The sequence below is a fragment of the Schistocerca gregaria genome, chromosome 10 (assembly GCF_023897955.1).
Source record: "Schistocerca gregaria isolate iqSchGreg1 chromosome 10, iqSchGreg1.2, whole genome shotgun sequence".
Classification (NCBI taxonomy): Eukaryota; Metazoa; Arthropoda; class Insecta; order Orthoptera; family Acrididae; genus Schistocerca; species Schistocerca gregaria.
Genome location: NC_064929.1, coordinates 67,695,468 through 67,767,556, shown reverse-complemented (window position 1 = coordinate 67,767,556; position 72,089 = coordinate 67,695,468). Strand labels below are relative to the sequence as shown.

The 72,089-nt window shown below is 47.0% G+C and overlaps 1 protein-coding gene across 1 annotated transcript; it reads left to right on the top strand.

The window, feature by feature from the left end:
* The first annotated feature begins 14,638 nt into the window (after window positions 1–14,638).
* LOC126293587 (uncharacterized) lies at window positions 14,639–58,864 on the top strand. The gene is made up of 5 exons (XM_049986861.1): window positions 14,639–14,825; window positions 22,447–22,558; window positions 22,649–22,762; window positions 24,969–25,264; window positions 58,584–58,864. Exons 1-5 carry the CDS (start codon window positions 14,639–14,641, stop codon window positions 58,862–58,864), a joined length of 990 nt encoding a protein of 329 aa, XP_049842818.1.
* The last annotated feature ends 13,225 nt before the right edge of the window (window positions 58,865–72,089 follow it).

Sequence of the window (72,089 nt, the reverse complement as noted above, 5' to 3'; positions counted from 1 at the left end):
TGGCATGACACTATTGTTTGGGAACACGAAGTCCGTGAATAGCTGTAAATGATCTTCAGGTAGCCGAACGTAGCCATTTCCAGTCAATGATCGGTTCAGTTGGACCAGGGGACCCATGGAACCACAGTTCACATCACTATCGAGCCACCACCAGCTTGTACAGTGCCTTGTTGACAACGTGGATTCAAGGGTTTCGTGCGGCCTGCACCACATTCGAACCATATTGTCACCTCTTTTTAACTCCACACACATCATTGACGCCTGAGTGCTTTCTAGAAATTTAAAGGGCAGTCTGTCTTAACACTGACCCGTGGCATGACCGTGACAGTGTAAAACCGTGCTCTCGCCAACACTGTTCCGTGATTGCTGCACGGTCAGGTTGTTGTGTTTTCGGCAGTAGTTTATCATCTAAAAATAAATGACGAAAATCTATGGAATTAGGAGGTAACTATTCCCTGTTGTACGATCTCTCCTATACCAAATATGTGGAAGCACAGCTGAAGAATACACTCTGGTATAAAACGGAAGCAGCAAAAGAAACCATAGAAAAATTTGGAGTGGGAATTACAGTTCAGGAAGAAGAAATAAAAACTTGAAAATCAGTCAGAGACAGCAAAGGACTTAGAAGATCAGGTAAACTGAGTGCACAGTGTCTTGAAAGGAGAGTGTAAGGCATCTGAAGAATACACTCTGGTATAAAACGGGAGCAGCAAAAGAAACCATAGAAAAATTTGGAGTGGGAATTACAGTTCAGGAAGGAGAAATAAAAACTTGAAAATCAGTCAGAGACAGCAAAGGACTTAGAAGATCAGATAAACTGAGTGCACAGTGTCTTGGAAGGAGAGTGTAAGGCATCAGAAAAAGCAAGACAAAGATAATGGAATGTAGTCGAACTAAGTCGGGTGATGCTGAGGGAATTAGATTAGGAAATTAGACACTTACAGCAGTAGATGAGTTTTGCTATTGGGGTAGCAAAATATCTGATATTGGTCGAAGTAGAGAGGATATGAAATGTAGACTTGAAATGGCAAGAAAAGCGTTTCTGAGCTAGAGAAATTTGTTAATTTCGAGTATAAATGTAAGTGTTCGAAAGTCTTTTTCTGAAGGTATTCCTATGGAGTGCAGTCATGTATGGAAGTGAAACGGGGGCGATTAAAATAGACAGAAAGAGAATAGAAGCCTTTGAAATGTGGTGCCACATAAGAACGCTGAAGATTACATGGGCAGATCACGCAGCTAATGAGGAGGTACTGAATCGAATAGATGAGAAAAGAAATTTGTGGCTCAACCTGACTAGAAGAAGGGATCGCTTGGTACGAGATAATCTGAGACATCAAGAGTTCGCGATTTTAATACTGGAGAGAAGTGTGGCAAATAAAAATCGTAGAGTGAGTGCAAGAAATGAATAAAGTAAGCAGAGGCAGAAGTATACAGTGTCTCATAAAATACCGATAAGCTTGAGGGGCAGGTTCCTTTCACCAAAGCGAGAAAAAAAATATTCAGTACACAAGGGCACTTTTTCATCTTCGATGCTATGAAATAGATATCTTCTACTGCACGGACTTTCCCTCCCATGTTTTCCGAAGAGATAGTATCGAACGGGAAAAGGAAAAACTGTTTGGTAAACAGTGGTTCCAGAATGTAGAGGCCCCGTTTACTACACAGTTATTTTTTTTCTTTCAGCCGAAATTCGGAGATAGAGAGGGTTTACAGGGCAACTAGCGTGGAGAGCGGCATCAAATCAGTCTTCGGACTGAAGACCGCAACAACAACAACTACTACTATATACATATACGTTTCTGATTTTGCATTAATGAATACAAGCATCTAGGTAAAACGTTGCTGTTCGAGACTGTTGCCTATAGCCGCAACATATATTTTTCATATGCCCCGACATCAATAGCAATATAGTCAGACTGAGCGTATACAAGAGGCAACAAAGGTTTGCAAAATGTCTTTTTGTAACTTAAGAACAAAGATCCGGTGTTCGAAGGAGTCTGAATAGCAACGTGTTTCCCGTCCAAAAAGCTCCTATGAAGTTGGGAAAACTGAAACATTCCTTAAAAGCTCTTAGCGATGTTCTTCCACTTTTCTTCTGTCGAATTACGCATAAATTCGTGGATCACATTGCCTGTAATTATCTTGCAGATATCTCGTACGATCTTGTGAACTGTACTATGCTAAATGAAATAGTGTTTGGCTCATCTGAAGTGGCCAAATACGTGAAAAGCGGTAGACAATAGTGATATAACGGTTTTCGTAAGAGAGTGCAAAAATTCGGCAGGACGTAGAGGACGCTCCGCTGAACGAGAGAACAATTTAGGTAGGGAAGCTGCCTTCGACGAAGGCAGATTAAGCAGATATGGAAGTAAACTTGACTGCCGCTTTGTCTACCATTGCTGCTTTCTTGTTTATTTACAATTACCATACTTACTATTTTACACGTACTGTGCTGTTTATTTACATGTACATTCTTTATTTCCCTCAAGAAAACAAGGACGGGCCTGATTACCTGGACGGTAATGCAGGTTTTGTTTAGTCTACTTTTCCATAATGTAGATTCTTTGTATCGTATGTTCCCATGAACAAAGTGCTCTGAATCAACGAGAGATCCAGTCGTTGCCCAGTGTTATTCAGAGACGCACAGTACAGTACGATGGAGCAGTATCAGTACAATATTTCGTGGTCGATGGATTTGGAGGGAAGGTCGTATTCCATGGTTGTCGAGGTCACCTGACCTGAATCCCCTTGATTGTTCCCTACGGGGGTGTCTAAAGTCACTTATGTATGAGATCCCAGTGTATACGGAGATGGAGTTGCCGAGTGGTTGTAGGCGCTACGCTATGGAACCGTGCGACCGCTACGGTCGCAGGTTCGAATCCTGCCTCGGGCATGGATGTGTGTGATGTCCTTAGGTTAGTTAGATTTCAGTAGTTCTAAGTTCTAGGGGACTGATGACCTCAGAAGTTAAGTCCTGTAGTGCTCAGAGCTATTTGAACCATTTTTTGAACGGAGATGGAATTAGTTGCCATAATTGTAACTGACATAATTGTAGCAGCCTGTGATGTGATACGAAACACACCAGACATTTTTGTCAGGATGCGTCAAAATGTTGTTCGCCTATGTCGTGCTTGCACTGAGTATGATGGCCGTCAGTTTCGGCACACTTTGTAAGATACAGTACCAATGCTGCGTTCATAATGCCAATGATGGTATTTACAGTTAACTATTGTATTAAATTTGGACAAGAAGAGAATAGAAGCTTTCGAAATGTGGTGCTACATAAAAATGCTGAAGATTAGATGGGTAGATCACGTAACTAATGAGGAGGTATTGAATAGGATTGGGGAGAAGACAAGTTTGTGGCACAACTTGACTAGAAGAAGGGATCGGTTGGTAGGACATGTTTTGAGGCATCAAGGGATCACAAATTTAGCATTGGAGGGCAGCGTGGAGGGTAAAAATCGCAGAGGGAGACCAAGAGATGAATACACTAAGCAGATTCAGAAGGATGTAGGTTGCAGTAGGTACTGGGAGATGAAGAAGCTTGCACAGGATAGAGTAGCATGGAGAGCTGCATCAAACCAGTCTCAGGACTGAAGACGACAACAACAACAATGTACACTCCTGGAAATGGAAAAAAGAACACATTGACACCGGTGTGTCAGACCCACCATACTTGCTCCGGACACTGCGAGAGGGCTGTACAAGCAATGATCACACGCACGGCACAGCGGACACACCAGGAACCGCGGTGTTGGCCGTCGAATGGCGCTACCTGCGCAGCATTTGTGCACCGCCGCCGTCAGTGTCAGCCAGTTTGCCGTGGCATACGGAGCTCCATCGCAGTTTTTAACACTGGTAGCATGCCGCGACAGCGTGGACGTGAACCGTATGTGCAGTTGACGGACTTTGAGCGAGGGCGTATAGTGGGCATGCGGGAGGCCGGGTGGACGTACCGCCGAATTGCTCAACACGTGGGGCGTGAGGTCTCCACAGTACATCGATGTTGTCGCCAGTGGTCGGCGGAAGGTGCACGTCCCCGTCGACCTGGGACCGGACCGCAGCGACGCACGGATGCACGCCAAGACCGTAGGATCCTACGCAGTGCCGCAGGGGACCGCACCGCCACTTCCCAGCAAATTAGGGACACTGTTGCTCCTGGGATATCGGCGAGGACCATTCGCAACCGTCTCCATGAAGCTGGGCTACGGTTCCGCACACCGTTAGGCCGTCTTCCGCTCACGCCCCAACATCGTGCAGCCCGCCTCCAGTGGTGTCGCGACAGGCGTGAATGGAGGGACGAATGGAGACGTGTCGTCTTCAGCGATGAGAGTCGCTTCTGCCTTGTTGCCAATGATGGTCGTATGCGTGTTTGGCGCCGTGCAGGTGAGCGCCACAATCAGGTCTGCATACGACCGAGGCACACAGGGCCAACACCCGGCATCATGGGGTGGGGAACGATCTCCTACACTGGCCGTACACCTCTGGTGATCGTCGAGGGGACACTGAATAGTGCACGGTACATCCAAACCGTCATCGAACCCATCGGTCTACCATTCCTAGACCGGCAAGGGAACTTGCTGTTCCAACAGGACAATGCACGTCCGCATGTATCCCGTGCCACCCAACGTGCTCTAGAAGGTGTAAGTCAACTACCCTGGCCAGCAAGATCTCCGGATCTGTCCCCCATTGAGCATGTTTGGGACTGTATGAAGCGTCGTCTCACGCGGTCTGCACGTCCAGCACGAACGCTGGTCCAACTGTGGCGCCAGGTGGGAATGGCATGGCAAGCCGTTCCACAGGACTACATCCAGCATCTCTACGATCGTCTCCATGGGAGAATAGCAGCCTGCATTGCTGCGAAAAGTGGCTATACACTATGTTAGTGCCGACATTGTGCATGCTCTGTTGCCTGTGTCTATGTGCCTGTGGTTCTGTCAGTGTGATCATGTGATGTATCTGACCCCCTTCCTGGGACAATGAATTCACGGTGTTCTTATTTCAATTTCCCGGAGTTTATTAAAGAAGTACACAGTAATGAGATTTTTATTCCTATTATCTCCTTGAGCTTCCTTCTCCGACCCAATGTTCCCTATCTCAAATTATTCAGTGGAGGGAGCATCCTGTATGTCCTGTTAAATTTTTGTACCCTCTTACGGAAACACCCTATATACCAACCAAACTCAAGCAAACGGCGGGCAGTTCTCTTGGAGTGGTGGCTTTCTTCGAGTGCAGGTAACACTTTTTTAAATGAATTCCCACTCTGTTCAATAATAAGCTGAATGAAATTGCTGACATTCTGAAATGTTCATAAAACTTTGCTCCGTCGTCGACCAGTCCGCTGTACAAAGTGTCAGGTTCTCCTTCTGTTTCTCTAATTTTCCACGCCTGCTGAATCCACCTTAGCTTTTTCCGTTGTTTTCCACTTGTTCATCCAAAATGACAAGCGAGTGGGATGGCACAGTGGTTTGCACACTCGACTGGCATTGGGGATGACGACGGTTCAACCCCCGTCCGGCCATCCTGATTAAGGTTTTCAGCGATTTCGCTAAAATCATTTCAGGCAAATGCTGGGATGGTTCCTTCAAAAGGGCACGGCCGATTTACTTCACCATCCCTCCCTAATCCAATGGAACCGATGACATTGAGATCTGGTCCCCTCCTCCAAAAGCAACCCAACCAATCAGAATCACAGCAATTAACACGAGAGCTTAGTCCGAGAACTTCACCAAGTGCATTGTCGCACGCCAGAAGAAGCGCTGACCATTGTGAATAGGGTCTGGAGCTCCTGGTCTAGTGGCTAGCTTTGCTGCCTCTGGATCACGCGGTCCCAGGTTCGATTCGAGGCCGGGCTGGGGATCTTCTCTGCTCGGGGACTGCGTGTTTGTGTTGTCCTCATCATCTCATCATCATGATCATCATTCGTGACAGTGGCTAGTTTGGACTGTGATCAAAATTGGACTGTGTGAAAATTGGGACTTTGTATGGGTGCTGATGACCACGCAGTTAGTTAGCTCTCCATAAACCAAACATCACCATCACCATCACCATAGTGAATAGTCGTCTCTGTGGCATCACCGTCGGTTCGTTCACTGGCCACGTTCACTGTCATGTCACTGACGCGTGTGAAGCGGCCTTAACCTGTGCCCGCAGGTCCCTGGGTTTCATTAATGTCACGAAACACGGTATCTCGGCTTGAGATGAGGGACAGACCGTCCACGGGGAAACGTACGACTTCCGCAGTGTGTTTTTGTCGCAGTAGAGGATCTGGGCATTTACGGGGAGACCCGGGACAGTATTTCTGGCAGCGGCTCAGCCGTCACGTTCACGTTCAGTGGTTTGCGTCGGCCGTCTGATTTGTGGGCGACAGCTTTTCCAAGCCCTGTCGCCGCCTCTTACTCCTGCTACGCACTCCGCCAGGGGGTCCAATTAACGTACCTGAGCGCGATAGCAGCGCCGCGTGAAATACTGCGTCAGCGGCAGAGTGCGTGAGTGGGTGCGTGGCGGAGGGTGGTTGCGAGGCTGGCTGCCGCAGGGGGTCCGACACGGGAAAGCCACAGCGTGGCGCTCCATAAATTTCTGGCGCGACACCGAAAACAGCTAGGGACGTGTCGCCTCAGCGCGAGGTGGGCCGTGTCGCGTGGTGGGGGGGAGAGGAGGGGAGGGAGGGGGGGGAGGCAGCTGTCACAATCCAGTGCGAGGAAGGGAAGGGATCCGTCTACTTTCGCCAAGCCAAAGTCTGCTGCTACCCGCAGTCGGTATTCCAATTACCATCACCTGGCTTGACGAACAATCATTTAACATGCAAGACCCACCTTTCCCAAATTTTTCGTGACACAAACGTAAAGAAAATTGGCGAACTGAGAGTAGCAATCGCGCACTGAGTTATCTCCCGCCGAACAGTCCGTGAAGGCCGAACCGTACCGACCGGCCGCCGTGTCATCCTCAGCCGTCACTGGATGCGGGTATGTAGCGGCGTGTGGTCAGCACACCGCTCTCCCGGACCTATTTCAGTTTACGAGACCGGAGCCGCTACTTCTTAATCAAGTAGCTCTTCAGTTTGCCTCACAAGGGCTGAGTGCACCCCGCTTGCCAACAGCGCTCGTCAAACTGGATGGTCACCCATCCAAGTGCTAGCCCAGCGCGACAGCGCTTAACTTCGGTGATCTGACGGGAACAGGTGGTACCACTGCGGCAAGGCCGTTGGCGGAACTGGTGAAGTGCTAAATCTGGAGCATTGCACTTTACGGAGCAGAGACGTGGACCATGCGAAAAAAAGGGGAAAAAAAACCTTGGAAGTTCTGAAATGTGGTGCTGGAGGAGAATGGAGAAGATCAAGTGGACCGGTCGGGTGACGAATAACGATACACTGGGAAGAGTAGGAGCGAAGCGAATTATTCTCAATACAATTCTTCAGGGGAAGGCCAACTGGATCGGCCACACACTTAGACACGGATGGTTCATACTTGAAGACATTGAAGGGAAATTTAAAGGAATGGTAGGACGAGGAAGAAGAAGAATTCAGTTGTTGGATGACATGAAAGATGGAAAGAGATACAGCGGACTGATGGAAGAAGCTGAAGACAGGGGACATTGGCAACAGAAATTCTCCCTATTCTCCCTACAAAGACACGGATCTGTCAATAGGCAGTACACTACATTGCATATATATGAAATGCATCCTTCCTGGGAATAGAGACTCTCAAAGATTTTTGCTTGTTTTCGATACGGGACTCCCAAGATCACATCAAAATCTCTACAGTACTTCTTGAGACTAGCCCGGACATGTAAAGAGAAACTAAAATATGTTTTATTTACGTACTAAAATGTTAGTACAACCTACATTTTGTGTTTGCGCACAGTAACATTATGCTTTTGACGGCTGATGAATGCAGTTTATATTCTAATGGCAAAAATGCAATTTTATGTGGCATAATTAAAGTTTAACGATGTTGACTTCTTTTTTTGTTTACTTCTAGTGTGAACCCTTGCTTCTGGCCAAATTTTATGGTTGTAGGTCCCTTGTCTCGTCAACTGACATACGCCCAGGAGAGCGGCGTGTTGACCACATGCTCCTTAGTCTCCACATCCAGTTTCGCTCGTGAGCTGAGGATGACACGGCGACCGGTCGGCTCAGTTCGGCCTTCATGGCCTGTTCGGACGGAGTTTGGGGTCAGTGGAAAGTACCCTATAGGTTTTGATGAGTGTTTTTCTTTTCTTTTTTTTTTTTGTTTAAGAAATTTCAACCATTTGACTGTTAACTGTTCACTTACTGTACACAATCATGATTTCAGCTTTGGTGCATGTAGAAATGTTAAAATATGTCTGATCCGTCTGTGACACTTGATCGTCGAAAATACATATTTCTGGTCTTGTAGACTAGTTGTAATACAGAACGCGAGTACAAACACACACACACACACACACACACATATATATATATATATATATATATATATATATATATATATATATATATAATGCATCAGGAGAGACCGTTACTTTAACATAGAGTGTGGCATATTCAAAATCTAATGTATTTTTATGACCTGCATTCATCACTTCTGTTCATCATCTGACAGCGACATAGGTGATAAGTAGAGGTCACAACAATGTATTAGCTGCTGAGTACGCCATACAGTATGTTAATGGTTTCTCATGGTGCAGAATGCCAGCCTTTTATTTATCTTGTATATATACTCGTACTCTGCGTTGCGACAACAGGTCTCTAAGACCAACAATACGAATTTTCGACGATGACATATACCACCCACAGGTCAGGCATTTTTTAACCCATCAGAATGCACTTTAGAATTGGTACAAAACGGAAATCGTGGTTGTGTACAATATATGAACAATTAAGAGTCAAATGGCGGAAATTTCTTTCAAAACATTCTATGTGACTATGGTCACCCACGAAGGAAAGGTCATATTTGATGAGTGAGTTTTCGAGAGTCAACGTTTGTCATGTATTGTAAGTATCTTATGGCTCATTGATATAGAATCTTAGAAAACGATACGACGTAACACCCCTGTTGCATACTTACGTAGCAAACATGTTTTCAAACATGTACGTTTCCGGACACGCGTTCGTACCTGAGATATTATGCACTCACTCCAGTAATGGGAATTTTCCAACGCGCTGTAGTTTTCTTCTTCTCCCTGGCCCTACAGCCCTTGATGGGCCTTAGCGTGCTCTGGGACATCATTCCATTCGTCCCTATCCAGCGTCTTGCGTCTCCATCCTCCGACACCAATAATTTTTAAATCTTCTTGTGCGTCATCCAAGTATCGAAGTCTTCGTCTACCCCAGCTTCTCCGTCCCACTGGGTTTTGCAGGGAGATCTATTTTTGTTGCGTTCTCATGTGCCATGCGAAAAACATGGTGGACCCATTTCAGGCGGATGACTTTAATGGACTTCATGATTTCAAGATCGGTACACGATGTATAAACTTCAAAATTATATCTTTTATGTCATGCTACATCTTCATTAAGTACATCATAGATTTTGCGCAACACCTTTCTTTCGAAACATCCTATTATCCCTTCACAGCGTCAGTGTCGAGGTTTCTGGTTCAAATGGTTCAAATGGCTCTGAGCACTATGGGACTTAACATCTATGGTCATCAGTCCCCTAGAACTTAGAACTACTGAAACCAAACGAACCTGAGGACATCACACAACACCCAGCCATCACGAGGCAGAGAAAATCCCTGACCCCGCCGGGAATCGAACCCGGGAGCCCGGGCGTGGGAGGCGAGAACGCTACCGCACGACCACGAGATGCTTGCGAGGTTTCTGACCCATATGTTAATACTAGACATATTAAAATTTTATACAGATGACGCTTTGTCCTTTCGGTCGTATTTCTGGACTGAAGTTGTGGATCCAGCACATAATAACATCTATCAGTTAGGTGGATGCGGCGCATTATTTCCATTCTAATATCATTCCGTGGTGTTACCAGCTTTCCCAGACAGAGAAATTCACTAATAGGTTTTATTTGCTCCTGGTCAATTTCTAACATTGTATTTAGTTCTGGTCGTATTATTCTCGTGTATTTGGTTTTACTGGTGTTCACTTTCAATCCCATTTCTATTGCCGCTACCATTAGTGCCCCATACATATTTTTAGCTGCTACTTCCGTTCTTACAATAATAAACTGCAACATTCTCTTGCATGTTGTGCATGTAGTGTTTGCGCTGTGCTTATTACCTTCTCTAGCGCTGTGTTAAAAAGCATACACACAAGTGCATCCCCTTACCTTAGCCCACAGCTGGTTTCAAAACTGTATGCCCAGTTTCAATGAGCTTATTTCTTTTTATGGTGTCATATGATACTTTAAAATCAACAATTATATGATGCGTCTCTATATTATGTCCCCGTGTTTATATGCAGTATGTGCCTCAGGGCGGATGTTTCGTCTGTAGTTGATTTACGAGATCTAAAGACTGCCTGGTATCTCCCAATGGCTTTTTCTGCGTAAAGTTTTACACAGTGAAACGTCCCCTTAGAAAAATTATTACACGAATGTGCTTAAACTGACACACAATATTTTTTTTTGCGCAACGCAATCTGACTTTCAGTAATCCCTACAAGAGAATGGCCCTGAGTAACATTAACTTATACGTTTCACAAATCACTTACCTCACAAAAATCTTCGTTGCTCAAGCTACTGCAATACAGCGAGCGCCACTACTGTCAGCTAAATAAAAGATTCAAACTACTGAAGGCACTAACTACTGATAGGCATAGTTAGCAAATGAAAGATTTTAATGGAGAACAAACAATGTATTTACCTCACTAGTCATAATATATATAGCAGTTCATGACATCCAGTCTTACAAATTTCAAAACTCCGCCATCTCTCTCCCCACGTCCACCACTGCTGGCGGCTCACCTCCAACTGCGCAACGCTACGCGCAGTTAGCATCCAGCTGCCGCTGCTCAACACTACAATGGCAGACAACAATGCAAACTAAACACAGAATGCACACAGCACAGCCAGTGATTTTTTCATACCGAGCGCTACGTGGCGTTACCAATAAGAAAACCTAAACAGCCTACTTACAACAGATACAAAGCACGGAGGAGAATATTTTACCTACAGTGTTCAACAAAGTAATTCCTCTTTTTTTTCCTTTCCAGGATGTCCCCTTTCTTATGTATAACACATGTCACCCAAATATTCCAATCATCTCGGGTGACGTATTGTGTCCAAATATCTGTGATCAGGAAGTGCATGCATCTACCTAGAAGTTCTCCATCACTCTTAAGAAACTCAGCTGGCAGGTTGTCATTACCAGGTGACTTACTGTTGCCTAGTTCATTGATTGATAGCTGAATCTCTTGTATCGAGGGCATCCCATTTCTTCCACTTCTTGGTTTTCAGTCACTTCAACGTTCTCTGAGTATAATCATTCTTCGAAGACCTCTCCCCAACTATATAACACTCCTTCCTGTGATGCTATTTGTTCACCATTTTTCCTCTACCTTGTGTTATTTTTAATTGAAATTCGTTTCTAAGGTAATTGACCTTACTGTATAATTTCCTGCTTTCATTAGAGTTACCCAGTGATTGATGTCCTCCAAATGTTTTTCTCCAGAGCTTCTCTTCTTTGCTTTCAGAATCCGCTTTCCTACACGCCTTGATCTTCCGGCTTGCACCTCTTCATATGCTTCATTGTTTACTCTTGTTGCCTTCTGACACTCTTCATCATACCGTCCATTCCTTCTGGCCCGTTGTTCCATACCAGTCACTTCCTTTGCAACAGCTTCTATTTCATTTCTGATTTTATTCCACTGCTCATTTAAGTTATGAGTATAGTTCTGCCGAATTACTGTCAGTCTATTGTTGAAAATTAATAGCTACGTGTTCAACCTTCGTTAGATCCTAAAGTTCTGAAGACATTATACTTATTTTGTACGTCTCCTTTAACTTCGTGTGCATTTGAAATTCCTCCTCCTAAATTTCGCTGAGTAGAGGAAATGATCAGAGTTCACATCAGCAGCTTTGAAACTACGGCAGTCTAGTAATTAGAACCATCTTCTGTCTATTTGTACGTCATCAGTTTGGATACTAATTTGTTGTCTGGTGACACCCCGGTCATTTCATGTATATACTTACGTTGAAACCACGTGCTAGAAACTGTAATATTAAATGATCCTACAAAATTTATCAAACGTAGTCCGTTGTTACTGCTCTCTTTATAGTGGCTGTGGTAAGGTGAAGACCTACTTCTGCCCTACTGTAGAATACGTATCTCCTATGACCACTTTTATATTATTTTTTTGGAGACGGCTGATAAGCTTGCTCCAGTTCATCATAGAAGATCTTCTTTCCTTCAGCTGTCTTCTCCACAGTCTGCTTATGCACTTACGAGACTGCAGTTACACAATTTCCATTTATTCACATGTACCATATCGTTGGACTTATTGCTTCAAATCCTATCACTAGTTATCCGGTTTGTTCATTATTGTGGCCACTGCAGGGCATAGCTCGCTACTGTTTGTGGAAGGCACCCTGTCCAGGCCATCTTACCTCTTGCAAAGCCATGATCCCCACCTTGTATAGTTTCATTATTTCAGTCAGACTTCCAGGGGCTCCAATTCTGTATAACATCTGTACATTCCATGATCCAATTCTCATATTCCATGCTACTTGACTTAGGATCCGTCCGCCTCTATTTCCTTGAGCTTCCGTGATAAGTCTTCTTCCAGGCATGGGTTCTCAGCCCATTGCCAAGTCCCCTATTCGTCCGAACATAATTTCGCCCGTTCTCGTCTTCGCTCACCGTGTTTCCCTCTAAGGATGGATACCCAATCTTTGAGATGGTTGCTCAGGTTTTTGGTGTTCATCAGCACGGAGGTGAGAGACGAAAGTCTGTAGTTTAGATGCCCATAAATGAGCGAGGACACTGACTGAGATATTGCTGAATGTATCTGTTCAAAAAAGGAGACAGACACGCGAACCGTGAACCATATCAGCCAATATGACGTTCCACGATCCAGTTGTCATATTCATTGTTACTTGCCTTAATGTCCAACTGGCTATATTTCCTGGAGCTTCCGTAATAGGACTTTTTCCAGGTATGGGTTATCAGCCCATAGCCCAGAGGATAATTTCTACATCTACATCTGCATCCATACTCCGCAAGCCACCTGACGGTGTGTGGCGGAGGGTACCTTGCGTACCTCTATCGGTTCTCCCTTCTATTCCAGTCTCGTGTTGTTCGTGGAAAGGAGGATTGTCGGTATGCCTCTCTGTGGGCTCTCTGATTTTATCCTCATGGTCTCTTCGCGAGATATACGTAGAAGGGAGCAATATACTGCTCGACTCCTCAGTGAAGGTATGTTCTCGAAACTTCAACAAAAGCCCGTATCGAGCTATTGAGCGTCTCTCCTGTAGAGCCTTCCACTCGAGTTTATCTATCATCTCCGTAACGTTTTCGCGATTAGTAAATGATCTTTTAACGAAGCGCGCTGCTCTCTGTTGCGTCTTCTCTCTCTCTCTTCTATCAACCCTATCTGGTACGGATCCCACACCGGTGAGCAGTATTCAAGCAGTGGGCGAACAAGCGTACTGTAACCTACTTCCTTTGTTTTCGGACTGTATTTCCTTAGGATTCTTCCTATTAATCTCAGTCTGGCATCTCCTTTACCGACGATCAACTTTATATGATCATTCCATTTTAAATCACTCCTAATGCGTAATCCCAGATAATTTATGGAATTAACTGCTTCCAGTTGCTGACCTGCTATATTGTAGGGAATGATAAGGGATCTTTATTTCTATGTATTCGCAGCACATTACAGTTGTCTACATTGAGATTCAATTGCCATTCCCTACACCATGCGTCAATTCGCTGCAGATCCTACTGCATTTCAGTACAATTTTCCATTGTTACAACCTCTTGCTATACCACAGCATCATCCTCAAAAAGCCTCAGTGAACTTCCGATGTCATCCACAGGGTCACTTATGTATATTGAGAGTAGCAACGGTCCCGTTCTCCTCTCCGCCCACCTACTAAGGCTGTGTACCCAATGTTCCACACGGTTGCTCAAGTTTGCGGGATTCACTAACTTGGAAATAAGAGACGGAATTGTGTAGGAGAGGCTAAGTGACTTTCACTTTATTAAAGTCTTTAGTTTAGACACCCAAAAATGTGCGGAGATACTGACCGAGGTATTGCTGAAGGTATCAGATCAGAAAAGCACACAAACACGGGAACCGCGAAAAATATCGGCCAGTATGACGCCAGATACAGTCTTTGGTGGCTCCCTCTAGAGTGACACGGTTTTTCCAAGCCGACGCGCCCTGTCTGGAGTGCGTGTTGCGTGCACACTTTGCAGTCGCACGCGTGACGTCACACCACATCCCACTGAGGGCCCTCGGTCGGAGACCGCGCCCCAGCGACGTGCACGTCGACGGGCCCCCGGCAGCGACAGCCGGTGTAATGTCGCCGTGCAGGGCCCTTCAAAAAACATCGCCCCTGTCGCTACAACGGCATCCATCCCCTCTCTCAACATTTATTTATTCCACCCCCGCACACCACCGCCACCACCCCTTCACATGTGAACCAGCCCCTCCCTCCCGCCTCCCCCACCAAAAAAAGAAAACTAGTACAAAAACATGGCACACGGCGCGTGCGGGCGCGGCCGAAAAGTGGCCCGGTGCGCGGGGGCGGGTGCTTCAAACAGCGCCAAAGCGAAAAACAAACGCAAATTTTATTCGTTGACAAGCCCCGGGGGCGGTTGTAGCTGTCTGCGCGCCCGCTGCCCCGACAACACACTTCCTATTACAATAAACACGCATCCAGGCCAGAGCCGAGCCGCGATGCGCCGAAATATATAATTTACCTTTTTTTTATTTTCTTTTTTTATTTGCGACCGGTTTTGCCCGCCGACAATGCCACAATCGCGGCCCGTATGGCGCCAACGCGATGGCTTCGCGGTCCAGTAAACAGCGGACACGGCTTCGGAACTGCACGGTCTCCTCGTCCCTCTGCTGTGCCGTCATGTGAAATGTTTCGCGGCGACACGATTGTCGGTAGGCAACATTTCTCCTTACACCCTTGTCGCCACGAAATAAAAACGTCAACCACATTTGATCCTGGTTGAAAACTGTCGGGCCGGCCGGGGTGGCCGAGCGGTTCTAGGCGCTACAGTCTGGAGCAGCGCGACCGCTACGGTCGCAAGTTCGAATCCTGCCTCGGGCATAGATGTGTGTGATGTCCTTAGGTTAGTTAGGTTTAAGTAGGTCTGAGTTCTAGGGGACTGATGACCTCAGATGTTAATTCCCATGGTGCTCAGAGCCATTTGAACCATCTGAAAACTGCCGGGCCGTTGTAAGAGGTCCATGACTAAGGAGTTTTTTGCTCACGCGCTGTCTGCAATATGTAAGCTGTAAGAGAATCTCAGACCAAACAGCAGTGTTGGCTGCAGGAGTAGGTAGCAGCTAGCAGTCTGGTGTATGGAGTTGGCTGGGCCGCTGGTGGGGAGCGATGGCGTTGCCTGAGCGATGTAGTATAACGTAAAAGCAGCCTCACGTATATGTACTATTGTTATACCATGTCCCATATAAATCTTTTAAAAATATCTCTCAATAATAATATTTCTTATAAAAATTAATTTTTGACAATCATTCATTTCAATTTAAAAAATTTACTAATTTCTCCAACCCATGGTCAGCCCGACCATTGTAAAGAAAAATCAGTTCTTTCTTTTTATACATGACTAATCTATCGGCCAGCATTGCACTGGGCTATGCTAGAAAAATTTCTTAGAGGAGCAGATATATATGCGTTATCCGGCGACCTTATTGAGGTAAGAATTTTCCATTTATTCAGAATGAATTTTCAGGGCCATGACGCAGCACTGCTGACGTCCACTTACTTTACTTTTTCGTGTCCGGAAACTACAATTTGTTTGCCCAGTATTGGGCAATGTCCAATGCTTCTTCTTTAGCCAGCCATAGATCGTCGAGGGTGCATCTGTGGGGACAGGCAGGGCATTGTAGGAGATGTTCCATGTCCTGTCGAGTGCTGCAGTCGCATTTGTCTTCATTTTCGTCCAAAAAAACCCATTTGATCAGATTAGATTTCACAGGAGCCACCCCAGTTCTGATCCGGTTAAGCATTCTCCAGGTTTTCCAATCACCAGAAACGCCGCTTGGTGGGTCCTCTTTTAGTGGATTGTAGATGGGGGGGGGGGGGGGGGGGGGGCTCATCTAAGGCGCAACTTAGGAAACGGCGTCTGGATTTGAGTCTGCTGGGGCCGCACTCTAGGCCAAATATTGAGTGACGGGCATCAAAGGTTTGTTTTAACTTCTCTGTATGTTCATGAGCTTTCCTACGTGAGTCAGGGTTTGTGAAACCTGCGGCCCTGTGAAGATTTTCTATGGGGGTTGGTTTCATGCAGCCTGTCACTATCCTGCATGTTTCATTCAAGCTAATATCTACCTCTTTCGCGTCCACTATACCGGGCAGACATATTCGGCAGTTGAGAAGCACAAAGCTTGGGCTGAATTTCTGACCACGGTAGGTATAGCACACCATTTGCTATTGGACAGCTTTCTTATTAGGGAATTTCGTGCTTCTACTTTTTTGCGTGTCTTTTCGCAACGACGTTTGTATTTCAATGTTTTGTCCAGCACGACGCCAAGCTAGGTGGGAGTATGTGTGTGTTCTGGTAATGTGTCATCGCAGGTAACATTGAGCCTGTACTTTGGCTGCCTCGAATTCAGATGGAATGCACTCACTTGAGTTTTGGAGGGATTGGATTTTACAGAATTCTTTTTGTAGCAGGTTGACATTGTAGAAAGGACAGTTTCTAGTATCTCCTCGATGGCTTCAAACATGTTGCCTTGAACTGTTATTGCCAGATCGTCTGCATATACAAAAGTTTTGTTTTTGTCTGGAGTTGGTTGGTAATTTGTATATATGTTGAATGCTGACGTCCAAAATTTACGAGTTTAAATTCACAGTCAATTATTGAAAGATTATAAGTGAGCAGTAATTTTATTGAGAAGTTAGTCACATTGTATTATTGGTAGGTTACGGAATTTATTTGTTGGTAGGTTACGCTAAATGTTAATGCTATATATGTAATTATATTTTTTATCAGTTGGGATGATACACCGTGCTGTAGACCGCTTCAGAATAAAGAGGTCACAAGCCGAACTCGTTCATTATTTTGGTATGAGTCACGTTTCAGTTGCAACATCTTTCATAACGAAAGGATAGAGATACTTGTAGGCTATCTGATTCAAGGTATTACGTGTTTTGCCAGTAGGGAAGCGGTAACTGCAGAATAGATCAGTCAGGAGAGCTAACTGGCTTCGAATTTAGCCTAGTAATTGGATGTCAAAATGATGGTTCAAATGGCTCTAAGCACTATGGGACTTAACATCTGAGGCCATCAGTCGCCTAGACTTAGAACTCCTTAACCTAACTAACCTAAGAACATCAAACACATCATGCCTGAGGCAGGATTCGAACCTGCGACCGTAGCAGCCGCGTGGTTGCGGACTGAAGCGCCTAGAACCGCTCGGCCACAGCGGCCAGCACTGGATGTCACTGGAGTACCAAATCCACCAGGTCGCTGACTTCCAACATGGACTATTCAGTACGAGGGAGACTTACATCACGAACATGTCAGAGCTTTAGCTGCCCGAGAGCTCTCGGAGCCTACGAGAAATACAGGCCACGGCGCGTGCGTCACGAAGGTAGTGCTGCGCTCGCTCAAATCAGCAAACTACGTTTCTACACCTGTTAACTCGTAACTAGGCGTGTCCGAACAGACTAAAACTGAATCTTCTACTGGAATCCGCTGTTATGGGATCTTACTGTTATTAGTTCTATAATGATGGGAAGTCCATGGGCCTATTTATACACTCCTGGAAATTGAAATAAGAACACCGTGAATTCATTGTCCCAGGAAGAGGAAACTTTATTGACACATTCCTCGGGTCAGATACATCACATGATCACACTGACAGAACCACAGGCACATAGACACAGGCAACAGAGCATGCACAATGTCGGCACTAGTACAGTGTATATCCACCTTTCGCAGCAATGCAGGCTGCTATTCTCCCATGGAGACGATTGTAGAGATGCTGGATGTAGTCCTGTGGAACGGCTTGCCATGCCATTTCCACCTGGCGCCTCAGTTGGACCAGCGTTCGTGCTTGACGTGCAGACCGCGTGAGACGACGCTTCATACAGTCCCAAACATACTCAATGGGGGACAGATCCGGAGATCTTGCTGGCCAGGGTAGTTGACTTACACCTTCTAGAGCACTTTGGGTGGCACGGGATGCATGCGGACGTGCATTGTCCTGTTGCAACAGCAAGTTCCCTTGCCGGTCTAGGAATGGTAGAACGATGGGTTCGATGACGGTTTGGATGTACCGTGCACTATTCAGTGTCCCCTCGACGATCACCAGAGGTGTACGGCCAGTGTAGGAGATCGCTCCCCACACCATGATGCCGGGTGTTGGCCCTGTGTGCCTCGGTCGTATGCAGTCCTGATTGTGGCGCTCACCTGCACGGCGCCAAACACGCATACGACCATCATTGGCACCAAGGCAGAAGCGACTCTCATCGCTGAAGACGACACGTCTCCATTCGTCCCGTCCATTCACGCCTGTCGCGACACCACTGGAGGCGGGCTGCACGATGTTGGGGCGTGAGCGGAAGGCGGCCTAACGGTGTGCGGGACCGTAGCCCAGCTTCATGGAGACGGTTGCGAATGGTCCTCGCCGATACCCCAGGAGCAACAGTGTCCCTAATTTGCTGGGAAGTGGCGGTGCGGTCCCCTACGGCACTGCGTAGGATCCTACAGTCTTGGCGTGCATCCGTGCGTCGCTGCGGTCCGGTCCCAGGTCGACGGGCACGTGCACCTTCCGCCGACCACTGGCGACGACATCGATGTACTGTGGAGACCTGACGCCCCACGTGTTGAGCAATTCGGCGGTACGTCCACCCGGCCTCCCGCATGCCCACTATACGCCGTCGCTCAAAGTCCGTCAGCTGCACATACGGTTCACGTCCACGCTGTCGCGGCATTCTACCAGTGTTAAAGACTGCGATGGAGCTCCGTATGCCACGGCAAACTGGCTGACACTGACGGCGGCGGTGCACAAATGCTGCGCAGCTAGCGCCATTCGACAGCCAACACCGCGGTTCCTGGTGTGTCCGCTGTGCCGTGCGTGTGATCATTGCTTGTACAGCCCTCTCGCAGTGTCCGGAGCAAGTATGGTGAGTCTGACACACCGGTGTCAATGTGTTCTTTTTTCCATTTCCAGGAGTGTACTTTGTTACGGCTCTACTGGCGTACAATAACATAAAATCATGCTAAAATTCTTATCAGTTGCATAAGGCACCACTTCCAGCATGTAATGCGTAGTGTTAAGCAGAAGAGACAAAATGCTATAAACAATCCGTTATAACATTTCTCTCGAGTGTTGGTCTTAAATGAAATTTTGCTGTAGTACCGTTAATCAGTAGGACTTCATAACAGCAGATTCCAGTGGAAGATGGAATTCTCGTTAGTTCTTACACGCACAGCTGCGAGTTAACAGGTTTAGAAACGCATTTTGTCAGCTGAGCTGAGCGAGCAAGCGGGCTCAGGAGTTCCTTCGTGACTTACGCGCCGCGGCGTCTTTCTCGTGGGCCTCGGAGTGCGCTGTTGTGAAGTATTGTAAGGTGGAAACACGAAGGAACAACCACATCTAAGCCAAGTCCATGCATATCTCAATTCCAGAACTTTGCCCACAATATTTTTGTACGCTTATACCTTCTACTTATTTTGCATGGACTCCTTCGAAATACTCTCTTCCTCAGTTGATACACTGCTCCCAACGTCTCTTCCACTTCCAGTAGCAGACTTGGTATGTCTCTCGTTGGACAGCGCGAAACGCCCTGTGCGAAATTTCGTCTATCGTTGCAAATCTTCTTCCTTTCATGGGAGTTTCCAACTTTGGAAATACGGAGGTTGAGGCAGCACAGTGATTTCGCTTTTTTTGCAACAGTCACGCACTCACAGGAATGAGTGTCCGGGTCGTGATGGAAGAGCCGTGAATTGTCTCACCGCATTACAGGCCGTTTCCTTCTCATATTTTCTGACAGGCATCGATTAACAGTTCAAGGGCTGATTTCAGTAGTGGTACAAGTTCATTTTTAGAATGAGATTTTCACTGAGCAGCGGAGTGTGCGCTGATATGAAACTTCCTGGCAGATTGAAACTATGTGCCGGACCAATATTCGAACTCGGGACCTTTGCCTTTCCCGGGCAAGTACTCTACCAACTGACCTACCCAAGCACGCCAAGGTAGGGAGGCAGGAGATGTGGTACTGGCAGAAGTACAGCTGTGTGTGTGTGTGTGTGTGCTTGAGTAGCTCAGTGGGTAGAACACTTGCCCGCGAATGGCAAAGGTCCCAAGTTCGAGTCTCGGTCCGGCACATAGTTTTAATGTGCCAGGAAGTTTCAAGTTCATTTTTGTTCATTTTGAAATACAGAGTCCTAAAGTTAAATGAGCGCTGAAAAATCTGCAGTTGATATCCCAGAAATATTGAAGCATATGGCTTCTTGCTAGAGACGACCCTTTCTTTCTGTTTGTTTGGATCATTAATTTCAGAAGCATTATAGGCAGAAATGTGGAGGTAATGGACTTGTACCACTATTGAAATAAGCCCTTCAATTTGTCTCTGTAGCACGATTTCATGAGGAATTATTCCTACAAAGTCAAAGATAATTATCAACACGTCTTTGACATTTCACCTGACCTAGAAAACCATTCCAGACCCATTGTGAAGACTGAACGTTGGTCTCAACATCACAACCGTAGACCCATGTCTCATCTCCACTTACGATTCTCTTAAGGAACACCTCGTTGTCATTTGCACGATCCAAAAGTTCTTCACAGTTTTCGACGCGAAGGTGTTTCTGGTCTCGACTCAAGAGCCACGGTAGGAACTTGGCAGCAAAACGATGCATGCCACCATGCTGTGTCAGGATTTCATGTCACGACCCATCTGAAATGTTGCGTTTCTCTGCAATATCTTGGACAATCAGCCTTCGGTCGGCAGGCTCAACTTCGTTGACGTTCCAAACATGAGCGTTGGCGTTCTGAAAGAGGCTCGTCTTTAACTTCCGTTCGGCCATTTTTAAAGCGTTTGAAACATTCGTAACACCGATTATGGCTGAAGCACTCGTCACATTAGGCTTTCTGCATGAATTGCTGCGTCTCTGTAAAGGTTTTTTGGAGTTTCACGTAAACTTTAATGCAGACACTTCTCTAAAACTGCCATCTCGAAAGTCGCATTCCCTGCGGGGTCAGCGAATTTCAAATGGCTCTGAACACTTTGGGACATAACGTCTGAGCTCATCAGTGCCCTAGACTTAGAACTATTTAAAGCTAACTAACTTAAGGACATCACACACATGCATGCCCGAGGCAGGATTCGAACCTGCGACCGTAGCGTTCGCGCGGTTCGAGTCTGAAGCGCCTAGAACCGCTCGGTCACACCGGCCCGCCTCAGGTATTTTCACCTGCTTCGAGGTGGCTCGGGGTTTGTGTTGTCCTCATCATTTCACCATCATTCATGAAAATGGCGAGATTGGATTGAGGAAAGATTGGGAATTTGTACGGGCACGGATGCGCGCAATTGAGCGCACCACAAAACAAACATCAAACTATGCGATACAATATTCTAATCAGTACAGCACTGAACAACTACTAACAGACATACAACAGTGAAACTTCCGGCAGTTACACACTAACCACAGGCCAACCACATTTTGCTCCAGTACTCCATTGGGGCGAAATTACGAATGTTCCCGAATTTTTTTGTACAGTCCTTATGTACTGACTCTGTTGACTGTAGCTTATCTCCTGTATGAAAGTGAAACGTATGTGTTTTCCCTCCTTTTTCGCACATGTTCAGCTCTACCTGTGACGTAATGACGGAGTGCCATTTTGCATGGGGCGGCAAAGCTGGAGGAATCTTGACTTATCTCCTCTATGTAATAGTAGTGTTGGTATTTTCATTGCTTGCCTTGCACCTTGGTTCAAATGGGTCTGAGCATTATGGGACCCAACTTCTGAGGTAATTAGTCCCCTAGAACTTAGAACTAGTTAAACTAACCTAAGAGCATCACACACACCCATGCCCGAGGCAGGATTCGAACCTGCGACCGTAGCGGTCTCGCGGTTCCAGACTGCAGCGCCTACAACCGCCTTGCACCTGTTCCATAGTACTTTACCACACCCGTGGAGTGCTGGCGCACTGCCACCTTTGGTAGTGGCAGCGGAGCTGGAATTATCTTGACCGTGGCTTATCTCCTGTATGTACACGTAATGTCTTTGTTTCCACTGCTTGCCTCGCACCTGTTCCCCACTGCTGTGCCGACACGACGCCTCCTTTGTCTGTGCAGTGGAGCTGGAGGAGGCGCGGTCGCCGGCGGCGGCTGACGTCGCGGCGCCCGTGTCCGCCTCCGCGGCGCCGACGCCGGGCGCAGACTCGCCGTCCCCCGCCCCCGAGCCGGAGCACCTCGCGCCCGACGCCTCCGCCTCCGCCACGGTGCCTTCTTCTACGTCCTCGTGTTCCGCCTCCGACGAGGAACGGGGGCGGAGCAGCGACGGAGGCGGCGGGGGCGGCGGCCCCGTCCAGACAGACCCCGCCCTCTGCGCCGCCTCCGACGATAGCCCCCCGGCGGTGGCCGCCCCGCTGGGCCTTCAGGGACTGCTCAGGTGAGGACGTCGTACCCCTCCGACCTCACGTATCAAGTACTAGCTGAACCCGGGCAAGCTGTCCTCTGGCTCAGTCTGCTTGAATGGAAAAGAGAGAAAATAAGAAGCGCACGTTTGTAATCTGTATGGGAACTGGGTGTAGGTCCTAATCTCCTCGTCTCCCCTGTCTCTGTCCATCTCACCTCTCCTTCTCTGTACAACTCCTCCTGCTTCCCATTCTTTCTATCTTTCACCTCCTCCCTCTTTCTCTGTCCACCTTCTCAACTTCTCTCTCTATCTCCTGTTGCATCCTCTCCCTCTCCATCTCCTCCTTCCCATTTTGTGTGTCTATTTCCTCTCACCCTTCCGTTCATTTCGTTTCGCCTCCCCCTTCCCCCCCCCCCCCCCCCTCTCTGTGTGTCCCTGAGCCTTTTTTTGCTACTGAATTTGCAGATTCTGATCATAAGCCAATAAATTATTAATAAATCTTTGCTGTTTACTAAAATGGTTTCAAATATATATTAAGAACTTTGTAGTCAACATGTGCCTAAATACTTATTACAGTAGCCAGCACAAATCTCATTTTAAGTTTTTTTGTAACAAAATTTTGTTATTGTATATTACATATATGACTTTATACAGGGTGAGTCAGGAGGAAAGGTACATGCTTTGAGGGGTGATAGTACACTACTGGCCATTAAAATTACTACACCAAGAAGAACTGCAGGTGATAAACGGCTATTCATTGGACAGATATATTATACTGGAACAGATATGTGATTACATTTTCACGCAATTTTGGTGCGTAGATCCTGAGATCCTGAGACCCAGAACAAGCACCTATGGCCGTAATAGCGGCCTTGATACGCCTGGGCATTGAGTCAAACACAGCTTGGATGGCGTGTACAGGTACACCTGCCCATGCAGCTTCAACACGATAACACAGTTCATCAAGAGTAGTGACTGGCGTATTGTAACGAGCAAGTTGCTCGGTAAACCATTGACCAACGATTTCTATTGGTGAGAGATCTGGAGAATGTGCTGGCCAGGGCAGCAGTCGAACATTTTCTGTATCCAGAAAGGCCCGTACGGGACCTGCAACATGCGGTCGTGCATTATCCTGCTGAAATGTAGGGTTTCGCAGGGATCGAATGAAGGGTACAGCCACGGGTCGTAACACGTCTGAAATGTAACGTCCACTGTTCAAAGTGCCGTCAGTGCAAACAAGACGTGTAACCAATGGCACCCCATACCATCACGCCGGGTGATACGCCAATATGGCGATGACGAATACACGCATCCAATGTGCGTTCCCCGCGATGTCGCCAAACGACCAACAGGACGCTGTAAACAGAATATGGATTCGTCCGAAAAAAATGACGTTTTGCCATTCGTGCACCCAGGTTCGTCGTCAAGTACACCATCGCAGGCGCTCTTTTCTGTGATGCAGCGTCAAAGGTAACCGCAGCCACGGTCTCCGAGCTGATAGTCCGTGCTGCTGCAAACGTCGTCGAACTGTTGTTTCAGATGGTTGTCGTCTTGCAAACGTCTACATCTGTTGACTCAGGGATCGAGACGTGGCTGCAAGATCCGTTGCAGCCGTCCGGATAAGATGCCTGTCATCTCGACTGCTAGTCATACGGGGCCGTTGGGATCCAGCACGGCGTTCCGTATTACCCTACTGAACCCAACAGTCATTGGATCTCGACCAATACGAGCAGCAATGTCGCGATACGATAAACCGCAATCGCTATAGGCTATAATCTGACCTTTATCAAAGTCGGAAACGTGATGGTACGCATTTCTCCTCCTTGCACGAGGCATCACAGCAACATTTCACCAGGCAACGCCGGTCAACTGCTGACTGTGTATGACAAATCTGTTGGAAACTTTCCTCATGTCAGCATGTTGTAGGGGTCGCCACTGGCGCCAACCTTGTGTGAATGTTCTGAAAAGCTAATCATTTGCACATCACAGCATCTTCTTCCTCTCGGTTAAATTTCGCGTCTGTAGCACGTCATCTTCGCGGTGTAGCTATGTTAGTAGCCAGTAGTGTATATTCAAATGTTTTATATTTTTATGTGACATCTTACACACATACGAGAATCATCCCATTTTTGGGTCTATCGGAGTCTAATCTAATCTTGAGGGTTTTGCTGAAGTAAAGCAGTCACGACAGCAGCACTGAGGCCAGCAGCCTAGATGAGCCTTTGCTGCTGTTGTGCAGGGTCCGCGCCCTCGTGGCAGCGGCGGCCATCGCCGCATCACCCGATCCGCCGGGCGCGGGGGCGGTGACCCCCGAGAGCGGGGGCGGCTCTGGGCCGGCCGCCTCCGCCTCCGCCTCCGCCTCCGCCGCCGCCGCCGCGGTGGCCGCCGCCGGCTGCTGGGGCGGCGAGGAGCGCGCCCGCATCGCCGAGTACCTGCAGCGCGCCGACACCGCCGTCATCTTCCCGGAGCCGGTGCCCGAGCCGGGCGCCGAACCCGAGACCGCAGCCGCCCGCGCCGGCGCAGAGAACGCTACCGGTGAGTACCCCACTCTCCGCCTGCCCGTCTGCGCGTCGGCATTCGCTACTAGCCGCGGCGTCATCAATAGCTGTAGCCGCCTGCCAGGAGCAGCAGTGGTGCATGCGGCCACAGTGCACAGTGCACAGTTAAAGACTCAGGTCTTTCAAAACCCCTGTAATGGCGCAAAAGTTGTTCGATGTTAAAGACCAGAACTCAGAAGTTCATACGAGGTGTAAGAAGCTAATGAAGTCACATTGGCACCACATTCACGAGAATTCTGCCCGACACAGCCATGGACGCGTCACACGATGAAAAGATGGTCACACCCATTCTTATTCACAACTCGCCCATTCTTTTGACGCGTCTGTAATGAAGGTCAGAATTGCGATGCGCAGTCTTGAAGTTACGGTTTTATTATGGATAGCCAAGGAAAATCTTTCAGACAAACCACCGCTCAGACTCGTTACCGGAAACTCTCGAGGGTTTGGATAAAGGGCATATTCCTTTACAAGTATTTCTCTGTTGGAAACGGCTGTTTGTAGTTGGTTGTGTGACAGAACGACGTTTTTAACAATTTTTGAGACTCCTGATGCCCCCACGCGATTCAATCCTCTTCTACAGACGACGTGGGGTTGCAACCCCCGAGAAACTCTGACCCCTTTCGAGTGCAGTGCGACTGTAATTTTTGCTCGAGTGTACAAATAGGAACATTAGGAATCTTAAAAAACATTCAACAAAATCTGAATGGAATGTGCTCCAATGCAGCAAAGGATATTTATGCTTTTTTAGTTATCCTGTTTCTTACCCTTCCATGGAGTGATCACCAGGGTTCCACTGTAAAATCCTCGAGTTTCGCAACACTATCGAGATCACCTATGCACCTTTGCTGAGCACATTAAAGCTGTACCTATACAGATACTACCGACCCTTCAGTCCCTAGGCGCCTGTAGGTAGGCTAACCCTAGACACACTTCGACTGTAGCGCCTACTTGCAAGTGTGCTGTCCTGGAGGGGCGTTACAGAGGTTGCCTGCCCACAGACACCAAGAGATTGAAGAGATTACAGTTTCTGTACATATACCTATTCAACACAATTTAGGAAAATAATGGGTTTCGAAAAAGTGAGCCTTTATGTTCAACAAGGTAGTTTCAACACCACTAGCAATTAACAAGACCGTTCACCACCCTTCTACAGTTAGCCAAGTCTACACGAGAAAAAGCCATCAAGTCACCACTAGAAGTGAACTTTACCACGTCTCTTGAGACATTTGTAACTCTTGCTGTGTGGTACTATTGCCTGATTACACTGTGGGCCTGATTAGACTGTGAATTGAAAACGTGAAATTTCATCTTTCATAAAATAAAAAAAGAAAACTACATCGTAACACCCAGAAAAATGCATGATATGGAAAGTCGATTTGCGATTTATTTAGATACAGATTTGCACGGAAACCAATAAAATACAGGTGGTAACATAAATATTCACTGACAGTGGTGTCAAGGATAAAGAGATAATAAGGTCAGACTCCTAGTTATGTTCACCAGAATGTGGTTCCTTGCTGTCTCCAAACATAAAATAGTGACTTGATTACCTGTAACAAATATTCGCGTCTTGTCAGTATAATGGTTCAAGAGAGATCATCATCATCATTATCATCATCATCATTTAAGACTGATTATGCCTTTCAGCGTTCAGTCTGGAGCATAGCCCCCTTATTAAATTCCTCCATGATCCCCTATAAGGTGCTAACATTGGTGCCTCTTCTGATGTTAACCCTGTTACTTCAAAATCGTTCTTAACCGAATCCAGATACGTTCTCTTTGGTCTGCCCCGACTCCTCCTACCCTCTACTGCTGAACCCATGAGTCTCTTGGGTAACCTTGCTTCTCCCATGCGTGTAACATGACCCCACCATCTAAGCCTGTTCGCCCTGACTGCTACATCTATATAATTCATTCCCAGTTTTTCTTTGATTTCCTCATTGTGGACACCCTCCTGCCATTGTTCCCATCTAATAGTACCTGCAATCATCATAGCTACTTTCATATCCGTAACCTCAACCTTGTTGATAAGGTAACCTGAATCCACCCAGCTTTCACTCCCATACAACAAAGTTGGTCGAAAGATTGAGCGGTGCACAGATAACTTAGTCTTGGTACTGACTTCCTTCTTGCAGAAGAGAGTAGATCGTAGCTGAGCGCTCACTGTATTTCCTTCTCTACACGTCGCTTCCAGTTCTTTCACTATGTTGCCATCCTGTGAGAATATGCATCCTAAGTACTTGAAACCGTCCACCTGTTCTAACTTTGTTCCTCCTATTTGGCACTCAATCCGTTTATATTTCTTTCCCACTGACATTACTTTCGTTTTGGAGATGCTAATCTTCATACCATAGTCCTTACATTTCTGATCTATCTCTGAAATATTACTTTGAAAACTTTCAATCGAATCTGCCATCACAACTAAGTCATCAGTATATGCGAGACTGCTTATTTTGTGTTCACATATCTTGATCTCCGCCAGCCAGTCTATTGTTTTCAACATATCATCCATAAATAATATGAACAGCAGTGGAGACAGGTTGCAGCCTTGTCTTACTCCTGAAACTACTCTGATCCATGAACTCAATTTACCGTCAACTCTAACTGCTGCCTGACTATCCATGTAAAGACCTTTAGTTGCTTGCAAAAGTTTGCTTCCTATTCCATAATCTCGTAGAACAGACAATAACTTCCTCCTAGGAACCCGGTCGTATGCCTTTTCTAGATCTATAAAGCATAGAGAGAATGATTATTTTTTTTGCTCTACCTCTAGAAAACGGGAGTCAGTGAGTAGAAGCATATGCGACTGCAGGGTTTTAAATTAGTAACAAGCATACACTGCTAGACAGGAGGCATCGTGAAGCATTTATTTTAATATTGTTTTATTCAAACGCAAAAGTATCAGGGAAGTGAGGGAGAATGCTGAGCAGGCGTCACGTTTTGCTAGGCCAGCATTTCATGGCGAACGCCAGCCAACAACAGACGGCGCGGCCCGACCCACCTGTCTATTATACCTATTCCTTTTTAATACTTGCTTTTATTAAATTCTACCTTTCACATCTCTCTCATACTTGTCCCTGTCGTTGGTTACTTTTTCACCTTTCTGAACTTAGTATGCAATATTGGTGCAATATTCTAATTACCTCTGATCTGTGATTCTCTGAGACACTATTTGGTGCGCAACCCAGCCTGGGAGTACCGTTCGACGTACTTAAGAAATGTCGCCCGACTAGGGCCTTGCGTCGGGTAGACCGTTCGCCGGGTGCAAGTATTTCGATTTGACGCAACTTCCACTATTTGCGCGTCGATGAGGATGAATTGATGATGATTAAGACAAAACACAACACCTAGTCCCTGAGCAGACAAAGTCTCCGACCCAGCCGGGAATCGAACACGGACACTTAGGTTTGACATCCTGTCGCGCTGACCACTCAGCTACCGGGGGCGAACTCGATGTATTTCATACTCCGAGAAACCGACCTGTGCCAATGTTCCGGTTTTCACGGCGGTCATTTCAGAGAATCTGCGGTGTCTTTCAATCTGCAAATGACACAGCCAGCCGACTTGCCTGCCACAAAAAACGCTAACACACCAATTGCCTAGTTTCTTCAGCGAATTATTATTGTAAACGAGCGAGGTGGCGCCGTGGTTAGCACACTGGACTCGCATTCGGGATGACGACGGTTCAATCCCGCGACCGGCCATGCTGATATAGGTTTCGCATGATCTCCTTAAATCGCTCCAGGCAAATGCCGGGATGGTTCCTTTCAAGGGGCACGGCCGATTTCGTTCCCCATCCTTGACACACTGCGAGTTTGTGCTCCGTCTCTAATGACCTCACTGTCGACTGGGCTTTCAACACAACTCTCCTCCTCGAAAACTCCTTCCCGAGCACGGGAGCCCGGGTTCGATTCCCAGCGGGGTCAGGAATTTTCACCTGCCTCGAGATGACTGGGTGTTTGTGTTGTCCTCATCATTTCATCATCATTCATGAAAGTGGAGAGCTTCGACTGAGGAAAGGTTGGGAATTTGTACGAGTGCTGATAACCGCGCAGCTGAGCGCCCCACAAACCAAACGTCATCATCATCATCATCATCATCATCCTCGAAACCCCTTGATTCAACATCACTACCATATCTGGTTTTGACTGTTGAGGAAGAACGCGTTGCCATTCCTCCACACACACATTCAGACGCATCACTGAACATGTCCCTAAGCCGTCACAAAGGCCAAACGTACACACATCCCATGTTGTTGTTGTTGTCTTCAGTCCTGAGACTGGTTTGATGCAGCTCTCCATGCTACTCTATCCTGTGCAAGCTGCTTCATCTCCCAGTACCTACTGCAACCTACATCCTTCTGAATCTGCTTAGTGTACTCATCTCTCGGTCTCCCTCTACGATTTTTACCCTCCACGCTGCCCTCCAATGCTAAATTTGTGATCCCTTGATGCCTCAAAACATGTCCTACCAACCGATCCCTTCTTCTAGTCAAGTTGTGCCACAAACTTCTCTTCTCCCCAATTCTATTCAATACCTCCTCATTAGTTACGTGATCTATCCACCTTAACTTCAGTATTCTTCTGTAGCACCACATTTCGAAAGCTTCTATTCTCTTCTTGTCCAAACTAGTTATCGTCCATGTTTCACTTCCATACATGGCTACACTCCAAACAAATACTTTCAGAAACGACTTCCTGATACATAAATCTATATTCGATGTTAATAAATTTCTCTTCTTCAGAAACGCTTTCCTTGCCATTGCCAGTCTACATTTTATATCCTCTCTACTTCGACCATCATCAGTTATTTTACTTCCTAAATAGCAAAACTCCTTTACTACTTTAAGTGTCTCATTTCCTAATCTAATTCCCTCAGCATCACCCGATTTAAGTTGACTACATTCTATTATCCTCGTTTTGCTTTTGTTAATGTTCGTCTTATATCCTCCTTTCAAGACACTGTCCATTCCGTTCAACTGCTCTTCCAAGTCCTTTGCCGTCTCTGACAGAATTACAATGTCATCGGCGAACCTCAAAGTTTTTACTTCGTCTCCATGAATTTTAATACCTACTCCAAATTTTTCTTTTGTTTCCTTTACTGCTTGCTCAATATACAGATTGAATAACATCGGGGAGAGGCTACAACCCTGTCTCACTCCTTTCCCAACCACTGCTTCCCTTTCATGCCCCTCGACTCTTATTACTGCCATCTGGTTTCTGTACAAATTATAAAAAGCCTTTCGCTCCCTGTATTTTACCCCTGCCACCTTTAGAATTTGAAAAAGAGTATTCCAGTCAACATTGTCAAAAGCTTTCTCTATGTCTACAAATGCTAGAAACGTAGGTTTGCCTTTTCTTAATCTTTCTTCTAAGATAAGTCGTAAGGTCAGTATTGCCTCACGTGTTCCAACATTTCGACGGAATATCCCATATTAATGTTCAAATGTCCAAATGACTCTGAGTACTATGGGACCTAATTTCTGAGGTCATCAGTCCCCTAGAACTTAGAACTACTTAAAACCTAACTAACCTAAGGACATCACGCACATCCATGCCCGAGGCAGGATTCAAACCTGCGACCGTATCGGTCGCGTGGTTCCAGACTGTAGCGGCTAGAACCGCTCGGCCACCCCGGCCGGCCCATATTAATGTCCACTAACAGGTGTCGACATACTTCTGATCAGATACTCGTTGTTGGAGTAGCTGGTCATACTTGTCTTAATATCGACAACCCATGGACGTGGTCTTCACTCACCTCGTCCATCCAATTTCACATGTCGAACCATATTTTCTGGGATGAGTTGGGGGGATGGTAGACCTTACATCAGTAATAACAGTCCCTGCCTTACTGTACATTGTCCCGATTCGTAATCGCGTCGTTTCTGCTCCGTTGTCTGATTGCCGCAGTAAGACAGCCACCGGAGGGGTCATACGTCACATGACCGCCGGCACAGACCAATGGCGACGCTTCGAAGCGGAGTGCCCCTCGCAGCGGAATGAGTCTCTGCTCGCTAGCACAGGCAATTATTTCTGTTTATCGCCTCATTTACGGCAGCGGCGGCCGCGCTGTGACTGCCGAATCCCTTAGCCTGCCCTGGAAGAAGGGCTCAAGGGCGGAACCGCCCAGCCACACACAGCGTGTCAGGAGGGAAGAAAAGAGCGAGACGCCGGGCCTCTTAATTGAAAGCAATTAGTGCGGCCGATATATAAACGGCCCGGCGCCCGCTGTGTTCGGCGCAAAGACGCCGCATCAATCCGCGCCGGGCCGTCCTTCTTTCCCCGGCCGCGTCGCCGCCGTAACAGACAAGCTGAACCCTTCCTTCCTTCCTTCCCCCCCCCCCCCCCCCCACCCCCTCCATCGCGTCCCCAACTAGTGCCTTATAAAGTCTTGAGGCCAGGGCAGGGGAAAAAAAGGGAAAGAAAGAAAGACGCCAGCGCGACAGCGAAATACCGAAATAAAAACCGGAGCGTGGGCCTCCTTATAATTGGAGGGCCGCGAGTCGCCCTCCCTTAATGGGTCCCTCGTCTTGTTAACAGCGGTAACAAACCGACCGGCGGCGCAACCCATCCCACCCCCGTCCGCCCCCTCACAGGGCAGTTTATTTTTATTTGGAAGACACTCTCCGCTGCTGCGGACTCCCTGAATGCCTCCTTTATTTACGCCCGAGCTTGACTCCCTCATCTGTCGCGGCTTTGGAAATTGCCCGATTGCTTTATTTTATTTTTTCTCTTCGTCGTTCCTCCCGTGGCGCTTGATTCCACCTTATTGTTTCCGCCCACACGGCTCCGCCTGCCACGACCAATCGCGGAGCAGCCAGCCAGCGGCGCCATTGCGTCACTGTACCGTCCTCCACACTTACGTCTTTCTAATCTACCAAGCCTGCCTACACGGAACCATTCCGCTTGAAACGTCTCTGTTGGATTCCTTTCGTGTTAATTTCTTAAATCTGTTGTCAAATGGCTCTGAGCACTATGGGATTTAACATCTGAGGAATTTGACGTGAAGTGTGCTCCGATACCATAGAGTAGAAATACCTCTGGAGTGAGCATTGCGTCCTGCAAATGTTGTCAACATTAAACTGGAATTGTCACGTGATCTAGGGACGACGTCGATTGTTTAACGCCAATTCGCGTCCGCCATCAGGTGACGTCACGTCTCGTCACACAACACTAAAACGTTCTACAATACCTTTCGAATGGAGGCATTCGGAAAAAATGGTTCAAATGGGTCTGAGCACTATGGGATTCAACATCTGTGGTCATCATTCCCCTAGAACTTAGAACTACTTAAACCTAACTAACCTAAGGACACCACACACATCCATGCCCGAGGCAGGATTCGAACCTGCGACCGTAGCAGTCACGCGGTTCCGGACTGAAACGCCTTAACCGCGAGACCACCGTGGCCGGCGAGGCATTCGCACAGGTCGTCAACGGAACGTCTCATTTCACGGTACAATAAGGTTTGTCAGGAAGTAAATTTTGACGGTACCAGTCTGTTAACATCATAAGTTAACCTATTTTCGCCGCGCTCATTCTCCTTATATTAGTGGATTTTGTACTGTTGTATCTTCATAACATAGCGCTTTGTTTTAGTGACAAATTGGAGATGTTCCATGAATACTGGGATATTTTTTCCACTTTCTTACACAACCGAGGTCGTATATCTGAAGGCGAAAAGTTATTTAGGTTTTACGATAACACAAAGGCGCTGACGCCCACAATGTATATGTATAAGAACATAAGAAGACAACGAATGAAGGAGTCAAATACAGTTGTTTATGACGTTATTAATTACGTAAGAAAAAACATAATGGATAAGTTTAACAGGCTTCATTAATTCGTTTGAAGCTTTCTTTGATGTGTACGAACGTAAATATTTTCCCTAGCAAATAATTGTCGATGTTTTGAGACGTTGTCTCACTTCTCAGTAATTTACCAAACATAATTGATCAAGAACATAGGATATAAAGTTTGCTTCAGCCAGTGACAAACGTTGGCGTTGTTAGCTCCTCAGTTCTGATACTGTATCCTAACATTTTATGCATATTAGTGATGGTGACTCAAAACCCCAATTTCGCCGTTCAATACTGTGTTAAGCGACTTGACGAGATGTGACATGAAAGACAGTGTAAATACATGCTGACGTGAAGCTTCTGTGACGTCATGCTCGTTCATTTTGCTCTTCAAAGCTAAGAGCCCAATTTATTTCAAATATCAGACGTTAAGTGCTATGGTGCCTGCAAAACGTCTGTACTAAATCCACAGCATTTACGAAGGGAATCTGTATTTACTAGCGATATAACAACATTCATAATTTATAGGATAAATGTCGGACAAAATCAATTCTGCGCTTCTGAATGCTCACTCCAGAGATATTTCTACTCTATGTCCGATACGGACACTTAAGAGTTACAATCGATGTACGTAGAAAAAAAAAAATGGTTCAAATGGCCCTGAGCACTATGGGACTTAACATCTATGGTCATCAGTCCCCTAGAACTTAGAACTACTTGTACCTAACTAACCTAAGGACATCACACAACACCCAGTCATCACGAGGCAGAGAAAATCCCTGACCCCGCCGGGAATCGAACCCGGGCGTGGGAAGCGAGAACGCTACCGCACGACCACGAGCTGCGAACACGTAGGTAGAGAGAGATAGGTATTCTTCTAGTACAGTCGTCGGTGAGCAAGTGCTGGACGGCTCTTTACGCCCACTTGCTGCACGCACGTGCCGGAGCGCGTTGGGATGCGCGGCGACGCCCGGCGTCGTCCGTCACGGCGGCGCCATCGCTCAGCGACGCTCCTGAGGGCGCGGGCCTCGCCCCGGCGCCCGCCGCCGCGACCACGCTTTGCTTTTAAGGCGCCCTCCGCCCCCCGCCCCCGGCCGCCGCTAAGCCGCGGGCTGGCACGCCGCCCCACGCCTCCTCACTCTCACCTTTGACATCTCGCAGCGCCGCCGCCGGTTAACTTCGCAGCCGCGGGATCAAGAGCGGCGCGCCGCCTCACACAGCCAAACAAGCACTGTACATCTCCTCGGATCCGGCGGGGTGCCAGGGAGAGATCGCAAGCAAAGCCGCTTGCTTCCATCGGTCTTCACCCACTGCGGCTGCTACGCCACGCAGATGTGTGATACGGAAGTTACTCTGAAAAACACAGGAACACCTGCTAACAAGGGAACGTTCCCAGGTGTTGTAAGTAGTAGGCTGTTTAGGTTCTTATATTGGTAACACCACAACCACGTACCGCTCTGTATGAAAATCACTGGCTCTGCAGTGTGCAGTCTGTGGCTGGGTGGCATTGTTGTAATATTTGCTATTGTAGTGTTGGGCAGTTGGCTGTTACGAGCGCGTAGCGTTGCACAGTTGGCGGTGAGCCGTCAGCAGTGGTGGATGCGGGGAGTGAGATGAGGGAGTTTTGAGAGCCGATGATCTGGACAGAGACAGTAAATTTGTAACACTGGATGTCATGAACTGCTATATATATTATGACTTTTGAACACTGTTAAGGTAAATACATTGTTGGTTCTCTATCGAAATCTTTCATTTGCTAACTATGTCTGTCAGTAGTTAGTGCCTTCAGTAGTTAGAATCTTTTATTTAGCTGGCAGTAGTGGCGCTCGCTGTATTGCAGCAGTTTTAGTAAACAAGGTTTTGTGAGGTAAGTGATTTGTGAAAGGTATAGGTTAATGTGTGTCAGTTTAGCGTTGATCAGAATAGGTAAAGAGCGAAATGTCCTAGTACGTTCCGTACAGCTCAGCTGTTTGAAAATCAAATAACGTAAGGGATTTACGAGCACAGTAATTTACTAATTTTTCTAAGGGGACGTTAAAGTGTAAATACATTATCTCGATCAATCATGGCAAGAATATAAAGGGGGTCAAACAAATACAATGCGTATTTTTTCGGCGCTTTTGCACAGTTGCACTTTTAACGCTAAAATCCACCCTAGAAGGCAATTTGGAATATTACGTTCAGACGGTATAACTTCGAATCCATGATATGCAAAAGTTGAAATGTAGTTAATGTTTTTGAAAACTGTACGGTTATTGTTGCTGCTGTTGTGGTCTTCAGTGCTGAGACTGGTTTGATGCAGCTCTCCATGCTACTCTATCCTGTGCAAGCTTCTTCATCTCCCAGTACCTACTGCAACGTACATCCTTCTGAATCTGCTTAGTGTATTCATCTCTTGGTCTCCCTCTACGATTTTTACTCTCCACGCTGCCCTCCAATACTAAATTGGTGATCCCTTGATGCCTCAGAACGTGTCCTACCAACCGATCCCTTCCCCTTATCAAGTTGTGCCATAAGCTCCTCTTCTCCCCAATCCTCTTCAACACCTCATTACTTACGTGATCTACCCATCTAATCTTCAGCATTCTTCTGTAGCACCACATTTCGAAAGCTTCTATTCTCTTCTTGTCCAAACTATTTATCGTCCATGTTTCATTTTCATACACGACTACACTCCATACAAATACTTTCAGAAACGAGTTCCTGACACTAAAATCTGTACTAGATGTTAACAAATTTCTCTTCTTCAAATAAGCTTTCCTTGCCATTGCCAGTCTACATTTTGTATCCTCTCTACTTCAACCATCATAAGTTATTTTGCTCCCCAAATAGCAAAACTCCTTAACTACTTTAAGTGTCTCATTTCCTAATCTAATTCCCTCAGCATCGCCCGACGTAATTCGACTACTTTCCATTATCATCGTTTTGCTTTTGTTGATGTTCATCTTATATCCTCCTTTCAAGACACTATCCATTGCGTTCAACTGCTCTTCCAAGTCCTTTGCTGTCTCTGACAGAATTACAATGTCATCGGCGAACCTAAAGTTTTTATTTCTTCTCCATGGATTTTAATACCTACCCCGAACTTTTCTTTTGTTTCCTTCACTGCTTGCTCAATATACAGGTTAAATAACATCGGGGAGAGGCTACAACCCTGTCTCACTCCCTTCCCAACCACTGCTTCCCTTTCATGTCCCTCGACTCTTATAACTGCCATCTGGTTTCTGTATAAATTGTAAATAGCCTTTCGCTCCCTGTATTTTACCCCTGCCACCTTCAGAATTTGAAAGAGAGTATTCCAGTCAACATTATCAAAAGCTCTCAGAATGTCAGTTGCAAATGTTTTGTACACTGGTCCATCAACAGGTTGTAGTGAGCGCAGCAGGCGCACCTTGTAGGCGTCAGCTTCAGTGCTCTGTGTAGCACTCTGTGCACAGTAGTTAGCAGTTGATGCAGCTGTCGAGACACCTGACGGACCGATTTGGTTGGGCCCGAGATAAGTGCATGTTGTGATGAGTCGTGCCCAGACACCCAGAACTCGCCCTCTTCACTACATTCCAGGATCCCTCGAAGCTTGGGTGCCCCTGACTGGAGGTCAGTGTGCTTCTGAGACGTCACTGGAAGTTCCACTAGTCCTGGGAGATACACTACTGGCCATTAAAATTGCTACACCACCAAAACGGCGTGCTAAGGACGCGAATTTTCAAAAATGGCTCTGAACACTATGGGACTTAACATCTGAGGTCATTAGTCCCCTAGAACTTAGAACTCCTTAAACCTAACTAACCTAAGGACATCACACAGATCCATGCCCGAGGCAGCATTCGAACCTGCGACTGTAGCGGTCGCGCGGTTCCAGAGCGAAGCGCCTAGAACCGCTCGGTCACACCGGTAGGCACGTGAACGTTAACCGACAGGAAGAAGATGCTGTGATATGCAAGTGATTAGCTTTTCAGAGCATTCCACAAGGCTGGCGCCGGTGGCGACACCTACAACGTGCTGACATGAGGGAAGTTTCCAACCGATTTCTCATGCACACAGCAGTTGACCGGCGTTGCCTGGTAAGAAGTTGTTGGGATGCCTCGTGTAACGAGGAGAAATGCGTACCATCGCGTTTCCGACTTTGATAAAGGTCGGATTGTAGCCTATCGCGATTGCGGTTTATCGTATCGCGACATTGCTGCTCGCGTTGGTCGAGATCCAATGACTGTTAGCGGAATATGGAATCTGTGGGCTCAGGAGGGTAATAAAGAACGCCGTGCTGGATCCCGACGGCCTCGTATCACTAGCAGTCGAGATGACAGGCATCTTATCCACATGGCTGTAACGGATCGTGCAGCCACGTCTCGATCTCTGAGTCAACAGATGGGGACTTTTGCAAGTCAACAACCATCTGCACGAACAGTTCGACGACGTTTGAAGCAGCACGAACTATCAGCTCGGAGACCGTGGCTGCGGTTACCCTTGACGCTGTATCACAGACAGGAGCGCCTGCGATGGTGTGGTGGTGGTGATTAGTGTTTAATGTCCCGTCGACAACGAGGTCATTAGAGACGGAGCGCAAGCTCGGGTTTGGGAAGGATTGGGAAGGAAATCGTGCCCTTTCAAAGGAACCATCCCGGCATTTGCCTGAAACGATTTAGGGAAATCACGGAAAACCTAAATCAGGATGGTCGGAGACGGGATTGAACCGTCGACCTCCCGAATGCGAGTCCAGTTGCGATGGTGCACTCAACGACGAACCTGGCTGCACGAATTTTAAAACGTCATTTTATCGGATGAATCCAGGTTCTGTTTACAGCATCATGATGGTCGCATCCGTGTTTGGCGACATCGCGGTAACGCACATCGGAAACGCGTATTCGTTATCGCCATACTGGCTTATCACCCGGCGTGATGGTATGGGGTGCCATTGGTTACACGTCTCGGTCACCTCTTGTTCGCATTGACGGCACTTTGAACGGTGGACGTTACATTTCAGATCTGTTAAGACCCGTGGCTGTACCCTTTATTCGATCGCTGCATAACTCTCCATTTCAGCATGATATTGCACGATCGCATGTTCCAGGTCCTGTACGTGCCTTTCTGGATACAGAAAATGTTCGACTGCTCTCTGGCCAGCACATTCTCCAGATCTGTCACCAATTGAAAACGTCTGGTTAATGGTGGTCGAGCAACTGGCTCGTCACAATACGCCAGTCAGTACTCTTGATGAACTGTGGTATCGTGTTGAAGATGCATGGGCAGCTGTACCTGTACACGCCATCGAAGCTCAGTTTGACTCAATGCCCAGGCGTATCAAGGCCATAATTACGGTCGGAGGTGGTTGTTCTGGTTACTGATTTCTCACGATCTATGCATCCATATTGCGTGAAAATGTAATCACATGTCAGTTCTACTATAATACACTCCTGGAAATGGAAAAAAGAACACATTGACACCGGTGTGTCAGACCCGCCATACTTGCTCCGGACACTGCGAGAGGGCTGTACAAGCAATGATCACACGCACGGCACAGCGGACACACCAGGAACCGCGGTGTTGGCCGTCGAATGGCGCTAGCTGCGCAGCATTTGTGCACCGCCGCCGTCAGTGTCAGCCAGTTTGCCGTGGCATACGGAGCTCCATCGCAGTCTTTAACACTGGTAGCAGCGAGCCACAGCGTGGACGTGAACCGTATGTGCAGTTGACGGACTTTGAGCGAGGGCGTATAGTGGGCATGCGGGAGGCCGGGTGGGCATACTGCCGAATTGCTCAACACGTGGGGCGTGAGGTCTCCACAGTACGTCGATGTTGTCGCCAGTGGTCGGCGGAAGATGCACGTGCCCGTCGACCTGGGACCGGACCGCAGCGACGCACGGATGCACGCCAAGAGCGTAGGATCCTACGCAGTGCCGTAGGGGACCGCACCGCCACTTCCCAGCAAATTAGGGACACTGTTGCTCCTGGGGTATCGGCGAGGACCATTCGCAACCGTCTCCATGAAGCTGGGCTACGGTCCCGCACACCGTTAGGCCGTCTTCCGCTCACGCCCCAACATCGTGCAGCCCGCCTCCAGTGGTGTCGTGACAGGCGTGAATGGAGGGACGAATGGAGACATGTCGTCTTCAGCGATGAGAGTCGTATGCGTGTTTGGCGCCGTGCAGGTGAGCGCCACAATCAAGACTGCATACGACCGAGGCACACAGGGCCAACACCCGGCATCATGGTGTGGGGAGCGATCTCCTACACTGGCCGTACACCTCTGGTGATCGTCGAGGGGACACTGAATAGTACACGGTACATCCAAACCGTCATCGAACCCATCGTTCTACCATTCCTAGACCGGCAAGGGAACTTGCTGTTCCAACAGGACAATGCACGTCCGCATGTATCCCGTGCCACGCAACGTGCTCTAGAAGGTGTAAGTCAACTACCCTGGCCAGCAAGATCTCCGGATCTGTCCCCCATTGAGCATGTTTGGGACTGGATGAAGCGTCGTCTCACGCGGTCTGCACGTCCAGCACGAACGCTGGTCCAACTGAGGCGCCAGGTGGAAATGGCATGGCAAGCCGTTCCACAGGACTACATGCAGCATCTCTACGATCGTCTCCATGGGAGAGTAGCAGCCTGCATTGCTGCGAAAGGTGGATATACACTGTACTAGTGCCGACATTGTGCATGTTCTGTTGCCTGTGTCTATGTGCCTGTGGTTCTGTCAGTGTGATCATGTGATGTATCTGACCCCAGGAATGTGTCAATAAAGTTTCCCCTTCCTGGGACAATGAATTCACTGTGTTCTTATTTCAGTTTCCAGGAGTGTATATTTGTCCAGTGTGTACCCGTTGATCGTCTGCATTTCTTCTTGGTGTAGCAATTTTAATATGCATTAGTGTATATTTGGTCTCGACCCGCCATTCCTCATTGTGTGCCATAAGCCGGTGGGTCACCATATTCGTCATTAACTAAAGTGAAAAGAAAGTAAATAAAAATTAAAAGAAATCTTTGGTTTGTGTGTGCGGACACTGTAGTGCAAACCGCACCTTTATACCTATCCCCGTTTCAGAAGTAGGGTGCTCAAAGTTGTAAGGGTCACTTTGGAACACCCGACCCTAATTAGCGACGAGTTCCTAGTTGTCTGCAGGACTGTTACGCCCCAACTCTCACCCTGATGTTTTCCCAGCACACTTCTTCTCCTGTTCTGAGCAAGTCTTTCATTCGGTTCGCTTGCCGCTTCCTATAAGGGTCTTCAGTAGCCGAGAGGATAGGAGAGAACAGAGTCTGATATGCCGACACGGACGTCCATCGGTCACCGCCAGAGCCCCGGAATCGCTGTCGCTAGCAATTACAGCCGGAGGCGGCGCGACGAGTGTGGCGGCGTTGCGGGGGCGGACCGGGGATGGCGGGGGTGGGCTATTAGTGGCTGGCAGCCAGTGTCCGTCGGGGGCAGGCGGTCCATCAGTCTTGTGGCGTCTCGGAGGCGGCGGGAGGGCGCGCGCCGCACTAAAAATTACTGTCCTCAGGATGGAGACTGCTGCGGGAGAGAAGCAGACCTGACGGCGCATTGCGTGCCGTCCATCCGGAGCTGTGTAGTTTGCCTGCTGGGTATTAACACAGTACCGACCACCCGACAAAAAATTAGCTTAATTCTCCCTGTTCGTTCACGAGATATAGAGCGCCGTAGAGGGAGTATCCCAGATAGTCACCGTGCTCTTTGATGGTGGTGGTGATGTTTGGTTTGTGGTGCACTCAACTGAGCGGTCATCAGCGCCCGTACCAAGTCTCAATTTTTACACAATCCGACCAGGCCACTGTCACGAATGATGGTGAAATGTTGAGTACAACACAAACACCCACTCTCCGGGCAGAGAAGATGCCAATCCGGCCGGAAATCGAACCCGGGCCCCCGTGATCCAGAGGCAGCTGCGCTAGCCACTAGACCACGAGCTACAGCAGTGCTCTTTGACATCGGGAAGATGTTTCCAGAATGAGATTTTCACTCTGCAGCGGAGTGTTCGCTGGGTCGTGCTTGGGTAGCTCAGTTGGTAGAGATCTTGCACGCGAATTGAAAAAGTCCCGAGTTCGAGTCTCGGTCCGGCACACAGTTGTAATCTGTCAGGAAGTTTCACATCAGGAAGATGATTCAAGTGGCTCTAAGCACTATGGGACTTACAATGTGAGGTCATCAGTCCCTTAGAACTTAGAACTACTTAAACATAACTAACCTAAAGACATCACACACATGCATGCCCGAGGCAGGATTCGAACCTCCGAAAGTAGCAGTTGCGTGGAATATTATCATGCTCTAACTGAGTATCTGTGCAACATTTCCTCAGACGTTTCTTCTTACAGACCGTAGCAGCAGCAGCAGGAGCGCGGCCGGTGACATCAGGAAGACAATCGATACTTTATTAGTATGTACAGGAAAAGTCCGTGTCAACGATAAAGTGAAAAATAACGAGAAATGAGCAGTTTTTATCGAAATAACGCGAAATCGGCCATTTTTTCGAGATATCGCGAAATTTGTAATTTTGTCGTACTACTATAAAAAGGTTTAAGTCTGAGAAGCCGGCCATTGTGGTCGAGCGGTTCTAGACGATTCAGTCCGCAAACGCGCTGCTGCTACGGTCGCAGCTTCGAATCCTGCCTCGGGCATGGATGTCTGCGATGTCTTTAGATTAGTTTAGTTTAAGTACTTCGAAGTTTAGGGGACTGATAACCTCAGATGTTAAGTGCTATAGTGCTTAGAGTCATTTGAACCATTTTTGAAATCTGAGATCGGCAGTTTACTCATGTTCGTAACTGATCGCTATGGAATGTTAAAATTGCACTTTAACTTTTAATCTCAAAGCTTAGGTTCGTGTGTAATCTTAAACTTACATTTTATTTCCTGCGCAACAGAGTTTGCTGCGACGACTACAATAGCACTGAAATTGTGAAGGAAACATCGAATTTAGCCAAAAAAGGAACTGAAATTTAGCAAAAACGGGACACAGAAGTTGGCAAAATACACTAAATATGGCAAAAATAAGGAAAAATATGGGAGGAAGGTAACACCGAATGACTCAAAAACACAGAATCTGGAAAAAATGACACCAAATTTAGGGAAAAATATCACGGAAGTTGGGAAAACACTACACGGAATGTGGGGGAAAACAGCACTGAATTTGGCAAAGAGTAAGATTGAACCTGCCAGATAATTTTAACGAATTTTCCAAAAACGTTACCGTGTTTGTCAAAACGGACTCCAAATTTTCGAAAATTAATGTCGACTTCGGCAACAATGTCGCCCAACTTGACAAAAGAAGACACAGAATGTGGCAAAGAATAACACACAATTTTCCAAAAAGATTAATACCAAATTAGAGAAAACGTTTCCGACTGATCCCGGGGGAGGTTCGAGTCCTCCCTCGGGCATGGGTGTGTGTGTTTGTCCTTAGGATAATTTAGGTTAAGTAGTGTGTAAGCTTAGGGACTGATGCCCTTTGCAGTTAAGTCCCATAAGATTTCACACATATTTGAAATTAGTAAAAACATAACAAGTAATTTGGGATAGGTATCAAAGAAACTAGAAAAATAACAGAAAAGGTGGTACGTTGTAACACCAAATTTGGCCATAAAATAAAACGATTTTTTCCTATCGCAATTTATAAGAAATCAGTTCCAGTAGATGCAGTTATTTGCTTGTGTTTAGGGATTCCTGTGCAAGCTTGACCATTATTAATTACAATGCAACTTTCAAGTCCCCCTGGGGGTTTCGTGAATAATGAACCTTATTTACGTCCTACTTATGATCAATAAAGTTATTTTTGTACATTAAATTTTTACTTTCTTCTAGGTGTAGTTGTCGATCATTTGGCCAACTGTGACCTGCCTATTACGAAATATTGTTACTACAAACATGTAACTTTTATAATATGAAATTTTTCGTGATAATTATTGGACGGTTGGGATCCTTAGATGCTGTTTGTACACACATTTTTCATTTTCGAGAGTTGCGAATGGCATATTCGTTGCATAGATATTATTTCGTTAAAAGTTTTTTTGCAGGTATTTTCTGTAATCACATAGGCTCACCCTTTGCCGTGGTCGAAAACTTCAATAAAATTATTTAAGTAGGGCACGTGTTTCAGGTCAATTTGCTCACTGTGTTAGTCGTTCTGGAAAGTTCTCGTATGTGTGTGTATCTCCAATTCTTCCAAAGTACTCATAGTATGTTCTTCAGATATTTTGCGTTATATTCACACGGTGTTTTCAGTGTTTTCCATTTTGTGATTTTTCACTTTTTGCATGTAGGTAGAAAGATGGCTGATCGCTTTGACATGCTCTCGTATGTCCCTTGAATCTAATGTTTCTTCCAGTTTGTCCGATGTAGAATTTCGTGCAATTTTTACAATAAATTTTGTAGATTACTGGGTTCGAAAGTTCTGAGATTTAGGCTTTTCTTGATCGAATTTTGAAATCACAGATAACGCATACACACAAATTTTTAATAACATAATGTCTATACAACAAACACACCGTCATTGATAGCAAAAGATTAATCTCTAAACGTACAGCATTAAGGGTCCCAGCTCTTAAACAGCTGTCAAATGATCATCACAAAGATTGCGTATTATAAAACTTTGTGATTGTAATAATATTATTTTATAACAGTCAGTCACAGTGGCCTCTGGATGCCGTATGACTGATAACTCAGCCGGCCGGTGTGGCAGAGCGGTTCTAGGCGCTACAGTCTGGAACTGCGCGACCGCTACGGTCGGAGGTTCGAATCCTCCCTCGGGCGTGGGTGTGTGTGATGTCCTTAGGATAGTTAGGTTTAAGTAGTTCTAAGTTCTAGGGAGCTGATGACCTCAGAAGTTAAGTCCCATAGTGCTCAGAACCATTTGAACCATTTTTGAACTGTTAACTCAAAATATACGTAAGTAAAAATGTAGTTCGTAAAAATAACGTAACTGATCTTAATTAAGACGTAAATAAGAGTCACTATTCAGGAGAAATTTATTACTTCGTGTACTTTGTTGTCACCAGTTTTGATGACGCTAAGTTTCTCGCTAATCTCATTTCTGACACTTCTCATTCCTGTCGTCTTTCTTCGGCTTAGTCTCAGTCCGTGTCCTTTACTGATTAAACAGTTCATTCTGTTCAGTCCACCCTGTAATTCTTCTTAACTTTCAGTGACGATCTTGTCATTGACATCCGTTCACCCTAAATTTTAATCCATTTCTTGAAACTTTCTATTGTTTCCGTCATTGCTACTTCGATATATAGACTGAACAGCAGGGGGGAAAAGAGTAGATACAAATAACTGTAGAAAAAGCGGACTCCAGGCTGACATTGATTCGAATAATCGTGATGTAATGTGATTAATTCACGAAAGCAGTTCCTTTCACAACAGTTGTTCGACCTGCTACAGAGCGTTACTCGTCAGTTTGGTGAGCTTATTCATATTTAATAGGGAGACAGAGAATATACAAAGAAGAGTTGCGCGTTTCGTTACGGGTTCGTTTAGCAGGAAGTTAGAGTGCCATGGAAACCATCAACAAACCACACTGGCAGACGTTTGTAGAGAGCCATTGTGCATTACGGATAATTTAATTGACGAAAATTCCGATAGCGTTCGTTTCCAAGAAGGGTCGCGCAATATGGGGTATATAAAAAGGACGTTACAACTTTGAAAACACATGTTAATTCATTTACTTAACTTTCTTTACCTTAGTTCTATAAGAGGTTCATTGTGACTTCCATTGGTTGTGCGGCACGTATCCCATGTGAAATCGGTTTCTTACGAAACTTGCTGTGCCATGCGAGCCGGCTGCTGTGGCCGAGCGGTTCCAGGCGCTTCAGTACGGGACCGCGCTGTTGCTACGGCCGTAGGTTCGAATCCTACCTCGGGCACGGATGTGTGTGATGTCCTTAGGTTAGTTAGTTTGAAGTAGGTCTAAGTTCTAGGGGACTGATGACCTCAGGTGTTAAGTCCCATAGTGCTCAGAGCCATTTTTGATATCTTGCTCACCGCACCAACACATGTACCATCTAATGGGCCACGCCACATGCGATCAGATATGTTATTGGCTCACCAAGCCTGTACCACAGCATTTGTTGTGCATTTCTAACTGTCGACTTTGTTATTGAACTAGCACCGATCGCTTTTACCATTTTCTGTGACAACCCTATGTTTGGAAAGAGTGGAAGTTGTACGAATAGACATCACTGGTTTAAAAAGCACTGATCGCTTTTACCATTTTCTGTGACAGCCTAATGTTTGGAAAGCGTGAAAGTTGTACGAATAAACATCACTGGTTTAAAAAAAAATTACGTCTGCTATTCCAAATTGATTTTTGTATCCGGTTATTAGTAAAAAATAAAAACACCTGTTATAACCGACAGCAAACAAGTATCGAAAAATACCGGTTATTCCGAACTAAAACACGGGTATCGGTTTTAACCGGTCGGTTTTTCCCGTCCCTGGCCTGAACAAGTGCAGCGGAGCATCGTAAAATTCCTCCGTCATTGAAACTTCGTGGCAGCAGAGATTCTGTAAAGTTTGGAAGGTAGGAGACGAGGTACTGGCAGAATTGAAGCTGTGAGGACGGAGCGTGAGTCGTGCTTGGATAGCTCAGATGGTAGAGCACTTGCCCGCGAAAGGCAAAGGTCCCGAGTTCGAGTCTCGGACCTGCACACAGTTTTTAATCTGCCAGGAAGTTTCATACCAGCGCACACTCCGCTGCAGAGTGAAAAATCTCATTCTCCTCCGTCATCATTTCCAACGAGCCTTTAAGAGGTACTTCGATAAACAGGGAGACCACATCAAAGCTGGCAGGTACAGCAGATTCCGTGATACGTAGTAGCCTGCGATACTACAGGAAGTCCTTAGAGTTGCAGATGTGTGTCTGTTCTACTCCCCATTTCAACTCCACTGTGCATTCACAGTAATGTGAGTACCGCGTATGTCCGAATTCAGCGTGCAGTAACCACACGGATACGGAAGACGACAGAACTCGCAACAAAAAAAAAAAAAGTTCAAATGTGTGTGAAATCTTATGGGAGTTAACTGCTAAGGTCATCAGTCCTTAAGCATACACACTACTTGACCTACATTACCCTAAGGAGAAACACACACACCCATGCCCGAGGGAGGACTCGAACCTCCGCCGGGACCAGCCGGCAGAACTAGCAGTGGAGAGTATATAAAGCGTGTCGTGGTAGGGGGGGGGGGGGGGGGGGGGGGGGCGGGAAACTGTGTAGTTGTCGTAATGCGGAAATCGAGAGATTTATGTGACGTCCAAAAGGGTACGATCACTGGCTTTCGAGCCAAAGGTGGAAGCGTTGCCGAAAAGGCTGAGATTGTGAACAGTTCTCGCACCTCCGTGGTTGAAGTACACAATGAATGGCAAAATGTCTCCCTCCAACTGTGTTGCACTGCCGACCGTAGATGACAGGGGCGAACGACAAGTGTGGAGATGTGAACGGGCGAATAGATGTACAAGTACAAATTTTGAGCAGCTGGCCGCCTAGATGAACCAAGCGGCTACCAGCAGTGTCTCCTCAACGACCCTTCAGCGAAAGTTTCTTCGTATGGACCTCAGCAGCAGGCGTCTGTCTGGTTCGTGCACCCATGCTGACTGCGTTTCATCGGCCGCGAAGGTTGGAACTGGCACACCAATACCGGAAATGGCTGTCCACAGACTGGCGACAGGTGACCTTTCGAAGTCAACAATGTTTTATGCTCCGTTGTAAACATGGCCGTTGGAGTGTATGGCCATTTTCGAGGGTCAAGGCCGATGGAAGGAGCGTTATGGTCCGGCGAATGTTTCCATGGCATTCCCTGTGTGATATCGCCGGTCTGTAACGCACAGTGGATCAAGGGTCGTCGAGCAATGCGCAGAACTATAGACCTATATCTCTGACATTGATCTGTTGTAGAATTTTAGAAAATGTTTTTTGCTCGCGTGTCATGTAATTTCTGGAAACCCAGAATCTGCACTGTACGAATAAACATGGATTCCGAAAACAGCGATCGTGTGAGACCCAACTCGCTTTATTTGTTCATGAGACGCAGAAAATATTAGATACAGGCTCCCAGGTAAACGCCATTTTCCTTGACTTCCGGAAGGCGTTCGATAGAGTTCCGCACTGTCGCCTGATAAACGAAGTAAGAGCCTACTGAATATCAGACCAGGTGCGTGGATGGATTGAAGAGTTATTAGCAAACAGAACACAGCATGTTGTTATCAATGGAGAGACGTCTACAGACGTTGAAGTAACCTCTGGCGTGCCACAGGGTAGCATTATGGGACCATTGCTTTTCACAATATATATATATATATATATGACCTAGTAGATAGTGTCGGAAGTTCCATGTGGCTTTTCGCGAATGATGCTGTAATATACAGAGAAGTTGTAGCATTAGAAAATTGCAGCAAAATGCAGGAAGATCTGCAGCGGGTAGGCACTTGGTGCAGGGAGTGACAACTGACCCTTAACATACATAGAAAGAGCAATCCTTTATTGTATGATTATATGATAGCGGAACAAACACTGGTAGCAGTTACTTCTGTAAAATATCGGGGAGTATGCGTAGAGAACGATTTGAAGTGGAATGATCATATAAAATTAATTGTTGGCAAGACGTGTGCCAGTTTGATTCACTGGGAGAGTCTTTAGAAAATGTAGTTCATCAACACAGAAGGTGGCTTACAAAACACTCGTTCGACCTATGGTTGAGTATTGCTCGTCAGTGTGGGATCCGTACCATGTCGGGTTGACAGAGGAGATAGAGAAGATCCAAAGAAGAGCGGCGCGTTTCGTCACAGGGTTGTTTGGTAAGCGTGATACCGTTACGAAGATGTTTAGAAAACTCGAGTGGCAGACTCTGCAAGAGAGGCGCTCTGCATCGTGGTGTAGCCTGCTGTCCAGGTTTCGAGAGGGTTGCGTATCTGGATGAGGTATCGAATATATTGCTTCCCCCTACTTATACCTCCCGAGGAGATCACGAATGTAAAATTAGAGAGATTCGAGCGCGCACGGAGGCTTTCCGGCAGTCGTTCTTCCCGCGATCCATACGCGACTGGAACAGGGAAGTGAGGTAATGACAGTGGCACGTAAAGTGCCCTCCGCCACACACTGTTGGGTGGCTTGCGGAACATAAATGTAGATGATGTAGGTGTAGAACATAAGTATGCATCTTTCCTTGGCGACCCTGACCATCCCTGAAAGCGTTTTATTTTTCCTCGGCGCAATGGCGTTTACCAGTAAGACAATGCAACGCATTACACAGCTCACAGTGCACGAGCGTGGTTCGAAGAGCACCGGTATGAGTTACCTGTGCTCGCCTGGGCACCAAACTCCCCGGATTCAAATCCTATCCATAATCTGTGGGAGGACATCCATCAGGCTCCTTGCGCTGTGAATTCTCAGCTGAGGAACCGAGTCCAGCTGGCCACGATACTGTAGTCTCCATGGCTTCACACCCCTATCGGTACCTTCGAGCACCTCACTATCCTCTTCCTCCTGGTCAGCGGTACAAAAGGTGGCTATTCAGCCTTTTGACAGGTGGTCACCACCTAGTTTGTAGCAGGTGACGCCTCTCTCTGAGTGTGGTCCAGCATTCGCCGTTGGGTCCAGCAGGGCTGGCCCGCAGCTGTCGCAGCCGCCGGTGCTGACGTATTTCACTGGAGCGGCGGCGCGACTCCGGCCAGCCATCGAGCTCCTCCGAAGGTGGCGGGGCTGTATTTCACTGTGTCCCGGCGTCTCCAGATAGCGGCGACCGCAAGGCGCTGCTGCGAGCTGCCGGAGCGCGGATAAACTTGGGGATGTCCTTTAGCCCCCCCCTCCTCTCCCCCCGCAGTGTTTTAGACCTCCCCCCCCTCCCTCCCTCCTCTCCTGACCCTGCCGCAAATTTCCCTCGCCGTGCCATCCGTTCCTCCGTCTCGACGCCGGCTGTCTCGCGCTGCACAGCGGGCTAGTCTGCTGTGGCCTCTCCCAGTTGCCGCCACCAGCTCCACAACTCTGCCTGTCACTCGTTGTGAGGAAAGTCAGATGATGATGTTTGGTTTGTGGGGGCGATGAACTGCGTGTTTGTCAGCGACCGTACAAATTCCCAACCTTTGCTCAGTCCAATCTCGCCACTTTCATGAATGATGATGAAATGATGAGGACAACACAAACACCCAGTCATCTCGAGGCAGGTGAAAATACCTGACCCCGCCGGGAACCGAACCCAGGACCACGCGCGCGGGAAGCGCGGAAGGTCAGGTCTGGCGTCCCATACACGACGAGCTCATCAGCGCAGGGCTCGGCCAGAAATCGGCTGCGCAGTTTTCAAATCAACCATCCCAGTATTTATCTGAACTGTTTTACTGGAAAGCACGGAAGTGCAAGTATTCTGCACTACTCGCCATTAAAACTGCTACACCAAGAAGAAATGCAGAATATAAACGGGTATTCATTGGACAAATATACCATAATAGAACTGACATGTGATTACATTTTACCCAATTTGGGTTCATAGATCCTCAGAAATCAGTACCCAGAACAACCACCTCTGGCCGTAATAACGCCTGGGCATTGTGTCAAACAGAGCTTGGATGGCGTGTACTGGTACAGTTGCCCATGCAGCTTCAACACGATACCACAGTTCATCAAGAGTAGTGACTGGCGTATTGTGACGAGACAGTTGCTCGGCCGACACTGACCAGACGTTTTCAATTGGTGAGAATTCTGGAGAATGTGCTGGCCAGGTTAGCAGTCGAACATTTTCTGTATCCAGAAAGGTCCGTACAAGATCTGAAACATGCGGTCGTGCATTTTCGTGCGGAAATATAGCTATTCACAGGGATCGAATGAAGGGTTGAGCCACGGGTCGTAAAACATCTGAAATGTAACGTCCACAGTCCAAAGTGCCGTCAATGGGAACAAGACGTGACCGAGACGTGTAACCAATGGCACCCCATACCATCACGCCGTGTGATACGCTAGTATGGCGATGACGAATACACGCTTCCAATGTGCGTTCACCGCGATGTTGCCAAACACGGATGCGACCATCATGATGCTGTTGACAGAACCTGGATTCATCCGAAAAAATGACGTTTGCATTAGTGCACCCAGGTTCGTCGTTCAGTACAGTATCTCAGGCGTTCCTGTCCGTGATGCAGCGTTAAGGGTAACTGCAGCCACGGTCCCCGAGCTGATAGCCCATGCTGCTGCAAACGTCATCGAACTGTTCGTGCAGATGGTTGTTGTCTTGCAAACGTCCCCATCTGTTGACTCAGGGATCGACACGTGGCTGCACGATCCGTTACGAAGATGCCTGTCATCTCGACTGCTAGTGATACGGGGACATTGGGATGCAGCACGGCGTTCCGTATTACCCTCCTGAACCCACCGATTACATATTCTGCTAACAGTCATTGGATCTCGACCAACGCGATCAGCAATGGCTCGATACAATAAACCGCAATCGCGACAGGCTACAATGCGACCTTTATCAAAGTCGGAAACGTGATGGCACGCATTTATCCTCCTTACACGAGGCATCACAACAACGTTTCACCAGGCAACGCCGGTCAACTGCTCTCTGTGTATGAGAAATCGGTTGGAAACTTTCCTCCTGTCTGCACGTTGTAGGTGTCACCACCGGCGCCTGTCTTGTGTGAATGCTCTGAATAGCTAATCATTTGGGTATCACAGCACCTTCTTCCTGTCGGTTAAGTCAGTGTAACATATCTAATTACGGATAATCTCAGCACAGGCTTTCTTCATTTTCCATTATCGTCACACGCTGATCCATCACTGCATCCAACACTGCAAACCAAGGTTAGGCTGGCGCGGTAGACGCGAAACTCCATATCGGCACTGGTAACGTCGCTGATTACTTTCATAATGGTACTTCTTCACTTTCCCAGTATTAATCTATTGCCCGCATCTCGGGGTCGTGCGGTAGCGTTCTCGCTTCCCACGCCCGGGTTCCCGGGTTCGATTCCCGGCGCGGTCAGGGATTTTCTCTGCCTCGTGATGGCTGGGTGTTGTGTGATGTCCTAAGGTTAGTTAGGTTTAAGTAGTTCTAAGTTATAGGGGACTGATGACCATAGATGTTAAGTCCCATAGTGCTCAGAGCCATTTATTAATCTATTAGTTAGGGGTCTAACCACGGCGATGGCGACACCCTTCTCCGTTAAAGAACCTGTATTTCAACAATGGCCTTCACACACACACCATTCCCGACAACCACTCTGGCGCATCTCGACACTCGATCTCGCAACACGTCACAATCGATTGTCCGCCCTATCGACCTGTGCCGAGTGCAAAGTTATAGTAAGGGCCTACGGACACCTTACAGGTTGAAGACTTCTTCTCCCCTTAAACTGCAGTGTACTTGGCTAGATATCTGGAGAACCAGAGGCGAAATAACTTAAAATTAAGAAAATTTTTATGCGCTGCTCAACAGGTACTTCGAGACTGGGGCAATTCCAGTAGGACAATGCGACACCCCACACAGAATTACTACAGAGTGACTCCAGGAAAACTCTTCTCAGTTTAGACACTTCGGTGACCTGTCGAACTCCCCAGAAATGAACAGTATTGAGCATATCCCATATGTGACCGCGCGTAAGGTGGAAGACTTTAGGGTGGAAACGACAGGAGGGCAGAGGCTAGTGTGGCCAGGAGGGCCGAGCTGTCAGACCACACGTGAGCGCTAAATCCGGCCCTGCCAGAGGAATGAAAACACGGCATGTGCCGCCGCCGGCGCCTCCACCGCCGCCGCCGTATTTTTCCGGGCGCCGTCCGGCGCGCGCCTCGCTCGCCGCTATTATTATTATCATTTCGCTGCGGCTATCGTGTTGACGACACGTTAATCATGCCCAGTAGCTGGTGCGGGCGGCGCGCTAACAAATTACGTCCATAAGCGCGAGGCGCCGCGGCTAATAGTCGCCAGATATTAGAGAGACGCAGCTGGACGGGCAGCGTTCACTTGTCAACGCCCGGGAGCACAGTGGGTGGGGGTGGGGGGGGGAGGGGGGGGGCGGGAGAGGAAGACGCGGGCCGGAGAAAAACATCCCGTCTGGCCCGGCCGCCGAGAGTTCATCTCTCTCTGTCTCTCCGGCCGTCCCCAGGAGAGCCTCCCCAGATGGAGGCGCAGTGGCCCAGTTCGCGCGGTGATAAAACTCAGACGCATCGCAAGTAGCTGGCTGCGTAGCCACTCAGATAACTCGAGCAGAGCTGCTGCGCCGTCCGCAGGCCTCGATGTGGTCGGAGCGAGGGTAACTCAAAGCGCTGAGATGCACGTAAGTGTTTCTGCCTATCAGGCACTTCGGTACTCTCAGATGGTACTCGGAGTAATGTTTACACTGCGGGCGAATTTTCGCTAATAGCCTGGAGAGCCTGGTACACCTGCCCAGTATCGTGTAGGGCCACCGTCAGCACGCAGAAGTGCCGCAACACGACGTTGCACGGTCTCGACTAACGTCTAAAGTAGTGCTCGAGGGAACCGAGACCAAAAATCCTGCAGGGAATCTGTATGAGAACGAGGGCGTGGAGAGCTCTTCTGAACGGCACGTTGCGAGACTTCCCGGATATGCTCAATACTGTTCATGTCTGGGGAGTTCGACAGGTCACCGAAGTGTCTAAACTGAGAAGAGTTTTCCTGGAGCCACTCTGTAGTAATTCTGTGTGGCGTGTCGCATTGTCCTACTGGAATTGCCCCAGTCCATGCACAACTGGCATGCAGATCCTTACATACCTGTCACCTTGGAATTGGGAAGTTGTGCTCAGGTCTTATGGGACCAAACTGCTGAGGTCCCGAAGCTTCCACACTAACTTAAACCAAATTACGTCAAGGACGAGACACACACACACCCATGCCCGAGGGAGGATTCGAACCTCCGACAGGAGGAGACGCGCAGACCGTGACAGGACGCCCCAGGCCGTGCGGCTACCGCGCGCAGCTACCTGTCACTCGTCAGAGTCGTATCTAGAAGTATCTGGGGTCGCATATCACTCCAACTGCACACGCCCCACACCATCACAGACCCTACACAGCTTGAACAATCTTATTTACACGGCGAGTGAATTTTCGCTGATAGCCTCAACAGTCAAAGAAACTGGTACACCTGCCTAATATCGGGCAGGGCCACCGTGAACACGCAGAAGTGCCGCAACACGACGTTGCACGGTCTCGACAAATGTCCGAAGAAGTGCTGTAGGGAACTGCCATCATGAATCTTGCAGGGAACCTTTAGGAGAACAGCACGTTGCAAGACGTCTCAGATGTGCTCAATAATGTTCATGTCTGGGGAGTTCGGTGGCCAGCGGAAGTGTTTATACTCAAAAGAGTGTTTCTGGAGCCACTCTGTAGCAATTCTGCACTTGTGGGGTGTCGCATTGTCCTGCTGGAATTGCCCGAATCCGCCGGAATGCACAATGGACATAAATGGATGCATGAAATTAGAATTATATTAATACCTCCAGCTGCTGACGGGCGTTGATATATATTAATGGGGACAGCTGAAAATGTGTTTCCCGACCGGGACTCGAACCTGGGATCTCCTGCTTACGTAGCAGACGCTCTATCCATCAACGGCACAAAAGATAGTGCGCCTGCACGCCTCCCACGAGACCCACATTCTCACCTTGTATGTCCACACACTACATTCCTAGTGTCCCACCCCAACACACTCATTACTTGTGGAAGACATTCTTACCAAGCCCCGTAAGAGTTCGGGAAATATGTGTGAATCAGCATAGAAGAAGGAGGTTATGGCCGGTATTGCCAGAACTATATACTTATATGGATATGATGTCTGTTCCTTCGGACATCACCGAAAGAAGACACACCATTGATGACCTGCAAACGTCTAGAACGAAATTAGAATTATATTAATACCTTCAGCTGCTGACGGTGGTTGATGTATATCAACGGGGATAGATTGACAGAGCGTCTGCATGTAAGCAGGAAATCCCGGGTTCGAGTCCCAGTGGTGGCACACATTTTCACCTGTCCAAGTTGATATATATCGACACCCGTCAGCAGCTGAAGGTATTACTATAATTATTTAGTTCTGTACGACTGCGGGTATCAATGGTGTCTGTTCTTTCGGACATGACCGAAAGAACAGACACCATGTCCATATAAGTATGAATGGATGCAGGTGATCAGACAGGAAGCTTACGTACCTGTCACCTGTCAGAGACGTATCCACACGTATCAGGGGTCCCATATCACCCCAACTGCACTCGCCCCACACCATTAAAGAGCCTCCACAGCCTGAAGAACGTCCTGCTGACATGCAGGGTCCATGGATTCATGAGGCTGTCTCCATACCCGTACACGTCCGTTCGCTCGATACAATTTGAAACGAGACTCGTCCCTCCAGCGATCAACAGTCCAATGTCGGTGTTGACGGACCCAGGCGAGACTTAATGCTTTGTGCCGTGCAGTCATCAAGGGTACACGAGTGGATCTACGGCTCCGAAAGCCCATATCGGTGATGTTTCGCTGAATGGTTCGCACACTGACATTTGTTGATGGATTGGCATTGAAATCTGCAACAATTTTCGGAAGAGTTGCACTTGCGTCACGTTCAACGATTCTGTTCAGTCACCATTGATCCGGTTCTTGCGGGATTTTTTTTCCTGCCACACGACGTCGGAGAGCTGGTGTTTCACCGGATTCCTGATATTCACGGTACACTACTGAAAAAGCCGGCCGCGGTGGCCGAGTGGTTCTAGGCGATTCAGTCCGGAACCACGTGGCTGCTGCGGTCGCAAATTCGAATCCTGCCTCGGGCATGGATGTGTGTGATGTCCTTAGGTTAGTTAGGTTTAAGTAGTTCTAAGTTCTAGCGGACTGATGACCTCAGGTGTTAAGTGTGATAGTGCTTAGAGCCATGTGAACCATTTGAACACTAGTGAAATGGTCGTACGGAAAAATCCCCAGTTCATCGCTGCCTCGGAGATGCTGTGACCCATTGCTCGTGCGCCGACAATAGCATCACGTTCAGACTCATTTAAATGTTGATAACCAGCCATTGTAGCAGCAGTAACCGATCTAAAAAAAATGCACCTGTAACTTGTCTTATATAGGCGTTTCCGACCGCAGTGCCTTTCATTGGCTGTTTATATATTTCTGTATTTGAGTATGCATGCCTATACCAGTTTCTTCGGCGCTTCAGTGTAGTTGCTGTCTGATAGTACTATGCGAGTGGTCTCGGTAAGCGCCCGAGAGTAAATCTCGCAAGCGTTACGATCAGCATGATGAGTGTGCCTCTGAGAAATGAGAGATCACTCTCCGCCAGATTTTTCTATCGAAGTTCTGTATGCGAAGCAAGAGGATGCAATGGAAGAGCATCGGGATGCAGCTGCGCTTTTTATTCTGTTACAAGCAAAGAAAAGCCTAAACGATCGTGTTCATGTGGGATGACAGGGCGAATTAGGGGGCGGGAGGATTTTGTAGCATGCGAGAATCTCATTGTAGAGTTTGTGATTGAAGAAATACTCTTTATAATTTGACCCAAAACACTCTATCTAGATACTTTATTCGTAAACCCATTATTAGTGCTGTAGACAGGCTGCTGGTGAAACTAGTTTTTATAGCAACAGATACGTTTATTCTCTTTAATAATTGGTAACGCAATAAATAACGTTACATGAGTTGCGCCTTGATACCTGTAATTTAAAATCCTAACAGGACGGATATCTGATAAATGAAGCATTGGTTCAAATGGCTCTGAGCACTATGGGACTTGAAATCTTTTATTTCCATAATTGCTTATTCGATGTACATATTGAACAGAAAGGGAAGGGGGTTCGGGGGTGGGGTGGAGGGAGGGGGGGGGGGAGTTGGAAGACTGCATCCCTGTCTTAAACCCTTTATAATCCGAGCACTTCGCTCTTGGTCGTCTGCTCATAATATTCCCTCTTGGGTCTTGTACGTATTGCTTATTACCCGTCTCTCCCTATAGCTTACCGCTACTTTTCCCAAAATTTTGGACATTTTGCACCATTTTATATTGCGGAATGCTTTATCCAGGTCGACAAATCCTATGAACGTGTCTTGATTTGTCTTGCTTCCATTATCAGCCGCAATGCCTCTCTCGTGCCTCTACCTTTTCTAAATGCAAAGTGATAGTCATCTAGCACGTCCTCAATTTTCTTTTCCACTCTTCTGTTTATTAATCTTGTCAGGAACTCTGCTGCATGAACTGTTAAGGTATTTGTTCGATAATGCTCGCACTTATCATCTCTTGCAGTCTTCGGAATTGTGTGGATGTTATTTTTCCGAAAGTCAGATGGTATGGTGAAACTCATACATTCTACACACCAGCTCTCTGGTGTAGTGGAACAGGGAATGTAGCGCGTGGGTAGTATTTTTATTTATTTATTGCCAAATTATAGACCTGTTTCCTGATGTTTAAAACAGGTCGTACATCTTACAGATTTCGTTTTTCATCTTTTTAGAGTTTCCTTTTCTTTTGTTTTATCTACAACATTTACGAAGAATGATACTTTTCAAAATAACAATTTAGGGTTGAAATATAAATAAAATGTTGTTGTTTTTAAGAAGAATATAAAAAGAAGATAGGATAGAGGAGAGATTTGTTAGTACCATCACCGAGTGTGACTGACGGTGAATACTTCGGACTGATTTCTTCAAGCCGTTTACCGCCAGTCTCTCTCTCTCTCTCTCTCTCTCTCTCTCTCTCTCTCTCACACACACACACACACACACACACACACACACACACACACACACACACACACACTCACAAGTGGTTATTGGTGGAGAAATAATATTGCTCATCCTATTTATTACTACTCCTACGTATTAACTACTTCAGGTGCCCATCCACGCACGGCATTTGGTGATTTCTTGGCTATATCGCCAGCACTTATGGATTTTTACTGTCACATCTCAGCTTCCTCCTCCTTTTCCTCCTCATTGTCACTATTTTCGTTGTCACTATTTTCGTTGTCACTATTTTCGTTGTCACTATTTTCGTTGTCACTGTGGATATCGCTGTCCATCCTCTGGAGATTTCTGTTACGCTGCACAAAGGCTGTCTGTGATGTCGTGTCCGCATGTACTCTTCATGTGTTGTTTTTGAAATACTGTTTGTCGGTGCGTATAATTGTGCACCTTGTTCGTCGTCTCTTATTGCTGTTATTGCTGTGTACACATGGTGTTACAAAAAGGTACGGCCAAACTTTCAGGAAACATTCCTCACACACAAATGAAGACAAGATGTTATGTGGACATGTGTCCGGAAACGCTTAATTTCCATGTTAGAGCTCATTTTGGTTTCGTCAGTATGTTCTTCCACCCACGCTCAATGGAGCACGTCATCGTGATTTCATACGGGATACTCTACCTGTGCTGCTAGAACATGTGCCTTTACAAGTACGACACAACATGTGGTTCATGCACGATGGAGCTCCTGCACATTTCAGTCGAAGTGTTCGCACGCTTCTCAACAACAGATTCGGTCACCGATGGCTTGGTAGAGGCGGACCAATTCCGTGGCCTCCACGCTCTCCTGACCTCAACCCTCTTGACTTTCATTTATGGGGGCATTTGAAAGCTCTTGTCTACGCAACCCCATTACCAAATGTAGAGACCCTTGTTGCTCGTATTGTGGACGGCTGTGATACAATACGCCATTCTCCAGGGCTGCATCAGCGCATCAGGGATTCCATGCGATGGAGAGTGGATGCATGTATCCACGCTAACGGAGGACAATTTGAACATTTCCTGTAACAAAGTGTTTGAATTCACGCTGGTACGTTCCGTTGCTGTGTGTTTCCATTCCATTATTAATGTGATTTGAGGAGAAGTAATAAAATGATCTCTAACATTGAAAGTAAGCGTTTCCGAACACAAGTCCACATAACATATTTTCTTCATTTGTGTGTGAGGAGTATTTCCTGAAAGTTTGGCCGTACCTTTTTGTAAAACCCTGTATATCAGTGTTTGTATCTGTGTAGTCTAAATGGTTCAAATAGCTCTGAGCACTATGGGACTTAATTTCTGAGAACATTAGTCCCCTAGAACTTAGAACTACTTAAACCTAACTAACCTAAGGACATCACCCACATCCAAGCCCGAGGCAGGATTCGAACGTGCGATCGTAGCGGTCGCACGGTTCCAGACTATAGCGCCTAGAACTACACATCTGTGTAGTGTAAGTGTAGTGTATGTCTATTTCGGACATCTTGCACCATTTTATATTGCCGAAGGCCTTACCCAGGTCGACAAATCCTATGAACGTGTCTTGATTTTTCTTGCTTCCATTGTCAGCCGCAATGGCAGAATTGCCTCTCTCGTGCCTTTACCTTTTCTAAATCGAAATCCGTATTTTTCCGAAAGTGAGAGGGAATGTCGACTCATACATTCAACGCAGCAGCTCTCTAGTCTAATGGAACAAGGGAGGTAGCGCGTGGTTAGTATGAGATACGTGGTCGGAAACACAGAGCAAACGTCTCGAGAGTTGTTGAGGGTGTGCGCCGCTTCCTCTGCGAGAGCTGCTGTGCGCCGGCAGCCACTTCGCCGCCGCCTCCAGTACCTCGCCGCGACTCCGCCTCCAGCACGGGCCGGCGGACACCTCGTGCAGACCGGAGGGCGCCAGCCGCCGCTGCTGGAGCCGCTGGCGCCATTTCCGGTGCGTGTCTGGAGTCTGGAGACTGCAGCCCGGGGCGGCGACTCGCCGGCAAACTTGGTCCGCCGTCCCGCCCTCAACCCCTTCGCGGTTAGCGGCCGCCGACGCCGCCGCCGCCCCCGCCGCCCCCGCAGCTCCCGGCTAAGAAATAGACGCCCCAGGACATCCGCGCCAAGTCGCCGGAAATGGACCTCGCTGTTCCTCAGCTGCTGCCGCGGCAAAGTGCGAGAGAACGCGGGTGGGACGAGCTCGCTGCTAGCTGCTGCCGTCCCGTCACTTCCCCTGTTACTGCGCAGTACGGTTACACCAGATGACGGCCACCTGCTATCTGCCACGCCTCCACAGCGAACTGCACTACTGGGCATTAAACTTGCTACACCACGAAGATGACGTGCTACAGGCGTGAAATGTAACCGACAGGAAGAAGATGCTGTGATACGGAAATGATTAGCTATTCAGAGCATTCACACAAGGTTGGCGCCGGTGGTGACACCTGCAACGTGCTGACATCAGGAAAGTCTCCCACCGATCTCTCATAAACAAACAGCAGTTGACCGGCGTTCCCGCTGAAACGTTGTTGTGATGCCTCGTGTAAGGAGGAGAAATGCGTACCATCACGTTTCCGACTTTGATAAAGGTCGGATTGTAGCCTATCGCGATTGCGGTTTATCATATCACGACATTGCTGCTCGCGTTGGTAGAGATCCAATGACTGTTCTCAGAATATGGAATCGGCGGGTTAAGGAGGGCAATACGGAACGCCGTGCTGGAACCCAACGGCCTCGTATCAATAGCAGTCGAGATGACAGGCGTCTTATCCGCATGGCTGTAACGAATCGTGCAGCCACGTCTCGATCCCTGAGTCAACAGATGGGGACGTTTGCAGGACAACAACCATCTGCACGAACAGTTTGACGACGTGTGCAGCAGCATGGACTATCAGCTCGGAGACCATGGCTGCGGTTACCCTTAGCGCTGTATCACAGGCAGGAGCGCCTGCGATGGTGTACTCAACGACGAACCTGGGTGCACCAATGGCAAGACGTCATTTTTTCGGATGAATCCAGGTTCTGTTTACAGCATCGTGATGGTCGCATCCGTGTTTGGCGACAAAGCGGTGAAAGCACATTGCAAACGTGTATTCATCAGCGCTTTACTGGCGTTATCACCCGGCGTGCTGGTATGGGGTGCCATTGGTTACACGTCTCAGTCACCTCTTGTTCGCACTGATAGCACTTTGAACAGTGGACGTTACAATTCAGATGTGTTACTCTACCCTTCAATCGATCCCTACGACACCCTACATTTCAGCAGGATAACGCACGACCGCATGATGCAGGTCCTGTACGGGCGTTTCTGGATACAGAAAATCTTCGACTGCTGCCCTGGCCAACACATTCTCCAGATATGTCACCAACTGAAAACGTGTGGTCAATGGTGGCCGAGTTACTGGCTGGTCGCAATACGCCTGTCACTACTCTTGATGAACTGTGGCATCGTGTTGAAGCTGCATGGACAGCTGTACCTCTACACGCCATCCAATCTCTGTTTTACTCAATGCCGAGGCGTATCAAGGCCGTTACTACGGCCAGAGGTGGTTCTTCTGGCCACTGTTTCTCAGGATCTGTGCACCAAAATTGCGTGAAAATGTAATCACATGTCAGTTCTAGTACAATATATTTGTCCACTGAATACCCGTCTGTCGTCTGTATTTCTTCTTAGTGTAGCAATGTTAATGGCGAGTAGTGTATCTGAAATAACTAAAGCATTCTATAGCACCTCGCCGATTCATAGCCAAACAGTCAGCTTCGAACCCAGGCTAGACCTTCGGATGAGCTGCAGCTCATCAGAGAAAATACCACAGTCGCAAGAAAATTGTCAGTTTTCTGTTTGTGCAAACGTCACGCCAGCGCCACAATATCATGGCACAGCGTGAGTCGAAACATGGCCCGTGGAGTAGACGACATTTCTTCAGGACTACCAATATTCTTCGGATACCAAGCCACTACAAAGCTACTCCACCTGATGTGCAAGATGTTTCACACAGGGAAAATTCCTTCAGACTTCAAGACAAATGTAATAAGTCTAGTTCCAAAAAGGTGCTGACAGGTGTGAATATCACAGAAGTATCAGTTTAATAAGCCGCGATTGCAAAATACTGACGCGAGTTATTTACAGAATGCAAAAAGCGGTAGAAGCCGACCTCGGAGAGGATCAGTTTGGGTTCCGGAGAAATAGAACTCTCGAGGACAAATGACCCTACGACTTATCTTAGAAGATACATTAGGAAAAGGCAAAGCTACAGTTACATGATTGTAGAATTAGAAAAGCGTTTGAAAATGTTCACTGGAATACTCTGTTTGAAATTCTGAAGGAAGTCGGGATAAAATACAAGGACTGAAAATCTGTTTACAACGTGTACAGAAACCAGACGAAAGTTATAAGCGCCGGCCCCTGTGACCGAGCGGTTCTAGGCGCTTCAGTCCGGAACCGTGCTGCTGCTACGGTCGAAGGTTCGAATCATGCCTCGGGCATGGATGTGTGTGATATCCTTAGATTCGTTAGGTTTAAGGAGTTCTCACCCTAGGGGACTGATGACCTCAGATGTTAAGTTCCACAGTGCTTGGAGCCATTTGATTTGAAAGTTACAAGCGTGGAAGGATACGAAAGGGAAGCAGCAGTTGAAAGAGTGTTAGACAAGCTTCTAGCCTGTCCTCGATCTTATTCAGTCTGTACATTGAGCAAGAAGTAAATGAAACCAAAGAAAAATTTGGAGACAAATTTTAGGGAGAAGCAGCAAAAACTTTATGGTTTGCCGATGCCATTGTAGTTCTTTTAGAGACAGCAAAAGACTTGTAACAGCAGTTGGACGAAAAGGACAGTGTCTTGAAAGGAGTATATAAGATTAACATTAAGAAATGCAAAATAAAGGTAATGGAACGCAGTCGTATTAAATCGTGCAATGCTGAAGCGTTTAAATTAATAAATGAGACAATAAAAGTAGTAGATGCGTCTTGCTATTTGGGCAGTCAAATTATTGATTGGTTAAAATGGCTCTGAGCGCTATGGGACTTAACATCTGAGGTCATCAGTCCCCTAGAACTTGGAACTAATTAACCTAAATAACCTAAGGACATCACACTCATCCATGCCCGTGGCAGAATTCGAATCTGCGACAGCAGCAGCAACGCGGTTCCGGACTGAGGCGCCTAGAACGGCTCGGCCACAGCGGCCGCCCAAATTATTGATAATGGCCAGAGTAGAGAGGATATGAAATGTAGATTGGGAAAATGTAGAACAGCTGTTCCGGAGAAGAGAAATTTATCAACATTGAATATAAATTTATGAGGGTATTTGTTTGGAGCGTAGTCTCGTACGCAGGTGAAACATGGACGATAAACAGTTTAGACAAGGAGGGAATAGAAGTTACTGAAATGTGCTGCTACATAAGAATGCTGACGATTAAGTAGCCCATACAAGTAATGAAGAGATAGTGAACAGAACTAGGGAGAAAGGATTGTGTGCACAGGTTGACTAAACGAGGGCATTGACTCATAGGATACATTCTGAGACCAGAACAGAGTAGCACTGAGAACTGCATCAACTCAATCTTCGGATCAGAAACGACGGCGACGACAACAACAACGACAACAACAACAACATGGGAAGAAGGCGATATGCGGTATCGGTAGGTTCTTTTGAACCGAACCTCCATGATGTTCGACCCACTTCAGCAATCAGTTTTCTGTTCTCTTTTTGTTTGTGCACGTATAACGCCACATACCACAATATCATTACGCCATGACACGAAACCAATTTGCAGTATCAGTAGGTTCTTTTGGCTCAAATTTTCTAGTCGCTCGAGCCAAGTAATTTTCTAGTTTAATCTCGAGCTTTGGAAAACACTCGTGAACAATAGCGTAAGGAACTGACTAGTCTGGTTTCCAACAATGTCTCTCTTACCAGTATACCGAGTGAAGCGAAATTCGAGCACTCGGGCTTCACATCGCGACTCGTCACACGCCAACTATATATATAAAAAAAAAGTCTTTCACAAAATTTCGTGAAAAAGAAAGTTAAAGAGTGGCAATCTGGCAACACTGCAACCACATATATGGTAGCTATCGCTGTCGGGATGTGTTAGTTGTTCTGTACAGTTGCTGCAGTGGATAATGTTTTGGGTTAGGATGCAGGAAGTCGAGTTTCTATTTTAGACTACCTCACCTCCTAGATTTCTGGTGGTGGTGACTGCAGCAACGAAATAGAGAGTTATTTGTTACTTTTCACCAAAGCAATGTCCAACAGTGACAATATTTTGAGCAGCAGAGACGTAACTTTATGACAAAGAGGCGTACAGCAAAGACTATAGTCTTTCCCCATTGTGTTGTACGGATACGAGACCTGGATAACGGGGAATGCTGAACGGGGCAGAATGAACACCTTTGAGTTTGGGTGTTGGAGAAAACTCCGTGGAGTTCCATGGGATGGCAAAGAGGACGAATAGGACGATACTACAGAAAGGAAAACCGGATTACTCTTTGGAAAGTCTGATACTGAAACAAAATCTGTCCTGCTTTCGGCATGCCGTGAGCATACCTGATTCTCAAGAAAGACCTGCTATGGAAGACCGAAGGCACAAGGGGAAGTGGGAAGCAAAGGATGAGATGGACTGAAAGCATCCCAGAAGTTGTTGTTGTTGTTGTGGTGGTGGTCTTCAGTCCTGAGACTGGTTTGATGCAGCTCTCCATGCTACTCTATCCTGTGCAAGCTTCTTCATCTCCCAGTATTTACTGCAACCTACATCCTTCTGAATCTGCTTTGAGTATTCATCTCTTGGCCTCCCTCTACGATTTTTACGCTCCACGCTGCCCTCCAATGCTAAATTCCTGATCCCTTGATGCCTCAGAACATGTCCTACCAACCGATCCCTTCTTCTAGTCAAGTTGTGCCACTAACTCCTCCCCAATTCTACCTATCTAGTCTTCAACATTCTTCTGTAGCACCACATTTCGAAAGCTTCTATTCTCTTCTAGTCTAAACTACTTATCGCCCACGTTTCACCTCCATACATGGTTACACTCCATACAAATATGTCCAGAAACGACTTCCTGACACTTAAATCTATACTAGATGTTAAAAAATTTCTCTTCTTCAGAAACGCTTACCTTGCCATTGCCAGTCTACATTTTATATCCGCTCTACTTCGACGATCATCAGGTATTTTTCTCCCCAAATAACAAAACTCCTTTACTACTTTTAGTGTCTCATTTCCTAATCTAATTGTCTCAGCATCACCCGACTTAATTCGACTACATTCCACAATCCTCGTTTTGCTTTAGTTGATATTCATCTTATATCCTCCGTCCAAGACACTGTCCATCCCGTTCAACTACTCTTCCAGGCCCTTGTTGTCTCTGACAGAATTACAGTGTCATCGGCGAACCTCAAAGTTTTTATTTCTTCTCCATGGACTTCTTCCAAATTCTAAAATTTCCGGGAGACTGGAAAGAAAAAATGGCCGTGCTTTAGTTCAAGGGGGCATGAAATTGACCAAATGATTACAAAGGGAAACAGCCTGTGCTATCGGCAATGAATCGTAGGTATCTACAGCAGTGCTGAAACAAGTTAATCTACATCTACATCTACATCCATACTCCGCAAGCCACCTGACGGTGTGTGGCGGAGTGTACCCTGAGTACATCTGTCGGTTCTCCCTTCTATTCTAGTCTTGTATTGTTCGTGGAAAGAAGGATTGTCGGTATGCTTCTGTGTGGGCTCTAATCTCTCTGATTTTATCCTCACGGTCTCTTCGCGAGATATACGTAGGAGGGAGCAATATACTGCTTGACTCTTCGGTGAAAGTATGTTCTCGAAACTTTAACAAAAGCCCGTACCGAGCTACTGCAGAGTTTTCCACTGGAGTTTATGTATCATCTCCGTAACGCTTTCGAGATTACTAAATGATCCTGTAACGAAGCGCGCTGCTCTCCGTTGGATCTTCTCTATCTCTTCTATCAACCCTATCTGGTACGGATCCCACACTGTTGAGCAGTATTCACGCAGTGGGCGAACATGCGTACTGTAACCTACTTCCTTTGTTTTCGGATTGCATTTCCTTAGGATTCTTCCAATGAATCTCAGTCTGGCATCTGCTTTACCGACGATCAACTTTATACTATCATTCTATTTTAAATCACTCCTCATGCGTACTCCCAGATAATTTATGGAATTAACTGCTTCCAGTTGCTGACCTGCTATTTTGTAGCTAAATGATAAGGGATCTATGTATTCGCAGCACATTACACTTGTCTACATTGAGATTGAATTGCCATTCCCTGCAACATGCGTCAATTGTCTGCAGATCCTCCTGCATTTCAGTACAATTTTCCATTGTTGTAACCTCTCGATACACCTCAGCATCATCTGCAGAATGCCTCAGTGAGCTTCCGATGTCATCTACCAGGTCATTTATACGGTTGGTTAATAGTTGGGAACGTATCAGTGTGGCGTCCGATTCCACAGAACTCGAGACATTTTTTCCCCGCCCGGACGCTCGGCTGAGGAGCGGACGTAATCTCCGCCCGCAAGTTTGTCCTCCGGACACTGGAAGCCCATTTGGAAGCGGTCCCAGCGGTCAGTACACGCGTCTACAAGTTCCCGAGTGACCGCTTACAAGAAGAGCAACATCGCCTAATAGCGGCTCCGTATTATCCGACGGAAACATTTTACGGGCAAATTTACAGCTGCCCGTCGCGGTCTGTTTACTACCGCACGCACTGTCCACGGCGGTGGGCCTGTTTGGAATGGGAGGGGACAAGAACTGGGGCGACACAAGGCCGAGGAAATAAAATAAATATGTAAAGGGGCAGCAGGAGGGGCTGGAGAGATTCTGGTGAGGAGGCGCAATAGACGTGGACGGAGAAGGAGGTTGGGCCGCGAGTGTCGTAAATAGCCAAGACGCGTCAGCGCAGTTCATGCTGGTGTGCATATAAATCCGACGACTGGCCTCATCATTTTCTGCTCCTCTCTCTTTGCGGGAGAGACGGGTCTCCATTTTCCACTTATTTCTCCTCGTTTTTATCTACGGCCGCCGTTAATACCCCTGCGACTCTGAGCAGACTTCGGGCTGCTCCGAGAGGCAGACACGTAAAGCAAAGTTAACAGACGGAACACAAGCGATGCGCGACAGCGCAGACGATACATGCGTCTAGCATCACGCACCCCCACCTCCGTCCCAACGCCACCAGTCTCGCTGCAAGAAACACGGCCATTCAGAGCACACCAATGCGCCGCTTCGCCGACACGGCACAAAACCGGCCGAGAGGGGCAATTTCTCGGTGCGAGCGCGCCTTGCCAAGTGGCGGCAGCGATATCAACAAAGACGTCGACGAGACAGATGCACTCGCGCGGCCTGGAGCACGGTACGAGAGTGGGCTGAGGGTGGGATAGGGGAGGGGGGGGGGGGGGGGGAGTCCTCGATACGGCTGCCAAAAAACTCTTCCCACGGAAGGCGCCTTACTATTACGAGCGAGCCATGACGAGGAGCCAAGATTTTTATTACCGGATGCTTCCTGTTGTGTGCGCTCCGCACCGCCCCGCCTACTCTTATGCTAGTTATTGGCTAGGCAGCCTAGTTCGGCCCTGTAGCTATCCTGCGAGGGTAATTTGTCTGTCGCGGCGAGAAATTGCAGACGGCCAGACATTGCATTCACCGCCAGAAGATATTATAATCAAAAGCGACCGGCTACTGCTGCATACGGCGGCGGTCTATATGCAACAATTCCTCCCTCCCCCCTCCCCTCCCTCCCCCTCAGTCTTTTACTAGCCTAGAAGCAGCCACTAACGCGCCACCTAGTTTAGCTTTTCTGCGGGACGGCGCCAGAAAGCGGTGCCAACGGCTTAATAACCGGGACTCCAACCCACCCCCGCCGCCTAGCGAGCGCAGTTCGGCGGAAAAATGGCTGATGCGGGTAGCAGGGGGTGGAGGCGGGTGAATTACCGCAGATGGGGGAGGATGCTGCTGTTGCTGGGTCTCCTCCGAAATGTCGGCGCTGAAGAACAGTTATGGCCTCCCGGCGGGGTCGCCATATTTGCCGGGTCTCCGCGCAGCCCCCCCCCCCCCCCCCCCCCCCCACACACGTCGTCTCGCGCGTATAATTCGATTCCGGTCGTCGGTCGCCAGAATTCCTTCGGATCAACAGTCGGTTGCGACGCGCGCAGCGGAAATGCGAATTTGTAGCCCGTCGATATGCGCTGGTGGATAAAATACAGGCTTGTTCATACGTTCCTCCGTGGTTTCAGAAGATAACCGCACAAAAACTACATGACATACAGGAAAATGACACATATCAAAGGATAGAATATGTCTCCCAGATTTTAAGCCATATTATAGATATATGGGCACCATTTGTGACGGCAAACGTCAGTACGCTTGTGCAATTCAGCTAGTCTCTGACACAAATTCCCCAGGACGATGGGACAGCAGTCCACGTTGTACAAACACTGACGGCAAAAAATCGCGTCATCAAAAACCAATTAATCTAGCTTAAAGGTTTTTTCAGAAAACGTTTCTCTAGGTAAGACATTTAAGGAGCGTAGAACGCCAAACTGGCCGACTTGGAGCAGGAGAGGAACCACGGCACATGGTAATTTCCACTGTCTATACTTTTACAAATAAATTCATAAAACTACGTCAGCATGATCAGCAAGGATTCAGGATTCAAACTCATACCAGTGCAAGTTCAAAAACATAACAAAATAAAGTTTTTACATGTGTAATATCATTTTTTTCGCTTACTATTGTATTCATTTGTTTCTATAGGTACACATTTCCTCATAAGTAAGAGAGATTCCTCAATGAATTTAGAACAGCATACAAACCATTCCTACAGGTGCATGGACTCTAGAATTTTCCAAATCTTTTAAAAACTGTGGCAACAATTGAGATAATAAACTATAAAATTAGAGTTTTTATCTAAAAATGTGTGAAATGTAACATTTAATTAATTTTTTCATAAATTACATAAATTCCAGAGTTTTATAAACGTGTAAGTATGGTTTGTATGCTGTGCAAGGTCCATCAAACAATCTCCCTTACTCTTGAAGGAATGTGTACCTAAAGCAATAAATGCAGCCAACAGTAAATGAAAAAAATGATAAAATTTCGCATTTAAAAACAAATTTATTTTGTTATGTTTTTTTTTAATTCCACTGTTATGAGTATGAATTCAGAATTCTTCCTGGTCATGCTAACAAAGTGTTATGAATTTACTAGCTGACCCGGGGAACTCTCGTCCGCCTTAAAGCGTAAAAATAATTTTGGATATTAAGTTCAATTTTTATTAGGAAATACAAATAAAAAATTAATTATTTTAATGATTATTTATTCTTTGTTTTTTGGTGCATAGCTTCCACTCTTCAAGTAATATCCTTGTGATAAACAACATTTTTTTGTTTTATCATCAATCGCAAGAACAAACAACGCAGATGGTCTTCCGACCTGTGAACATGCCACATATAACTGACATGTGAAAAATATGGATATAACAGATTTAAACCACAAACTTTCAAGGATTGGCGTTGTGATTTGTTAATGGTCATGGCGAATGCAATCGGATCGGAAATTGAAGTCTTTTAAACTCAAACGGCATATCGGCTCGGATTATCGGGATCCTCGAAATGAGAACTTGCTCACCTTCAAATTTGCTTTTGAGTATCGTCGCGTAAATAGCATTGTTCATCAATTTTCTTACCAGCAAACGCGTACCGTTGCACAGTTTTGGTTCGTTTATGTTTAGAAGCATGATTACTACGGAGCCAACTTTTAGGCGTAAATTGTGCGGTGGTAAGCCAGGCACATCCAAGGAGTTCAAAAATTCAATTGGATAGTTGGTGGCTTCATCTTCATTTGTTACACAGTCAACAGATTTGAATGAATGGATTTTACCAACGATTTCATTCTCAATTATGTAGTTTAGGTCATCTACATCTTTATTATTAGCCGCTAAAATTGCTCGCTCACTCAACCATTCATTTCTTTTGTAGTTAGTAATGATGTTTGGGAATACTTTGTTGATAAGTTCGTCTTTCGATGAGACAAAGTTACAGAAATTATGAGGAAATGAAATCAATCAGCTCGATTCTTCGACGGGTACTCGACCATTACCGATAGTCAGCAACTGCTCAGAGAAATCTTCAGCAGATGTATCATTAAGCAATGCAACTCACATGTTTGTTGTCTGACAGTAAAATCATTGCTCCTCCAAAACATCTCGACTCATTGGGTAGATCTTTCAGTGTTCGGAATGTCGAGAAATATTCGATCGTCTTCGTCGCACCATTGTTAATGATGATTCAAAGAAAATACAAATTATTTCTTTAGAGTTTTAATTAATGATATATACTTAACCATAGACCTTTAGCTGACATTTGCGTTTTGTTATTGCATGTCAGTGCGTCTTTGTTATACCAGGTTTTGTAGTGACGTTTAGCTGACATTTGCGATTTGTTATTCCCTGCCAGATGAGTTTTTGTTATACCACGTTTTATAGGGGTCGAACTGGATTAAAAGTATCCTATGTCCGTCTCCTTAAAAAAGATAAATGGTTAAAATTGCTCTGAGCACTATGGGACTTAACATCTGAGGTCATCAGTACCCTAGTACTTAGAACTACTTAAACCTAACTGACCTAAGGACATCACAAACATCCATGCCCCAGACAGGATTCGAACCTGCGACCGTAGCGGTCCCGCGGTTCCAGACTGAAGCGCCTAGAACCGCTTGGCCACACCGGCCGGCGTTCCAAGATACCTCTCCACCAGTTTTCAGCCAAATCGATCCAGCCGTTATAAATATAAATAGTGTAACTAACACGAGTCTCTTTTATACAGGGTATTACAAAAAGGTACAGCCAAACTTTCAGGGAACATTCCTAGCACACAAAGAAAGAAAATATGTTATGTGGACATGTGTCCGGAAACCCTTACTTTCCATGTTAGAGCTCATTTTATTACTTCTCTTCAAATCACGTTAATTATGGAATGGAACACAGACAGCAACAGAACGTACCAGCGTGATTTGAAGCACTGTGTTACAGGAAATGATCAAAATGTCCTCCATTAGCGAGGATACATACATCCACCCTCCGTCGCATGGAATCCCTGATGCGATGATGCAGCCCTGAAGAATGGCGTATTGTATCACAGCCGTCCACAATACGAGCACGAAGAGTCTCTACATTTGGTACCGGGGTTGCGTAGACAAGAGCTTCCAAATGCCCCCATAAATGAAAGAGTGTTGAAGTCAGGAGAGCGTGGAGGCCACAGAATCGGTCCGCCTCTACCAATCCATCGGTCACCTAATCTGTTGTTGAGAAGCGTACGAACACTTCGACTGAAATGTGCAGGAGCTCCATCGTGCATGAACCACATGTTGTGTCGTACACATGTTCTAGCAGCACAGATAGAGCATCCCGTATGAAGTCATGATAACGTACTCCATTGAGCGTAGGTGGAAGAACATGCAGCCCAATCAAGACTTCACCAACAATGCCTACCTAAACGTTCACCGAAAGTCTGTGTTGATGACGTGATTGCACAATTGCGTGCGGATTCTCGTGAGCCCACACATGTTGATTGTGTAAATTTACAATTTGATCACGTTGGAATGAAACCTCATCCGTAAAGAGAACATTTGCACTGAAATGAGGATTGACACAGTGTAGGATGAACCATTCGCGAAAGTGTACCCGTGGAGGCCAATCAGCTGCTGATAGTGCCTGCGCACGCTGTACATGGTACAGAAACAACTGGGTCTCCCGTAGCACTCCCCATACAGTGACGTGGTCAACGTTAGCTTGTACAGCAGCAACTTCTCTGACGCTGACTTTATGGTTATCGTCAACTGCACGAAGAATTGCCTCGTCCATTGCTGGTGTCCTCGTCGTTCTAGGTCTTCTCCAGTCTCGAGTCATAGGCTGGAATGTTCCGTGCTCCCTAAGACGCCGATCAATTGCTTCGAACGTCTTCCTGTCGGGACGCCTTCGTTCTGGAAATCTGTCTCGATACAAACGTACCGGGCCACGGCTATTGCCCCGTGCTAATCTATACATCAAATGGGCATCTGCCAACTCCGTATTTGTAAACATTGCACTGACTGCAAAACCACGTTCGTGATGAACACTAACCTGTCGATGCTACGTACTGATGTGCTTGATGCTAGTACTGTAGAGCAATGAGTCGCATGTCAACACAAGCACCGAAGTCAACATTACCTTCCTTCAATTGGGCCAACTGGCGGTGAATCGAGGAAGTGCAGTACATACTGACGAAACTAAAATGAGCTGTAGCATGGAAATTAAGCGTTTCCGGACACATGTCCGCATAACATCTTTTCTTTATTTGTGTGTGAGGAATGTTTCCTGAAAGTTTGGCCGTACCTTTTTGTAACACCTGTATATACAGATTTGTAAAAGTATAGACAGTGAAACTTAAACGTCCTGTGGTGCCTCTCCCTCTCCAAGTCGGTGCTTTGACGTCCTAACCCCCCTTAAGTACAGCCCGCACAGTGTCTTACATTGTGGATCCGCACTAGTATCTAAACAGGGCGGTGGCTGCAGTACCTGACACAGCCGCACAGTAGCAGGGCTGACGCAGTCGGCGTTCTCAGGGAGCAGCTGCAAGGCATCGGCGACGTCCCGAGACGAGGCCGCCTCCTCCCTTATCTCGTGGGAGGGCGCCCAAGTCCCGCTAAGTCGCATCGCGGCGTCCATCCTTCCGCCTTCCTTCCTGGCGATAGCCGCCAGTGCCGGCTAATGTCTGCCCTTTCCCTGGCCTCGCGGCGCAACAATACGGCCGATGCTCCTGGGAAGGAAGTCGTGGGGGCGGCGCAGGCGGGCCCTGTTGTTATCGCGGGGCGGAGATTAACTCACATCACGGTGTCCGCGCTCCGTTCCCCAGTCTCAACTCCCGCCGCTGTTGTCAGCGTTGGCAGACAAAGCGATTGCAGGAGACGGCAAGTGCCGTGTCGGCACCCAACTCGACGCCTCCGTCAGTTTCGAGGTGACTAACACGGCAGCAAGCATATCTGGTTCTACACTGCTGGCCATTAGAACTGGTACACCAAGAAGAAATGCAGATGAGAAACGGGTATTCATTGGACAAATATACTAGAACTGACATTATTACATTTTCACGCAATTTGTGTGCATAGATCGTTAGAAATCAGTACCCAGATCAACCACCTCTGGCCGTAATAACCGCCTTAATACGCCTGGGCATTGAGTCAGAGCTTGGATGGCTTGTACAGGTACAGCTGCCCATGCAGCTTCAACACGATATCACGGTTCATCAAGGGTAGTGACTGGCGTATT

What these genes read in the sequence shown, in the direction of transcription:
- LOC126293587 (XM_049986861.1), top strand. Translation starts at nt 14,639, where the DNA reads ATGGCACACGGCGCGTGCGGGCGCGGCCGAAAAGTGGCCCGGTGCGCG. An exon ending in TCCCCCGCCCCCGAGCCGGA is followed by an intron (nt 22,559 to 22,648) that starts GCACCTCGCGCC and finishes GGGGCGGAGCAG; the next exon opens with CGACGGAGGCGGCGGGGGCG. An exon ending in GGCCTTCAGGGACTGCTCAG is followed by an intron (nt 22,763 to 24,968) that starts GTGAGGACGTCG and finishes GCTGTTGTGCAG; the next exon opens with GGTCCGCGCCCTCGTGGCAG.